Source organism: Solanum tuberosum, unplaced genomic scaffold (genome assembly GCF_000226075.1).
Source record: "Solanum tuberosum cultivar DM 1-3 516 R44 unplaced genomic scaffold, SolTub_3.0 scf00166, whole genome shotgun sequence".
NCBI classification, from domain to species: domain Eukaryota; kingdom Viridiplantae; phylum Streptophyta; class Magnoliopsida; order Solanales; family Solanaceae; genus Solanum; species Solanum tuberosum.
In genome coordinates, this window is record NW_006239094.1 from 784,914 (window position 1) to 857,002 (window position 72,089).

General features: G+C 36.0%; 1 protein-coding gene and 1 long non-coding RNA gene across 5 annotated transcripts; one reads left to right on the plus strand and one right to left on the minus strand.

Moving 5' to 3' along the window:
* Positions 1-13,090: 13,090 nt before the first annotated feature.
* Positions 13,091-43,809, minus strand: LOC102583224 (cleavage stimulation factor subunit 50). 4 transcript variants are annotated; one of them, XR_367777.2, is made up of 15 exons: positions 43,366-43,809; positions 28,594-28,677; positions 28,355-28,476; positions 27,422-27,494; positions 27,240-27,323; positions 27,080-27,166; positions 26,574-26,644; positions 26,435-26,486; positions 26,274-26,331; positions 17,854-17,954; positions 17,634-17,788; positions 14,764-14,872; positions 13,919-13,975; positions 13,631-13,850; positions 13,091-13,522 (listed from the first exon to the last, which is right to left on the minus strand). XR_367777.2 is itself a non-coding variant. In XM_015311631.1 (15 exons), the coding sequence occupies exons 2-15, from the start codon at positions 43,477-43,479 to the stop codon at positions 13,704-13,706; spliced, it is 1,314 nt and encodes a 437-aa protein (XP_015167117.1). In that variant the 5' UTR covers positions 43,480-43,495; positions 43,634-43,809; the 3' UTR covers positions 13,091-13,703. The 4 variants fall into 4 exon arrangements, 3 of the variants coding, with proteins under 3 accessions (XP_015167117.1, XP_015167118.1, XP_015167119.1); XM_015311631.1 differs by having other exon boundaries at positions 13,091-13,850; positions 43,366-43,495; positions 43,634-43,809; XM_015311632.1 differs by lacking the exon at positions 43,366-43,809 and having other exon boundaries at positions 13,091-13,850; positions 28,355-28,466; positions 28,594-28,680.
* LOC107061798 (uncharacterized) lies at positions 17,949-25,895 on the plus strand. The gene is made up of 2 exons (XR_001474242.1): positions 17,949-21,045; positions 22,721-25,895. It is a non-coding gene; the product is annotated as an uncharacterized lncRNA (long non-coding RNA).
* Positions 43,810-72,089: the final 28,280 nt, after the last annotated feature.

A 72,089-nucleotide genomic window follows, 5' to 3' on the forward strand; every position in this document is an offset into this window, starting at 1 on the left:
AACGTGGTACCCGATCCAATGTTTATGCCAAAATGTGGCAATCGATCCCGTAATTATGCCGGAATGTGGCAACCGATCCAAGTTAGTGTGTCAGAATGCAACACCCGATCCATTCAACAAGGCACAATCACAATCACAAAGTACATTTTCCTAATCATACAATCAGGTCATGATTCATGGCATTCATCATTCATATATCCTCATTTACAATTAATGTGATCAATAACGAAACATTCGCATACATACATTTATCATAATGAAGCAAAAACAAACATACATCACACAATCATAGAATCACAACCATCACCTAGAAGTATACCTTGACACATATCACTATTCATATAAATTGACCATACTGAACCTTGGTTTATCATCTAAGGCTCATCCTATGATTTAATCATCTTTTGTTAGGTGCACAACGGTCAATGCATGAATCCTACCATTGATTACCATTACACTACACAGTGGGCATAGATTTATAACTACTCAATTAATAAAACCTAGCCTGCCTGGGTGCCAAGCAGCTGCATGGTGCTTTGTCTTCGATTCTTATTTCCGGACTTTGTGACGATTATCTTGACCAGAAATCTGCAATCATCGATCTCCTCGCGCTAGAAATCTCCTTCTCTTCCTTCCCAAGCTTAGAGCAGCTTTTTGAGGGTTTCTAAGGTGATTTACGTCTAAATTAGGTATTTTAGGAAGAAGGAGGAAATAGGATTTTGTGTTATTTACATTCTATCTCGCCTATCCCGCTTTGGCGCCGACTTACCCCATCGTGGCGCCACCGCCCTAGTGGCATTTGGCCTACCCTGACGGGATAGTGGCCCAAAAATTTCCCAAATTTGTGCTTTTCCTAAATAATGATGGTTCAAGTCATTACACATTCACATACATGCATACATTACAGTGAAGAAATTACCAACATATATTGCACAAACATGAAATCAAACCATGACCTACCTCAAAATCAAGCTTGAATCCTCTTAAAACAAATGATCCTTCCCCTTACGGATTCTACAAACAATTAATATAGCGCAAGAATCAATAAATTAAGGTCTAATTATCCGGATTATATCAAACCCAATAACCCAAGACCAAACCCATGATCCTAAGGTGAAGCTAAGGCTTTGTAGAAGGTCATGATGATGAGACCAATCTCTACATTGTCCCTAAGAAAGTTATGATGGACATCGATGTGCTTTATTATTTTAAGCACAACTGGATTCTTGTCCATGTTAATTGAGTTGATGTTATCACATGGATAAGTATGCAACCTACAATTATGCCCAAATCTTGAAGTTGTTACTTCATTCAGCGAAGTTAAGTATAACACGAGGCAAGAACAATGTATTCTTCTTCAACCGTAGGCAAGGTGATTGAGATATGTTTCCTAGTTGCTCATGATACTAAGTATTGTCGTAAGAAGCTAGCCATTTTAGAAGTGTTTTTTCTATCTACCAAGTAGACTATGTAGTCTGCATCTGCAAATCCAACCAGATCAAATGAATCATTTGTAGGATACTAGAGAACCATGTTCAGTGTTCCTTGGAGATATTGCAAAATCTTTTTTAGATATTTCAAATGAGATTTCTTTGGACATTATTGGAAGCATGCACATAGTCCAACACTAAATACAATGTTAGGTTTGCTAGCCATTGGGTACAATGGAGATCCGATCATTCCTCTACACTTTGTGTCATGTACCGGGGAGCCAAGTTCATTTTTATAAAGCTTCATTGTTGTTGCAATCGAAGTGTCATTCCTCTTTTCTTCATTCGTGTGGAACTTCTTCAGTAACTTCTTAATGTAGTTCTACTCATGAATTGAAGTGTCAGATGATGATTGTTTGATTTGAAGCCCCAAGAAGAAGTTGTGCTCTCCCATCATGCTTATTTAAAATTCGTTGCTTCTCAGTTGTGCAAAGTCAGTCCCAAGTTTTGCATATGTTCCTCCAAAGATAATGTCATCTACATATAACTGAACTATAAGCATATTGGAGCCCTGATTTCGAAGAAACAATGTATTGTCAATCTTGTCTCTTGAATAGCCGTGTTCGAGCAATAAGCTTTATAGGTGATCGTACCATGCTTTTGGGATTGTTTTAATTGATACAAGGCTTGTCCTATTTGTACAGGTAGTCAGGATGGTCAGAACTTTCAAATCCGGTGGTTCTTTGACAAATTAAAGAAACTTTAACCAACTAAAAAGGAACTAGGTGCTTGTTGAATCTTTAGAGACAAAAAAATGCAATACAATAATATAGCGATTTCTCACCAAACTTTCCTAACTTCAAAGAGTAACTTTAGATTACAACTCTTTAATCAAAGGGAGTAACTCTAGTACATCACCTCAATAGCTCACTCTAACTGTTCAAACTATAATTTTATACTATGCTCTCTAAGAAGCAAAACTCATTTCTTCTTACAAAACCTCACATACTCTCTTTCACTCTCTTTCACTATAATTGTACAATTATTTCTAAACAATAATTCTAAGATGAACCAATCAAAACTAAGCCTTCAAAAATAAAAACCTAACTCTAGTTCTTCTTTCTTCTAATGTATGTTCTTTAGCACCACACTGCTCTCCCTACAAAATTCTCTCGATTTATGAATTGGAAAAGCTATTTTTATTTTTGTCAACGATCCGTATAAAAGGGTGGATTAAACCCTAACTGAATCCTACACGGAACGTAATTCTTTTCCTGAATTTTTTTTTCCTTTCCTTATATGGAGTCCTCTTCACTATTTTGCCTTAAGTAGGAGTGTTTTTCTTTGATGCGTTATTTCTTAAAAGTTTGTAGAGGATTTCTCCCAAAAGGGAGATGGTGTGCTTCGTTATCAAGGTCGTTTGTGTGTTCCCAATGTAAATGATTTGAGATAATATATCTTATCAGAAACCCATAGTTCTCGATATTCCATTCACCCGGGAGTTACCAAGATGTACCGTGGCTTGCGGGAGGTCTATTGGTGGAAGGGGATGAAAAAGCATATTACAGAATGTGTGGCTAAGTGTCCTAATTGTCAACAAGTGAAAGTTGAGCATCAGAAGTTGGGAGGTTTGTCTCAAGATATCAGCATTCCTACATGGAAGTGGAAAGACGTGAATATGGACTTCGTTGTTTGTTCACCTCGCACCCCGCAACAACATGACTTGATATGGGTTATAGTAGATCGTATGACAAAATTGGCTCATTTTATTCCAGCCAAAGTTTCATATTCGGCGGAGGACTATGTTAAGTTGTACTCTAGGGAAATGGCTAGGTTGGATGAAGTACCCTTGTCTATTATCTCCGATCGTGGTATCCAATTTACTTCTCAATTTTGGAAATCCTTCCAAAAGGGTACTCGTGTTAAGCTTAGTACGGCCTTTCATACACAAATCGATGGGAAAGCGGAGTGTACTATCCAAACTTTGGAATATATGATGAGAGCGTGTGCAATTGACTTCAAGGGTAATTGGGATGATCACTCGCCTTTGATTGAATTTGCGTATAATAATAGCTATCACTCAAGTATTGGTATGGCTCCATTTGAGGCGCTCTACGGTAAGAGATGTACATCCTATATAGGTTGGTCTGAAGTGGGTGAAGTTGCGTTGATAAGTCTCGAGTTGGTACATAAGGCTATGGAGAAAGTTTGGCTTATTAGAGAAAGGTTTAAAACGACTCAAAGTCGACAAAAGTCTTATGCTGATGTTAGAAAAAGAGATCTTCAGCTCAATGTGAATGATTGGGCTACTTGAAAATTTCACCCATGAAGGATGTAATGAGATTTGGAAAGAAAGGGAAGCTTAGTCCCCGTTATGTGGGCCCGTATCGGATTTTGAGGCGTGTTGGTAAGGTTTATTATGAACTTGAATTGCATGATGACTTGGCATCGATGCATCCGGTTTTCCATGTCTCTTTGTTGAAGAAATGTGTTGGTGATCTGACATCTATAGTTCCATTAGAGAGTCTTGGCATAAAGGATAGCCTTTCTTATGAAGAAGTTACGGTTGAGATCTTGGACCGGTAAGTTCGAAAGTTGAAAAATAAAGAAATTTCTTCGGTGAAGGTTCTTTGGATGAATCAGTTAGTTGAGGGTGCTACTTGGGAGGCTGAGGCCGATATGATATTTCGTTATCATCATCTCTTTCCCTCTATCCCTACTCTAGCTTGAGGTATTTAGTTTCTTATGGTTCACTCTTTTGGTGTCATATGTCTTAGATATTCCCATGATTCCTCATTTATGCATGTTCATGAAAAACTTGATTTTTGAGAAAAATGAGTTAGTTTGATTGATTTCTTCATGCTTATGTGCATTTGAGTATGAGTTACATATAGACCTTATGAAACGATGTTTTAAACATGCTTTAGCTTGGAGTTGAAGTTTCCTCATCGGATATGTGCATTTATATAATTGCATTCATGTTGAGCTGCTAGGTCTAGTTCCTACCCTTCTTATGATGTTTTGAATCTCATTCGAGGATGAATGTTCCCGGGGGAGCTTTTGTACCACCTCAAATTAGAGAAAGGCTAGAAAAGGGGTCAAACGGGCATGTCGAAAACCCAAAAGTGGACCATGGAACCCTCCATGGAGCCTTAGATGGGCCGTGTAGGGGACCACATTCCATTGGCGCTCGTGGTATGTTCCAGAACCTTCCCTAGGCAAGTGTCCCTTCCACGGACGCCTAGACGACTCGTGGTGAGGTTGACGGACCTTCCAAGGGTTCGTCAAGTGACCTACTCAAAATGGGTTTCTCCCATAGTCACTGGTCAAGGACCACGAACGCCTAAATGGACCTTCAAGCCCTACACAGAACATGAAGTCATCCGTGAAGGTTGTTTATCAGACTTAGAGTTTATGGTCAACTTCAAATGATCATATATTTTAGCACAAAATGAATTCTATGACCCATGACCTTTCAAATTAAAGATCTTTGAGTCCTCTTTCCAACGCCACCGAGATTGCCAAATTCCAAGCTTGAAGTAAAAAGTTATGCCCAAAATAGTGAAGCTCTGTCGGGCAAAGTTTCTTAACGACCTGCTAGACGGGTCGTGGTGGTCTAAGACGACCCGTGAAGGCTTCCTTGAAGTCACTTTGTCAGCTTTTAAGTCAGGGTCTTTTCCCAATTGTTTTAACTCAATACTATGTTGTTTTACCTTCTACCCAAAGCCCTATAAAATGATTTTTACCCCCAAAATCACCCAATTCAATTCATCCTCTCAAATTCCCAAAAGAAGATCAAGTCCTCTCAAATAATTCTCTCTCTAAGGAAGAAGAAAAAGTCAAGTTAGGGTTTCAAGATCAAGTCTCCAAATTCACCAATTGCTTAAGGGCTTTGAACTCCAAGGTATGATAGTGTTCACCTATGGAGCTCTTTCCTCCATAGGGTTCCTAAATTCTCCAATTACAAGTTAGAAATCTCCAATTGAAGTTATGGTTTTCTTCTATATCATGGGTTCCTTTCAATGTTGATCAATTGATTGTTTTATGAACTATTATGCATGAATTGTGATAATTCCATGTTTTTAAGATGAATCCCCATGACCTCATGCATAACTCATGTTTTCTAAGCTATGATGATATAATGTGGGTTTTGAACTATGAAAGATGAATTTATGAAGATATGCATGTTTTATGAAAGTAATGCTTATGACTCAAGAAAGCTTATAGATGAAGGTATATATATGTTTAATGAAGCTTGGCCACATGACATAAATAACATCTATATTTTCCCTCAATGCTTTTCGAGATATTTTTATAAATTAGGTCTTGATCAATATGGTATCTGGACATGCCATTAATGATTATATATCACGCATTCAAAACTATTTCCATTAGTAGTAGGGCATTTATAGCATGAAGTGAATGAGTATGGGCCTTAAAGCTATTATGACCAAAAAGATCATGGATGGTGAAAGGTTTTCTCACGCATGGTCTAGGGAGATATCCTATGATAAGACAAGTGGTGAATACCCATGTCTCTTAATGATAAGACAAGTTAAGATTAATAACTATTCCGTGGGATTTATGATTAGCACCGAGAGGATATTGAGATAGAAGCTTTCCCATAGCTAGAGGTCGGGTTTCTAACAGCAATCTCCTTATCCTATACCGATGTTCCCCCATAGAATGTTGTCTTAAGATAGACGATGATTGTCTCAGATAGACATTAGCTAGTAGATCCATGTAATCTATAAGTTCATGATTCTACCTTGGCAAGTAGGACATTCTCCTTTCAGTGTGAGATGAGTACACCAGATTCCATGTTATAGCTCACATGGTCTCTATGTCGGTTGAGTCTACTTTCCACAATAATGATGAACTAAGGTTACTTCAAGAAGTATCTCACCAGTGTTCAAAGATGAGTTTTACTTGCATTGACCATGATTACGATTATGTTTTCTAACCTCTTATTTTATGATTTTAGTTGGTCTTTTCATCACATGAAAGGTCCTTTTAGCATGATTTTATAACTCTATGCATTGCTATCATACTTGGTACATTTTTGTACTAACGCATACTCTTGCCTACATTGTTTCCCAAATGTAAGGTCCGACATTCCAGTTTCCCATCTCTGTTGCTAAGGATCACATAGTAAATATTGAAGATTGGTGATTCCTCATGTTCCGAGGACCGATCATTTATTTCTTATTGTCTTTACTTTTCAGTATTGTTTGTGATGTACGGGTTATGTCCTGATCACTCTTGATGTTATAGATGGCTTTTGAGACTATGTAAACTTCCGCTTTGTTTTGACAAAACTCTTTATGATATGAATTATTTTTTAAAATCTTTTATTTTCTATTTTCTTGTTTATGCATGCTAAGTGGCTTGTGTAGGGCCTCTCGGGGTCCTATACTCCATGTTACATCTAGGGTATATTTTGGGCCGTGACAATGATTCTATAGTAGCTAAGAGAGCTTATAGAAACTCCTTTTATTTCCATTTCTCATAGAATAACTCATGTTGATTTTGTAGAGCTTGATATATTAGATTTTGATGTTATTCTTAGGATGGATTGGCTTTATGCATGTTATGTTTCCATAGACCGTAGGACACGATTGGTCACATTCAAGGTTCCAACAAACCTATCATGTTATGGGAATGGGGAAATTCTATGCCTAAGGGTCAGTCTGTTTCTTGTCTAAAGGCTAGGAAAATGATTTCTAAGGGTTACATCTATCATCTACTTTTGGGTTGGGGATACTGATTCCAAAACCACTACTCTTGAGTCAGTTCCAATTGTAAGTGAGTTTCCGAAAGTGTTTCCCGATGATCTTCCTGGTATTTCTCCCGAAAGGGAAAAAGACTTCGATATTGACCGCCTTCCAGATACGCAGCCTATCTTTATTCCTCTTTGTCATATGGCCCCGATAGAACTTAAGGAGCTAAAGGATCAATTGAGGTATTTGTTGGAAAAGGGTTTTATTAGACTGAGTATCTCACCATGGGGTGCTCCGGTGTTGTTTGTTCAAAAAAAGGATGGTTCACTCCAAATGTGCATTGACTATCGACAATTGAATAAGGTTACCATTAAGAATATGTATCCTATCCCAAAGATAGATGATTTGTTTGATCAACTCCAAGGAGCGAGTTACTTCTCTAATATTGACCTCCGGTCAGGTTATCACCAATTAAGGATGAAGGAAAGTGACATTACGTAGATGGTTTTTCAAACTCGGTATGGTCATTATGAGTTTTTGGTGATGTCTTTTGGTTTTACTAATGCCCTGATAGTGTTTATGGATTTGATGAATAGTGTTTTTAAGAAATTTTTTGATATGTTTATTATTGATATTTTGAGATACTCATGAAGTGAGGATGAACATGTTGAGCATTTGAGGATTGTGTTGCAAATTCTCAAGGATCGTTAGTTGTATGCTAAATTTAGCAAGTGTGAGTTTTGGTTGAGGTCCGTTGCTTTCCTTGTATTGTCTCCGGTAAAGGTATTTAAGTCGATCCTAAGAAAACCAAGGCAGTTAAGAATTGGACTAGACATTTGTCCGCTTTGGATATACGAAGTTTCTTGGGCTTGGACGGTTATTATAGGAGGATTCATGGAAGGATTTTCCTAAATTGCTTCGTCTTTGACAACCTTGATTCAAAAGAAGGTGAAATTCCTATAGTCAGAAGCTTGTGAGAAGAGTTTTCAAGAATTGAAAGATATACTCACGTCAACCCTATATTGTCAGTGCCGGAAGGATCGAATGATTTTGAGGTTTATTATGAAGCTTCACAAATTGTTCTTGGTTGTGTTTTGATGCAACATGGGAAAGTCATTGCTTATGCTTCAAGACAATTAACAATGCATGAGAAGAATTACCCGACTCATGATTTGAAGTTAGCAACGGTAGTGTTTTCCCTAGAGATTTGGATACATTACTTGTAAGGTGTTCATGTAGATATGTTTACCGACCACAAGAGTTTGAAATATGTTTTCACTCAAAAGGATTTGAATCTTTGTCAAAGGAAGTGATTTGAGTTATTGAAGGATTACGACATGAGTGTCCTCTATCATCCCGAAAAAGTGAATATGGTGGCCGATGCTCTTAGTCGACTATCAATGGAAAGTGTTGCTCATGTAGAGGATGATAAGAAAGAGTTAGTTTGTGATGTTCATAGATTGGCCCGATAGGGTGTTCACTTGGTTGATTTCAATGAAGGTGGTGTAGTTGTTCATAATGGTTATGAATCCTCTTTTATATTGAATATGAAGGCTAAGCAAGATCTTGATCTGGTATTGGTTGACTTAAATAAGTCAGTTTTCGAAAAATCCATTCAGGCTTTCTTCCAAGGAGGAGATGGTGTCTTTCGATATCAAGGTCGGTTATGTGTTTCGAGTGTTGATGAGTTGAGGAATCAAATTTTGACAGAGACTCACAATTCTCGGTATTCTATTCACCTAGGATCCACCAATATGTACCGTAATTTGTGGGATGTCTATTGGTGGAATGTGATGAAGAAGGATATTGCGGGATTCGTGGCTAAATGTCTGAATTGTCAACAAGTGAAAGTTAAGCATAAAAAAATGGGTGGTTTGTCTCAAAAAATCAGTATCCCTACATGGAATTGGGAAGATTTAAACATGGACTTCATTACAGGCTTACCTCACACTCGTCGATAGTTTGATTCGATTTGGGTCATTATGGATCGAATGAAGAAATTGGCTCACTTTCTTCCTATTTAAACTTCATTCTCATTAGAAGATTACGCCAAGCTTTATATTCGGGAAATGGTAAGGTTACATGGAGTGTCTTTATCAATTATCTCCGATCGTGGTACTCAACTTACATCTTAGTTTTGAAAGTCATTTCAGAAAGGTCTTGGTACTCAAGTGAAAATTAGCACGACTTTTCATCCTTAGACCGATGGACAAGCCGAGTGTACTATTCAGACTTTGGAAGATATGCTAAGAGCTTGTGTGATCGATTTCAAGGAAAGTTGGGATGATCATTTGCCTTTGATTGAGTTGTTTATAATAATAACTATCATTCTAGCATTGGGATGGCACCGTTTGAGGATCTCTACGGTACGAGGTGTAGGTATGTTATTGGTTGGTTTGACGTTGGTGAGGTTGCTTTGGTATGGCCCGAGTTAGTGTACAAGGCTATGGAAAAGCTCTGACTTATTCGTGAAAGGTTGAAAATGGCTCAAAGTCGACAAAAGTCTTATGCCGATGTTAGAAGAAGAGAGATTGAGTTTGAAGTTAATGATTGGGTCTACTTGAAAATTTCATCCATGAAAGGTGTGATGAGGTTTGAAAAGAAAGGGAAGCTTAGTCCCCATTATGTGGGTCAATATAAGATTTTAAGGTGTATTGACAAAGTTGCTTATGAACTTGAGTTGCCTAATGATTTAGCATCGGTACATCCAATATTTCATGTTTCTTTGTTGAAGAAGTGTGTTGGAGATCTAAAATCTATTGTTCCTTTGGAGGGGGAAGTTAAAGGAAATCTTTCTTATGAAAAGGTTCCGGTTGAGATTTTAGACCAGCAAGTCCAGAAGTTCATAAACAAAGAAGTTGCTTCTGTGAAAGTTCTTTGAAGGTACCAATTAGTTGAGGGTGCTATTTAGGAGGATGAAGCCGATATGATGTCTCGGTATCCTCATCTCTTTCCCTCCGCTTCTGTTCTAGCTTGAGATATTAGTTCCTCACGGTTCATTCTTTTAGATCCATGTGTTTTAGTCATTCTCATGTTTCCATATGCTTGTATGTTCATGAAGACTCAATTTTTTATGTTACGAGCTAGCTTTGAGTGATTCTCCATGTTTATGTGCATTTGATGAAATTTGCATCCATGATGGGTTGTTAGTTTCTCTCCTACTTTATTCATGCTAGCTTGCGTCCCATTCGAGGATGAATGTTCCCATGAGGGAGATATTGTAACACCTCGAAAGTTGGAAATATGAGAAAGGAAAGAAAAAGTGCAGAAATTCTCTGAAGCATTGGTCTGTGAGAGAAACCTACAACCTGTAGGAATTCCAACGAGCCGTAGGAATGGAATCACAGGAGCTAGAATGGAGTTGTGGAAAATTAAGTTTCTGAAGTGTGACATACGAGTGAACATGATGAACTATAGAAAAATGACGAGTTTAGATGGGTTCCGTAGGAAGGTTCCAGACTTAGTGAAATTTTGGACTTAAACTTGGGTTCAACGGATGGGATCTATGAACTGTAGAAAATTTAACGGACCGTAGAAAGGCTTCGTGGGAAATGATTGAATTTTTGGGTTTCTGAAGTTGGTTCCATTATTGACCAGGTTAGGCTTAGAAACTCTTATGAGTCGTAGGTCATAACCGTAGGAGCCATCTGACAGTTATTTTTAAGGGTATTTAGTCTTTTCCTATGCATCTAATACCTAGACTACGTCGTTTTACCCAATTTCTAAGTCCTATAACTATTTTTTTTTAATTCCTAAAACTGGCTCAACTCTCTCAATCTCTCAAATCCCTAAATCCCATCCAAATTCATCCCCTCCAAATCTTCTCAAGTTTCAAGGGAGAAATCTTGGGTTCAAACTTCAAGTCTCTTTTTTCCTCCATTGCTTTTAGGCTTAGAACATCAAGGTATGTAGGGCTTCATTAATGGGTTTCATTCACCCATTAAGCCCTAAGATTTTCTCTAATTCTCTAATTCAATTTCAATCAAGTTGATGAGGTTTTCATTCGATTCTTCATGAGTTCTATTTATGTTGATTCAATTGATTGAATTTGATCTTATTATGATTGTTTTAATCCAATTATATTCTTTCCTATTGAAATCACATGAATCCATGCATTGATCATGATTTTGACTATGATCCCTAAAAGACATGAAGTTACGAAGGAACTATGAATCTATGATTTGATGTTTTCATGAATCTATGCATGATTTATAAAAAAGAAATGTATTATGACTTAGGTTGCTTTAAGATGAGCATCAACGAAATTGTAAACGATTTTCTCACACATGTTTTATTCAAGATTCAATGAGCTACTCTATAATGTTTTAAGCTTGGACTATTATTTGAATTGTACTTTTCCGTGGATGATGATATGTTTATGAAATTGACTATTCTGTTGAGTTTTAACATAGCACCTAGAGAACTTTGAGGCGGAGGCTCAAATAGGGGAGTCTCTAGTAGCAACCTCTAGTTCCAAACTATGTGCCCCCGTAGGCTTGCCTTAAATGACCTAGCTAGTGGATCCACATATAGCATATGATATGATGCAGAGAACTACCTTGGCAAATAGACTCTCCCTTCTCGATGTGGGAGTTACATCGGATTTCATGTTATAGCTCGCATGGTCTATTGTCGGTTAAAGCTAATATCCCAAAAAAATGATTTATGTTTTATATCAAGATTTTAAATGAAGCTTTCCTTATGATTTTAAAATGTGTTGACCATGTTCGTGATTTATGATGTTTCTTTAAATGTTTTACTATGCTTAGCTTGGTCATGTATTTCATGTTTCGATTATGTCTTCTTATTATCATGTCTTACGTTTCGTGCATATCTCTCATGCTTAGTACATTCCATGTACTAATGCATACTTGTTCCTACATTGTTTCACTAATGTAGGGTCCGGCGATCTTTCTCATCCCGTTAGTGGCTAGTTGGCTTGAGCATTTGAAGTTCAAGAGTTGGTGAGTCCTCATGTTTCGGGGACCATGTTACCTTTACTTCATTGTCATTATGTTTTAGTTTTCAGACATTGTACATGGGGTACGGGTTATGTCCCAACCACTTCTTTGATGTAATAGATGGTTTGTCAAGGCTATATTAAAATTCCACTTATATGTCAAACGTTTTACTTTGATATGATTTCTCTTATTTCTATTATATTGTTTGAATGTATGTCAAGTGATTTGTGTAGGACCTCTCGGGGTCTTATATGTCATGTCACGTCTAGGGTGTACTTTGGGTCATGACATATAATTAGCTTATACTTTAACTCAAGATTTGCTCGGAAGAGAAATCTGAGGCTTAAGATACTCTAATCAACTATCGAATTCGAGAGAATCTATAGAACTTATATGTGATAAATGAACGTGGTCAATTCTCAACTATCATTATGCACTTGTTTCGTCTTGTACCTTATCTTCTATTATTGATATTAAACTTCATAGTTACCAATTGTTTTTAATTATCATTTAGTCGATAATACTGGTTCATAACCACAACCAACTCTCTTCTTTTGATCATCTGAATAATATTTAGCAAGATTTGATTGAATTATTATCTATACCAATCCCTGTGGAAACGATCTTTATACTATACTATCTTTGACTAGCGAAGAACTAAACTTATAGTGTATTTGTGCATGTCAATCAGAAAATTCAAAATAACTAGTTTTAATGGAGCTAAGCTGCTTTAAAATAATATGCCAAACTTCGCTAGAATGATTAGCAATAACTTATAAACTAATGTAAATTTACAATGATCAAGGCCATCAGGTTGGTCTTGCTTACTACCTTTAGCCTCCACAGAGCTATTTCTCACGTTGTTTTATTTAGGTGACAAATACAGAACAATATGGGAACAGGAATGTCATTGTCAAGCTATATTCTACTCCTACTTAATTTCAGTCTCAATGGAGCTCATTTTAACAAGCATCAAATATAACATAACTCGAAATGGAAGAAATATCTACTGTGAGAAGAAAATTTTCTTTTTGGTACAGTGCAGCTATCCATGGCAAAGAGATGTGGATATCCTATTAGAGGGTACAAGGTTGCTACAAAGAATCTCAAAAGGATCATCAAGCTTATGTCCACATTGTGTAATAGTTTCAATCAATTACAAAAACTTGGAAAGAAATCCTGCCGGACAGATAAAAAAACAACTGAATACATGTCCATCGAGCAATATTCAATCTTCCCTTAAAAGCAGTTTGGTTGATCAGCAAAGGTCAGCTAGGAGATTAACCATCATGCCTGACCATTGAACCAACTTGAAATCTGCCTTGTAGCTCATTGCCTCTTCTTCGTTCACCAACAAGGGAAAGAATCGAGGCAGAGAGGATGCATAAATCATTTCCATTTACTTAGCCCACTGCACAGCCAAAAAGAGGTTAAGAGTTTTGCTAGGTTGACCTTCCTCCGAATGCCTCTTTCTCTTCTCTCAAGTATACAACAAACAAGTGTGCTGAGAGTTTCTTACAGGTTACAGCAAGCTTATTAAATTACATTGGCATATCTCTGGCTTTACTAATGCTGCTGGCTCAATAGTGGCACTAAGTCCAGTGCCGAATGGATCGGTCAATCCCACAAGACACAAATGCAGCTTCTACTGGGGAATACTCAAGCCAACGGGGTGCACCAATATGGTTGGAGGGCCATCTAGCCACTATTTCTGTTGTCAGAGAATCCCATGCAACAATCTGTGACCAGCATCCTAATTAATCTCCGTAGTGTTACCTGTGTACGTATTAAAGAAAGACAAACTTACCTCATTTAGAGATTCATCAATTGATAATACAAATTCTTCTGTATCATTGAAAACAGCCTGCATTGAAAGAAATTTTCAACTGTCAATTGTCAACAAGAATGTGAGAGCATACAAGTAAAAATATCAAAGCTCATAGTAAAAAAAAAAACAAGAAAACAGAAGGAAAACACTTTGATTGGTGCATATATAAAATGCATCCTAATTACAGAAGATGAACATGAAGATGCGGAAATCCATGTGGAACACTTTCATTAGGTGTTCTCTCTGACTATCACATCTCAAAATTACCTGAACTTCAATCAAGAAATTATCATAAGTTTACAGATTCCTACATCTTAAGCTAAAACTATTTTTCCTTTCCATGTGACAGAATATTGGATTGAGATGGGTCTAAATGGGGTACCTGGATAGGAAGATTCATATAGACGACCCAACTAGCTTGGGATTGAAGCATAGCTATTATTGTTGCCATGATACTTCAAATGTATTAGCTTCTATTTTATTCATGCAATTCCATAATGATCATGATAGTTACGGAATATCTAAGAAGCTGTTACGAATCCAAGTAGAAGCTTTCACAAGAATGATAAACTGACGCCAGCAGCCTTGTCATATGATACCATGTATTGCATATTCAATAATGAAAAGCAATCGATATTTGCATAAATATGTAACTCCAGATTATTGCTTCTGTTTAAGCCTATATCGGCTTAACTACAGGGAGCAGCCAAATTAGGCTATGCTAATACATAATTAAAAAAAAAATGTTCATCAAAATTATAGATAGTAAAAACTGTGACATGAAACATGAACTCTTCAAAGCAAACTGTGTGAGCCTGACATACCTGGCAGCGCAACTGTGTATGTGTAGCTCCAAGATATTGTTTGACCAATCTTCCTGTGCCAACTTCCCAAAGCTTCACCGAAGAGTCTTTTGCTGAAGAGAGGATATACCTAGGACATATTTAGAATAAACAAGCTTCAGTAGACATTATAGCCCTATATACTATAGCATGCTGTACTACCCTGTACAAATCATTTCAAAGGTGTTTTAACCAGGAGACTTAAACAAGTAATTGGCGGATTAGTGGGATGCTCCCAATCTGCATTTGTTGAAGGGAGAAGCATTATTGATAGTATATTGTTTAGTCATGAGATTTTAAAGTGCTAGTCTAGGAAATGGATTTCTCCAAGGTGTGCTCTCAAGGTGGACCTAAGGAAAGCTTATGACACTTTGGAATGGGGCTTTATAAGGAAATTGTTAATAGACATGGGGTTTCCTGCCAAATTTATACATTGGATTATCACACATGTGTCTATAGTGTCCTATTCCTTGATGCTTAATGGAGGATTGACTCCTCCTTTTATTGCCAAAGGAGGCATTAGACAAGGGGACCCTATGTCCCCTTATCTTTTTGTCTTGGCTATGGAGTACTTGGGAAGAAAGCTGAATCAATTAGCTAGGAATGGGAACTTCAACTTTCACCCAAGGTGCAGGAAGTTGGGCAGTGTACATATTTGTTTTGCAGATGATCTATTGATGTATTGCAGGGCTGACATTATCTCTGTTAGGTTGCTAAGTGAAGCATTCACGAAGTTTCCCAAGGCATCTGGATTAGATAAAAGCTCACTATATATTGTTGGGGTTGCCAATCACACAAAAGAAGAGATTCTTGAGGAGCTACGATATCTTGAAGGTGTCCTTCCATACAGATATTAAGGAGTGCCTTTAGCATCTAAAAAGCTCAGTGTGAACCATTTCTTGCCACTTATTGAGAAAATTACTGCAAAGATCACTTGTTGGTATGCTAAACTACTATCCTATGATGGAAGAGTACAATTGATCAAGTCAGCCTTGTTTGGGGTGCAAGCTTACTGGTCCCAAATATTTTTGACTCCTAAGAAGGTGATGAAGAGTATTGAACAGAATTGTAGAACTTTCTTGTGCACTGGAAATGTGACCATATCAAAGAAAGCATTGGTTTCTTGGGAGAATATTTGCAAACCTTTTGCAGCTGGGGGCCTGAACATTATCAATTTAGTAAGTGAAATAGAGCTGCAATATTGAAACAATTATAGAATATAGCAAGAAATAAAGAATGCTTATGGATCCAGTGGGTACACAGCTATTTTATAAGAAGGAAAGTTATTGAAACAATCCAAATACCTAAGAATGCTTCTTGGGTTGTGAGGAAGATATTGGAAGCAAGGAAATGGATACTACAGGGACAAACAACACAAGGAGACTTGAGTTCAGCTTTTGATGAAACCCAATCAGGTGACAATTTCTCCATACATAAGATGTACACAAGACTGATGCCTCAATTTCCTAGAGTTGACTGGAAGGCCATAGCAATATACCCCAGAATTCATCCAAGAGTCAAGTTCTTTGTATGGCTAGCTGTTCAGAAGAGATTAGCAACTGTTGACAGGCTGATTAAGCTTGGGATTCAAGTCCCTCCTGATTGTGCTTAGTGTGGATTGACATTAGAAACATTCAGCCATCTATTCTTTGAATGCCAGGAGACAAAGGCATTGTGGAATAGATTGTGTGTATGGCTGGGTTTCTCAAGAGCTATTCAGGACTGGGAGACAGAAGTGAAATGGGTATGTATGCTGGCAAAGAAGAAGGCTGGACTAGCTGAAGTTGTAAGCAATGTTTTTGGTATGCTAGTGTATGTCATATGGAGAGAAAGGAACAAGATCAGATTTCAGAAAGGGAGCATGAACACTGATGAAGTGTTGAAGGAAATACCCGAAATAGTGATGCATATGCACATCAAGAGTCAGACCAGGGTAAAATGGATAGCACTTCAACAACTCAATGTTTATCCTTAGTTTCTGATTAGATACAGATAGCAATAGATCACTGATCTATATAGAAAGTACTGTATAGAAGGCTATGGATTAGTAGAATCTGTTTGTATAGATGAGTGAGCAGGTAGTCCAATACTGCTCTGTTTGTAAAGACACACTTTTGGTTAGGAATGAAAATATGCAGTTTACCAAAAAAAAAACATCAAGACTATCTCATTGTCAAAAAAAATAAAAAATATCAAGAATATCTCACATAAAAAGTAAAGCAAGTTCCACGTGTAAATAAGAGATAAAACCTGATGTCAAATAGACCACATAGGGTCGCAAATAACAATTTGATACAAAAGATGAATATCAATTCTTTTTGTCTAAGAGCATGAGCAGTATACCAGATAAACTTGGTAGTCAAGCAAGCCATACTTTACTGGAATTTCTTTGTGATAAAACATGAAGATAAGATTCTTTTTTGTTTTGATGACCGTAGTGTCCGGCCAGCTTTCGCGTACCTCGACTAATTCCTCGAGATACCTGTCACCTCCCACCACCAGCGTCAGGTACCAGATAACTCTATCCACCAAGTCTAGGACAGATGGGAAGAATCACCTAGTGTTTTTGTCTCGGCTGGGATTCGAACCTGAGACCTCATCGCTCTCATCCACTTCATTGACCACTAGGCAACACCTTTGGGTGTGACGAGAAGATTCTCATTGGTAGCTCTTTTCACAAGTTCCCCACCCTCCACAACGTAAAAAGAAACAAAAAAACCTATTCATACCTAGGCAGTGGTTCAAGTGGAATAAACCTCTTGTTCTTTTTTCTTTCTTTGTCTTCTTTTCTCTAATTGAAGAAAAAGCTCCTGGTCCTAACTTGTAAGCTGTATCCATTAGGGATCTCTTACCTTTGATCCTTTGTGAAATTTGCACTTGTAGCCTCTGCCGCTCCATGTGCACCATCTATAGATCGCACACAGCTAGCTGTTACCCCATCCCATAACCGAATTGCACCATCTTTGGATGCAGTTACATACATTCCACCGGTAGATGAATACCTAACCTGTAAGGAAATATAATGGTGAGTAAAGAATCCTCTGACCAATGCATACTAGATACCCAATTTACCTGATTAATAGCACCATTGACACCCATATCTTGGAAATTTGGTGGCAGGTAGCATTTGAAAGTGTTAATGTCATATAGGTGGGGAATTGAATGATCAGTTCCTGTAACAACTAACATTATCATGAGACAATTTAGCCAATCGGCATAATGCAAATCGTGTTCAATACTGCTGCTGCTTCATCTGAATGAGTTAGCAGTAAATGATATGGAAACATAGGACAATAGACAATCATATGATACATAATCGAATAATTGGTTCTCTAACCAATTTTAACTGGTTAGATTCCAAGTCTTAAGAAGAAAGCTTACCGTCCACTATGGTGGGAATTTTTATTAACAGTTTTTGTACTTGAAGTAATTTCACTAATGTGAATAATTCCTAATGCTCTCTCTCTCTCTCTTCTAACGCTCAATGTCATTGAACGGTCTTCTTCCCCTCCCCACCTCCCTTGGACCTAACTCCGGTTGGTGACCACCAGGAGGCTGCACCAGGTAAGTCATCTTCTCTTCTCTCTCTTCTTCTCAGACCGCTTCTCTCTCCTCTCCACCCCTTCTTCTCTCCTTTGCAGAAACCCTAGCTGCTAATCTAGGGTCTGCAACAGTCTTCTTCCCTCTAGACTCTAGTTTATCTCTTTTTCTTCTTTTCTTTTTTCTCTTCACCGAGAACCATAAACCACCAGCCCGCTGCTGTGGGTTTAGGATCAGCCACAGTCATCGCCCCACCTTCTCTGTCCTCTAGTTCTTTTCCTTTTTAGTTGCTTCTTTCCTCTTCTTTTTCTTTTTCTTTTTCTTCTTTCTTTGGGTCTGGTAGTACAGGTGCACACTGAGCAGCGAACAGTAATCTCCAGTTGCAGGGGCAGCAGCAGTATGTGTCGGAGCGTGAGCGTCGGCAAATCATTTCAGTCTAGACCAGCAGCAGAGCGTAGATATCTCCGGCCTACACCCACGTTCTATCCGCCAGGAGTTGGTACCTCTGGTTGCACTTTTCAACCCTTATCTTCCGCCCTTGTAGAGATATATATTGCAGTAGCATAGTGTAGTGTTGTGCGTATATTCCATTGTCTTAAGACACTTCTCTTTTTGTAGATTAGTGGTAGTGTTAGTATCTTGCAACATAGGAACTCTGACGGGGAAGTGTATAGAGTTAGTGAAGATTCTCAAGAAGAGGAAGATCAGTATAACTTGTGCTCCGGAGACCAGATGGGTGGGTTCTAAGGCTAGGGATGTTATTGGGTATAGGTTATGATATGCGGGTGGAAGTTGCCTCTGTGGTGGACAAGATATGGGAGGCTAGGCTGACAAGGTTCAGACATGTCAAGAGGAGATGTACAAATGCCCAGTGAGGAGGTGTGGGAGGTTGACACTGGAAGGCAGGAGGGAAGGTAAGGACTAAGGGTAACCGAAGAAGTATGGGGGAGAAGTGATGACATGGCAAGACTTTAGCTTACCAAAGACATAACCCTTGATGGGAGGGTATGGAGGTCGAGGATTCGGGTAGAAGACTAAAAATAAATAGTTTTGCATATGGTCTTTCTGGCTAGTAGTATTAGTATTATTTTCGATATTTTTATTATTTTACTTTTTCTGTATTGTTATTATTTTTCTACTACTTGTCTTGTATGCCTCTATTTTCTTACTATACTGCTATTGTTTATGCATTCATAAATGTTGTGTTTATGCTTTCTCTGAGCCTAAGGTCTTTCGAAAGCTCAGGTAGAGATAAGGTCTGCGTACACTCTACTCTCCCCTGACCCCAGTCGTAGAACCATACTGGTATGTTGTTGTTGTAGTAGTTTTTGTACTTCATATTAGGTAGTTACAACTTACAACACCTTTGGATCTATATTTCCTCTTGGTTGGAATTGAGATCAATCATCGACGAGCTGCCCTCCGGAGCTTCATTTCTCTTTTAAGATTTATAAGCCAACATCACATGTTGATTCAGTCAACCAGGTATCATATCATAGATAGAAGGCTTTTTTTTCTCAACTGCCTTAACATTTAGTTTAATTTTCATTTTTTTTTTTAAATGGTAATTGTTGCTATTTCTATAGCCTATGTACTGAAACCCGTATTTACACAAGGAACTCTAATAATACCGACTTATCCCTATAATGAATCTAAGACGTCAATGATAGAGACGGTATCATTAGAGTAAATTTGATTACACCAAAAACACAGAGTCAAAATGCAATTCAGTTTAACTTGTTGCATACTATTCTCCCTATTCTCAAAAACTGTAAGGTTCTTCTCTTTCCATATTGTCCACCAAAAATAGTGGCAGGGACAATTCTCTAGTTACTTCTGTTTTTTGCTTGTGTCCCTGCTTCTTCCCAGCTATGTAGAGCCTCTGAAATTCTCCTAGGCATGGACCAGGAGATGTTTTTAAGTCTCAGGAACAAATTCCACAGCTGGCCAGTGACTTCACATTGGATGAACAAATGATGGACTGTTTCTGCAGTTTTCCCACAGAAAAAAACATCTAGAGCAAAGTGTAATTCTCCTCTTCATTAAATTCTCCTGTGTCAATACTGCTTCTTTAGCCAATAACCACACAAAGCAAGACACCTTGTAGGGGATCTTGGCTTTCCATATATGTCTCCAGAGCCACTTGAGTAACTGCAGATTTTGATGGTTCAACTTCTTGTATGCTGCACCTACTTTAAAATCCCTTTACTGTTTCCCAACCACTGCAATCTGTCCCACCCTATTTCCAGACCACTAAATTGATCAATGCATCTAAAAAATTATGTTACTCTTGCAATTTCCTAGTCATTGAGGTGTCTTCTAAATACAAAATTCCACTCTTGAGGAGTCCATAAGTCAGCTATAGTACTTTGTTGCTGAAGAACTAAATTGTGGATGTCAGGGAAGAGAGTCTCCATATTTCCTTTTGCATGTCAATCATCCTTCCAGAATCTAGTTTTTATGCCATCTACCATTTTGATCTTGGTGTTAGGTCTGAATTCATTCCAAAGTTCTCTAATGGATTTCCATAAGCTAACACCATAAGGGGTGGTAACCTCCTTTGTCATCCAACTATCACTCACTTCATATTTTGCCTTTATGACTGAGCCTTATAAATTCTGATTATCATTTGAGTACTTCCAAAGCCACTTCATCCTCAAAGCTTTGCTCTGGTTCTTCATGTTCTTGATCCCCAGACCCCCAACTCTCTTTTCAGTGATCACAGTTTTCCATTTGACTAAGTGATACCCTCTCCTTTCCTTGTTCCCTTGCCATAAAAATTTTCTCCTGATGCTATCCAACCTATTGATGATTCCCGGTGGGACAGGAAACAATGACATCATATATGTTGGAAGTGCATCAAGCAAAGAATTAATCAAAGTTAGTATTCCCCATAATGAAAGGTACTGAGACTTCCACCTTGCTAGCCTCTTCTCACACTTCTTAATCACCCCATCCCAGATCTCCATAGACTTGGATTTTTCCCCAAAGGCATACCCAAATATGTGGTTGGGAGGACAGATACTTCACCTCCCAATATTGACTTCAAAATTTCCATGCTTGGTACTTCATTTATTGGATACAAGAAGCTTTTCCTCCGGTTGACATGTAGCCCAGACATAGCTTCAAAAATAACTAGAATGAGTCTTAATATCATTGTATAGAAAATGCTGAACAATTAGTAGATCTTTTAGGATTACTGTAATTAGTCTCTTTTTTAGCTTGTTACTACCTTTTTGGAGGTCTCCAGCATACCTTAATGCTGAGGAATACAACATTACCAGTTTCAAAAAAAAAAAAACATTTAAGGTGGTCTTCCTCGGCATCACAAAAGATCAGGGTGTCATCTGCATATTGTAAATGAGTGATCTCTAGACATTCCCTTCCAGCTCTAGCAACTTCAAAACCTCTCAGCCACCCTTCATTGCATGCATTCTTGATCATATTGTTGAGTCCCTCCATGACTAGTATGAAAAGGAAGGGTGATAGGGGATCACCCTGCCTAAGACCTCTCTGTGACCTAAAATATCCTGTTGGAGAGCCATGTTGGAGAGCCATTTACCAATACTGAGAAGTTCACTGAAGATATGCAAAATTTAACTCACTGTCTCCATTTGTGACCAAAACCCATCTTCTCTAGCATACCCATAAGAAAGTCCCAATTGACATGGTCATATGCCTTCTCAATGTCTAATTTGCATAGAATTCCTGGTTTTTTTAGACTAACCTGGAATCTACAGCTTCATTTAGCTATGAGGACTGCATCCATTATCTGTCTCCCTTTAATAAAAGCTAATTGTTATGAATCGACAAGCTTGGACATCACTTTTTTCAGCCTTTCGGTAAGCACTTTTGAAAAGATCTTATACATACTACCTAAAAAAGCTAATAGGTCTAAACCTCCCTTGTTCATGGAAGATTTGAAAATTCTCCATTACGTCACCTTTCACCACCTCCCAGCATTTGATTTAAAACCCCATAGTAAAGCCATCTGGTCCTGGTGCTTTATCAATTGCACACTGCTGTAAACACCTTAGAACTTCTTCCTGGTCAAAGCTTCTTTCAAGATCCTTCTTTTCCTCCCCTGTCAACCTTGGGCAATTCAAAAATTTGTTGGCAGGTCTCCACTGCAACTCCTATGTATAAAGCTTCTGATAGAACTCCACTATTTCCCCTTGGATTCTTTTTGGTTCTTGGATAATGTTCCCCTAGACTAGAAGTTGCTATACATTATGGTACCTCTTGTGTGCATTAGCTATCTTATGGAAGAACTTGGTGTTCTTATCCCCTTCGTTTAACCAAATTGATCTTGATCTTTGCCTCCAGTAGATCTCCTCATTTTTTATCAAATCCTCCAAGTTCAGAAGTAAACTTGCCTTTTTTGTTGCCTCATCCTCAGTTAGACCTCTATCAGTAGCAATGTTTTCCATAGCAGCCAGCTTTTCAAGTAAAACTCTCCTCTGTCGGACAAGATTCCCTTGCTCACTTCTGCTCCACTCCTTCAATTTGTGTTTCAAGGCTTTTAATTTGGATGCAAGGATGTAATCAGGCCTCCCAATATAATCAATAGAGTTCCACCATATCCTTACGCTGTCAATGAAACCTTCAGTCCCTAACCACCAGTTCTCAAACTTAAAATAGCTCTTGCTCTTCTTCCGGGAACCACCTTGGAGTGTGATTGGAGAGTGGTCTGACACTATTCGATGTATAGTGTACTGTTTCAAGTTGCTAAAAGCATCATCCCATTCTTGAGATACCAAGACCCTGTCAATTCTTGAAGCTATCAGGTGGTTATCCCCTTTGAACCAGGTGAACTTTGCATTTTCCAGTTGAAGATCAACTAGGTTTAGATCCTTGATCAAATCAGAGAACTCCCGCATCCCTATTGTTCTCCTTATACAGTTCCTCTTTTCTAAGACATATCTAGCCTCATTAAAATCACCACAAACTGCCCATGGACCTTCTATTAAACCTCTGATAGAGCCAATTTCTTCCCATACTGATCTTCGTTCCACATAGCAATTTGGAGCATATACTCCTGTTATATGGCATGAGGGTATATGTCCCGATCTCTAAAACTTCCCCTTTCCATATTCTACTATCCCAAAGCATCATTATCCTCCTCTTGTCCCACTAGCTTCCAAACATGCCATTCTGATCCATCTACCACCCCAAATTTGCATTACTAGCCCAGTAAGATCCCCCTCTAGTTTGGTTTCTTGAAGACAAATAATGTCAGCTCTCCGTTTGTCCCTACTGTTCAAACCCCTTAGATTCCATGAGACAAGTTTAAATTGCATCAAGAAATAGTTAGGAAGTTTCTCCCCTTATCTCTACCCCACTTTTGAACTTCACATCAAAAGCTACAAAAAATTTCAATTCATTAGAGCCCTTGAACCTTGTCTTCTTGTCTGGCTTGTCTGGCACTGTCCACCTGTAGTAACAGTTCCATAGCTTCCTCTTCATGACCTTGGAAGTCAGCCCCAAACAATTTTCCCAGTTTGATCAAATTCTGTTTCACCCAAGCAGAAACTTCTCTCTTTTTCTGTGATTAACAGTTGTTATTGAGTGTATAGTGGCTCTGCTTCTTCGACTTCCCATTCTTCAACAGAGGTCAAAGTTCTTTGGTCTTCAATATTGCATACCTCTTTTTCCTCCCTCCCAATCATCACCTCCCCAATTGGAACTTGTGCCTCTGATTCTCCCATATTTAGCACAGCCACATCACCCAAAATACCACTCGAATCTGTTGTTGTTATCTCCTTCTCAGTATTCTGTTGTGCTCCTTGCAATGTCTTTGGGCAGAACTATGTTTCTTTATCTTGAAGAATCCAATCTTCTACTGGATTGGGCTGGGTGGAACTGGATATGCTATTAAAAATAAATAGGCTTGTTGGATCTGGTCCATTATACTCTTCATTTAATTGTTCTGGCCTATACCTAAGGCCCATAATAGATTCCTTCATTAAAGAGGTCACATGGTTCTCATATGACTCAGTGGGTACCACCACAGCTGTCAACTTTCCATTCCCCACATGGGTATTTGTACTAGGATCCCTAGTAAAAGGGGATTTTTGTACTGTAGTAGTTACTCCTTATTATCACCTGGTCCATAACATACCCTGCTTTCAAATTGTTATCTTCTTCTCCGGCGAGATTCAAAACTTTTTCTAGCAAGATTTCATATCTTGCTTTGCCTTCAACCCATACCAGAAAATGGTATCTGATTCCGCCACGCGAAATCGAAACCTCTTTCGGTATATTTCTACCACTGTTTGCAACCAAAATTCTTGCCCACTTCATATGGTTCTTCAACTCTGTCTCCTCTTCCATTGCCACCCAACCATGAACCACCACAGAGTTGCCCTATTTCTTCAAATACTTGTTGTGACCACAGATGTAGGGGGATCCCTATAATTTTTATTCCAAGTTTTTTTAACTTCCACAGAGTTCGGCATGCAGCCTACAACTGGGCTCCACCATTCTAGGTTGAAACTTAGGTTTCTCCATTTCCACTAACCTTGAAGAGTTTGTTCCGCCATGAATTTATTGGGAAATTCTGATTTCAGACAAAGAAGGTTTCTCTTTGCTGGCCTTCTCCAGATACCCTACAAGACACCTACCCAAAAGCCCATCCTCTTGCTTTTCTGCTGAGCTTGTCTCCTTGTGGGTTTTTTATAGCCATTTGCTGTCCCTTACAGCCTTTGAGTAGGGGTATCCGGAGTTTACAAGTCTTGGTAAACTCGTTGGTATCGACCTTTTGGTGCATTTAATGAAGTTTTCTATCTTAAATGCTAAATCGTACCATCCAGCATTCAAGACTGGTTCTGGAATAATGTTAACAGATCTACCCCCCACATTAATGGCTACAATGCTCATATATCTCTCATATTCATTATGTTTCCTAGTGCAGAAGTATTCCTTTTTTCTTTCAGTATATCTCCATCTCCTTGTGACTTTCTTATGATCAGTGGAAGCTTCTCTTAGCAGGAAACAGATCCATTCCATCACCTTACTGCTCACGGTAGTTCTTCACATCATTCTTCGACTTCTTTCCACCCACTCATACCAAACAGAGCCTTCATCATTCCATTTGGTAATATCAAAAGACTTGAAACTAGCATTAAAATAAATCCTATTTTCCCCCATGGCCTGACTAAGCAAGAGAGTAGAAAGAAAAGAAGAATAATCACATGAGGTAATTACCAGAGGCAATAGGTGTGCGGAAGGAATTCTGGCGGAAGGGTGCTGGAGGAGAGAGGGCTCTCCCACCTAGGAGGAGGAGAGAGAACTGCCTCGAGAACTGTGCCAGAGAGCATTTCTAATTTAACTTTGTTAACTGTAGTTTAATTTTCATTTTGTGGATGATGTAAATGATATTTTGGATTTCATAGGTTCTGTAGATTTGTTATTGGGATGGCTTTACTCCTTCTGTTATTCACAGCATTTCCTTAGTGCTGAGTTTGGTGAATAATATAAAGTTACGTTTCTTTGTTCAGCAGTGAATAATGCAAAAAAGAATTACTTAACAAGAAATCAAAGTTACCTGTTTCAAAAAAAAAAAAAATACTTAACAAAAAAGACACCTAAAAATCTAGTTAGAAGTAACTGCACAGAATGGATTAGCACATACACAAAGAATATATTGCATTACGAGATTTGATCACCAATACCGAAAAGATGGACAAACAGATTTTTACACTTCATAGCATAGGCAAAGATTGCTTGTTTTGTTCTGGTAGAAACCTGTAAAAGTATGACTTCCCTATTTCTCTAGTATTTGGGAAAAAGATCATAGATAACTTCAGGGATAAAAAGTTGTCCGACATAGCATCATTAAATCAGGTTTAAATTCACCTCTGAAATAGCATCATCAAATAAGTTTTAAGTTCACCTAACTAGTAAATAGTAGCCCACAGTACAGTATCTAACTTGAAAAGAAATTTACTTGCCTGCCAGAAGATAGTCCCCGGAAGGATGAAATGACACCGACCTTACATTATGTGTATCCTGTTGAAACATTTAATCCAAATCAAGTAGAACAGTTAGTATATTTTCTAAGCTAAATTCAAGCTTAATGTTTGGTTTCAAAATTTAATAACATTTGAGTGACCTGAATCACTCTAAATGCTCTCTTTGCTACTGTTTTGGAAAAATCAAAGAACCTGAAAGAAGCCAAAAGGAAAAAGTAGTTAGGTAATATTCCAATGACAAACATATTAGGCAACTTCACAGTTAATAATAAATCCTACTTGATGGTGCGATCTTTTGATCCAGATATGAGTACTGTATTTTGTGGATGAAAATCCAAGTCATTTATAGGCTGCAGTTATGTACAAGTTTTGGGTAAGAAACAGGGAAAATCCTGACATAGTCACACATCAGAAACTGAGATTCATAGGAATAGAGAGAGAGGTGGTGCTATCAGTAATTAAAGGGAAGCACACCATCACATCGCCAGAGATAATATGACGTTCAACTTACTCAGCTATATACTCCCTTTAGAAAAAATGATAAAAGAGATATGCTCCACTTTTTATATTTTTTTACCATTTTATGAGAGGAGCATCCACAGGCAAAAAATCATACAAACAAGTTCAGTGAACTTTAATTTGGTAGAGTAATCCAGTAAACGTCTTACTTATATAGTGGATAATGAGAGATCTTTTGAACCAATGTTCAAATTAACTGACCTAAAAAGTTTTATACCGGGACACCTGAATCAAGAAATGTAAGTATCACACAATCAAGATCTTACTTGTTGATGATCATAAAAAGTCCGTATAACAGGCCTCACTGGGCCATCCCTTGCTTCTGGCTGCATCATTTGCTTAACTTTTGCAATCTGCACAAGTTAACGCTTTTGCATTAGAAGTAGAAGAATGAAAGTTAAGAGTTCTAAAGAAATGATACAATACCTCAAACAATTTAATTGATGTGTCTGCACTTCCAGTAGCAAGAAATCTTCCATCAGGGCTAAATCTGGCACACCTTGCAACATTCTAAAAGAAAATTCTTGTGTTAAAACTTAATGCTGGAAATTGGCAATTGAAACAAAGACGAGAGCTCATACAACCTACAGTTTTGTTTAAGATACAACCTTGTGCTCAGAAATATGTCGTGACTCATGCTTTGGGATATTTTTTGACGGCCCTTTTGTATCGTTCATGCTACTGTTGCAAAGCAAATTGATTATCAGAACTCCAACAAATGACAAGCTTAACATCATTCATAAATTTGTTACAAGAAAGAAGAAACATTTATCACACAGATGCAGATCAAGCCAGCAAATGGTCTTTACATGGTCCAGACAGATAAGTTAATTTATGGTGAATCCTGAAATCTGAAAGTGAGCCCACTCTGGAAATCTTGAGACATTCTTCTTAGGTCAAATGACTATGAGATACATTTTGATGGCCCGCTATAGTGTATAAGCCACTGCTAGATCTCGTGATGCACGGATCAAAAGGATCTAATGAAGGATCACACTTACAGTGTCTACAAAGAAGAGTTCTATGATTGACATGACCTAGCTCAATATGAAAGCTGTTACACAATAAAGGTTCACCCTCATGCATAAATTCAGTACAGAACTTAGCTTATATACAGAATAAAAATTATGATTGGTTCAAAAGGTGCAGCAGCTAATCAGTTATTGAAAGATGTAAATAATGAAAAAAGGAAAAAAGATGATCAATCGGATACTCTAGTTTTGGAAAAAGATAGTCAATTGGACACTCTAGTTTTTCCATACATAAAAACAGGCGAATCATTCCCTAATTAGTTATTACTCTTGATTACAGAAGATTAGAACTCAAGTATCCAAAACATTTCCCACAATCACCAGATAACTTCCTCCTTTTCACTCATAGTAGAACTTGTCAACTGCATACATCAGCATGGGAAGGGCAAGGATTTTAAACTCTTGGTCAACCGATAACGCATTAATTGCACTTCAACACTCTAACTTATAAAAGAGAACTGTTAAACCCTTTAGGTTATTAAGAAAATAGTGTGATGGGAGATAAATTGCCTGAAATCAACAGATGCAGCCCGAGGGGCTGGGATTGAGCCATATCCAGCAGTTACGATTGGATCAAAAGGTACAGCTGTAGAAACTCCTCTCAGTGTTTCATCTTTGTCAACTGCAAGACCCTGTTAACGGCTTAGAGTGATAAAGAAGTTTTTATACATCTATTCTCTTACCCCATGTTGAGCAGCTGAAAATCAGTGAAAGCATAACAAAGTCAAACGCTACCAACTGATAAAAACCTTTGCAACCAATTCCAGTAGCTTGTTGGGAGGAGCTTCAACACTCATTGGTGTCATTGTAGCTGAAGCTACAGCACTTGCAGCCTGTCATACATGCATAGCAGAATTCATCAAAACCTCTAAATAACTTAGCTTAGCTACATAACATTTCTATTCATAACATTTCTATTCATAAAGACAAACAAATTTAAATGGAGGGAGTACTTTAAAAAGGAAAAATATGCTCCCAGGCACAGCTCCCAAGGGGAACCTGTCCTAGGTTCTCTCTCTTACTTTGTTTGATCCTTTTCCGGCAACTCCTACCGGAATTAGCCTTTCTTTACCATGGGGGACAAAATTATTTACTTTGCGGTGGAATTTTAATCATACGATCTCTTAGTATGGGTGACAGGGTGTGCTTTTTCATTTCCAGTGATAAGTCTTTTGAAATAAATGATATCAGTGTAGGTTCTTTTAGGTGGTTCTTGTTCAAGGAGTTCAGTAGTCGGTTTGTCAGTAAGATTAAGATCGACGAAGTCATTTTAAGATGGGTATGCAGTGTTATGAGATTAGCTTCCAAAGGTGTTGGGGACCTTTATAGAAGATGGGGCAGGCTTAAGGAGGGGGATCTGTTCAGAGTATATCAGAACTTCAACTCTTATGGGAGATTTCTTCGAGTAGAAACATTGAGGGGCCAAAGAAAATCAGCTATTATCATCCCGGAGATGGATTACAATGTAGGGTGGAGTGATTTAGCTGACAAAATTATCAGATCTTTGGGTGAGCCAGTTAACCCAGCTCTCCGGAAGTTTGTTACCCCAGGGAAATCTTTCATGGATGCTGCAAATATCCAGAAATGGCCAGTTATGAGCTCTCAGTCTCATTCTGAATTGGAGAATCTACAGGAATACTTGCAGTGTTGCTTAGTTGGAACCTTCAATGACCCTTTCAGCTCGAGTCCAAATCCAACAGTCATCCATCAGTGGTTCCTGAAAAGGTGGAAGATGACGGCAGGGTTGCGCGTCCTACAGCTCACACATAACCAGATGATGTTCGAGTTTCCATCTAGGCAAGAAGCGGAGAGAATAATAATGGGGGAATGGTTTTGGAATGGGAGAAGATTATCACTTGAGTGGTGGTCTCCAGAATCAGGGACAGATAACTCTAAAGAAGAATTAGTAGCAAATCAGAGGTGGATTAGGGCTTTTGGCATCCCGCTTCACGCATGGTCGGAAAAGTCTCTGAAATTTATCGGGGACTGTTGTGGTGGTTATATCGGTGCAGATGAGGACACAAAGAAGAGAAATCATATTCTCTGGGCTCGGATTTGTATTCCAGCAGTAGCACGAGAACCTCCACACAAAATTGATTTGAGAGTAGGCGGTAAAATTTATGAAATATCCATTATTGCCGATGCCTTCTCGAAAATCTCAGTTGCCGGTGATTCTGATGAACAGGGTTTTAACCAGCGGTCCAAACAAGTTTGTGTCTCGAAAACTGAGCAGTCTATCAATTCAAATTTGAAATCTGCTGATGCCCCTAGGGTTGGGCCCAAAAAATCTAAGACAACCTTGGGCCAACTTAAAGCAAAGGCCCAATTGCAGCAGAAGACTCCAGACCAAGTTTATGTTTTGCAGAATGAGCAGCCTATTGATTCAAATCTCAAATCAGCTGAGGACCCTAGGGAATTCTAAGACAACTTTGGGCCAACTTAAGGCAAAGGCCCAGTTGCAGCAAAAGACTTCAGACCATCTTTATTATTCAAGGAGGAAAAAGGGGAACTTGCATCTCAATAAAAAGAAGGAGATATTAAAGGAGTGGAAGGCTATTAGGCCAGCCCAAGCCCAATCTATAGTGGCAGAGACACAAAAGCTTTCGGAACGACAGTCGAATGCTAAGTTGTCTCAAAAGCCATTGTTGGCTTCCCTAACGCAAACTGATTCTCTTGATGAGTGGGAGGGAGACGCAGACGACGAAGCTGAATGCATGCGACCTCTATCTCTTCTCTCTCTTCCTCCTATCCACTCTGACTTCTCTATTGGGTGTTCTCAAGATTCAGGTTTCTCTTCCCCAATTAGTAGCGACACTTTGTCACTACCCTGGTCCGGTGACAGCTTGGAGGAACAGGTTATTTCACACCCGACAGTTATTGAAACCTCTCATTGGACCAAGATAGTGATGACTAAAGCTTGTAAAGCCTTTGGGGTCAATTCAGTGGGGTTTGAGCACGAAATCTTCGATATGATACTGCGAATGGAACAAAAGAGGAAGTTACAGTTGCAGAAATCAAAGGGGAAAGAGCAACAGAAGAAAAGATCAAAGGAAAAAGGTGAGATTGTGGCCAAGAAGTTGCAGTGCACTATTAATTATGAGAATGGAGAAGGGTCAAGTAGGGGCAGGTTCCACAAGGCTTTCTCAGAATGAAAGCAAAAATTATCAGTTGGAATATAAGGGGGCTTAATGATATAAGCAAAAGAAGCACCATCAAGCTACTTATTCAAAAATGGAAGCCTGACATCTTGTGTTTACAGGAAACAAAAACAGAGTGTTGTTCTGTGGCAATAGCAAGACATATTTGGGGATCAAGATGGGTCGAATGGGTTGAACTGAAAGCAAGTGGTACCAGGGGTGGCATTATTATTTTGTGGGACAAAAGACAATGGAAATGCTTAGACTCTTACCAAGGGCAGCATACTCTTTCTGCCATGTGGGAGGGTTTGCAGGTGGACTTCAGATTCTGTTTCTCTGGGGTGTATGGACCTCACTCAACTCCAGAAAGGCTTGACCTATGGGATGAGTTGGCTGCTGTCAGAGGCATTTGGGATGGATGTTGGGTCATAGGTGGTGACTTTAATGTATGTAGATATGAACATGAGAGGCACAATTGTATAAGGAGATCCCAGGACATGAAGGACTTCTCTGAATTTATTCAAGACATGGGTCTTATTGATCTCCCCTTGCATGGTGCAACTTATACATGGACAAGGGGAGAGGACTTTCTGCAGGCTTCCAGAATTGATAGGTTCTTAATTTCCGCTGAATGGAATGAATTCTTTGGAGTTGTGAAGCAGGTGGCCCTACCAAGGGTTCTCTCCGACCACAGTCCCTTAGCCCTAGAGAGTGGCGATTGGACTTCTGATCCTTCCTACTTCAAATTCGAGAACATGTGGCTGCAGCATGAAGGTTTTCATGATATGGTCAAAAAATGGTGGCAAGGTTATATAGTAAATGGCTCTCCAGACTTTATACTCTCCCAAAAATTAAAATTTTTGAAGAAAGACCTTGTTACCTGGAACAAGGAGGTCTTTGGTAAGCTAAATTCCAGAATCAGTAAAGCCATGGATGATCTTCTGCTGACAGAACAAGCAACTGAAGGAAGGGTCCGGTCTCAAGTTGAAAAGAACAAAATATTGCAATTGCAACTAGAGATTCAACAATTAGCAAAGGCAGAGGAAACCTCTTGGAGACAAAAATCGCGGTGTCTATGGTTAAAAGAGGGGGATAGGAATACAAAATACTTTCAAAGAATAGCCAACTCCCACAGGAGATACAACCACATTGACAGATTGCAGGTAGGAGATGACCTCATTGAAGGAAAAGAGCAGGTGAAAGAGGTAATTCTTGACTTCTACCAAGAGTTATACTCTGAAAACGAAGAATCCTTCAGTTATGAACTGAGAGAAGTGGTCTCTTTCGCGCTCCTACAAAAAAAGATGCTAAACATATAAATAAAGATATAGCAAAATAAGTTATTAGGTGGTGCAAGAAATACATATAAATGATAAAGACTGATGAACCAACTTATACGTGATAAACTCTAGTTGAGTGATCAGACACATAATGATAGTCATAATATTCTTGTATTTTCTCCAGTAAGTTGTCAGCATCAAGGGGGCATGAGGATACGAAATTATGCATCAAGCACGTCACATTTAAACAAAATTTTCGACACTGACCTGTTAAATGAAAGAAGCTGACATGATGAAATGGAAACCAAACAATAACAATATGCACATGTACCACCCACCCTCTACATCTTCCATCACCCCTGCTCCCAACAAGAAGAGGCATAGGGTGTGTTCAGGAGAAGGACAATGCTTGTCATGGAAAATGCTTACCAAGAAATAAGTGGGTTTTTTACTTATTTTCTTGTGTTCAGTACAGAAGCAAAAAAAAAATTATCCTAGAAGCACTATTTTGTATACAATCTAGAAAAATACTATGGGGGTGAGGGTGGGGGCAGTGGAGATGAGGCTACATGGAGGAGTGAAGATAAGATAGGGAGGACACGCAATGGTGCACACAGGATTTTTTGTAAGCAGTGTTGATATTTTTAAGTAAATAAATAAATGAATGATATAACAACATTATATTGACAAAAACTATTTAAAGCATACTAATATAACTTGAATCAAGTAAACTACTACAACTTATTAATTCTGTTTTGGACAAGTAATTGAAGTTCTATAATAGGATACAAATTGTATTTTAGTTCAACTGGTTTATATTTTCTTAATTTGACTAGGAATCGGAGGTTGGAGGGTCAAATCCCCACAACATTTACTTTTATCTGAAAAAGCCCCCAAAAAATAAAACCTAATTTTGGGCTTGGTGAGGATTGAACTCGGCCACACTTGAGAGAATGACTGTTCCATCCGCACAGTAAACCAATGAGCCTAGGAAACTCACTTGTTCAAGTTGTGTCATTAATATTATTTCTACTTATATTCTGAATTTTTCAGATTCTTATATATATATATATATTACTAAAAAGTTTTAACGAAGCAGTGTCGATCGACACCCCTTGACATATGTTGGGTCCGCCCCTGAGGACACATATCAATGTGAAATGACACTTGAGGGACTTGTTTTCCATACTTCCACTAGGAAAGTCATTTTCCTCATTTGTAAGGAACTTGTTTTCCTAGGGAAAATGTTCTCCAAGAACATGGAAAGTTGGACCTCCATACCAAACACACCAATATAACCTTAAGCCTCTTTGTTTTTCTTAGCACTACAACTATAATATAATTTTTAAATTTAACCCCCATTTGGCTTTGATACCTAAAATAACTGCAGAAAGGGACCCTCAACTTCTAAGGTACATGGACTGTGGACTTCCTTCCACCAGAGTCTAGACCATTAAAATAGCGGAAATGGTTAGAATCCTCTTAACCATTATTTACACATCCCTATTACCACAAAGTAACCCCAAAAAGAAAAACCTAAAGCTCATCCTTGACCCTTGCTTCAGGAAGAATCGTACCCAGACCACTCAAAGGATAGGTATAAGGGGGTTATTTTAATGATAAAAGAAAGCTAATTGATCCAGGTAGAAGATAAAAAGAAGTTGGGGAACAAGTCATGAGAATTATCATTGAGAACAAGCCCATCAAAGAATTCTAGTGGTGAATAAGCTAGCAACAACCAGTAAAATGAAGACCGTAATTGATCAATGGCCATGGAAATTAATCTGGAGAACTAAGTTGCCACCTAAAGTTATTTGTTTCAGTTGGATTACTCTAAAAGACTCTTGCTTGACTCAGAATAATCTCATGAGGAGGAAATTCCAAATAGTCAACAGATGCTACATGTGCTTGTGCAACTCAGAAACTATTAATCACTTGTTCCTTCATTGCACAGTTGCAACAGGCCTATGGAACATGTTCTTCTCACTTTTTGGACTCACTTGGGTCATGCCAAGATCATTGAGAGAGGCTTTTGTGTGTTGGAGTTCTTGGAAAGTTGGGAAGTCCGTCAAGCAGATCTGGTCTTTGGTTCCAGCCTGTATTTTGTGGTGCTTATGGACGGAGAGGAACAAAAGATGTTTTGATGGCACCCCAACTCCCATCTCTACCTTTAAAGCAAGATGTTTGAATACTCTTTTTGGTTGGGTTAATCTCTCTCCTGTACTTAGTGTTGATTCTTTCCTAGAATTTATCAGCTCCATAGATCTCTGCTGTTAGCTGTTTAGATAGTTTTTTTTGCCTTTTTGGGAGCTGATATTTCTTTCTTTTGTAATCTGTGCATCTGCTTGATGCTTTGTTAATGACATCCTTCTTACTTCATCAAAAAAAAAATAACATTTCTATTCATAACATGTATAAGACACACAAACTGATGTGCTCAACTTTGTTTTTTTGAATCCAATCATAGTGCTAGATCAAGCAGTTAAACCCAGGAAAAGATGACTGTGTTAGGAGACCTCACTTGCAGCCCATATGTTATTACAGATATGTTATGGAAGGTATCCGCATCATGTATCAGAGACAGCAAGAAACATGCAGCACAATGACCAAGCAAAACCAAGAATACATATGTTGGGCTCCGCAAAGAAAAGTTTAAAGTCAAATTTTGTGGAGTTCTTGTAGACATTTCCTTGTTCTAGGGGATAATTGCAGTGTGAACTCTAGAATTTTGTGAAATTCTGTAACAAGGAAGCTAAGATAGTCATGGGAGATTCATTAGCTGAAACCGCAAAAAAAAACATCAAGTGAGGTTTGAATATCAAAAACCTTAGATATGCGAAGTAGCGATAAATTCCAAATGCCATGATAGCAGTGTTTTGGACGGCGAAAGGCGATAAAAGGCGACAAGGGTCTGCCTCGCCACAAGGCGAGGCACTCGCCTTTTTGAAATGCGATTCCAATTAATACCAAAAAGTTAAAATATTTAATTACATATGTAAATAATCAGATTCTCAATAGCAATAACATATTAGCAAATATTTCAATTCAAAAACTGAAAATAGATGGTACATACTAAAAGTCTAGAACTTGAATGAGAAAAAAACAGAACAAAAGTCAAAACAGAGGTAGAAGTGACTCTAAAGTATGAAGAAGAAGAAGAAGGAAAAAGAAACCGAGGAAGATTAAATCTGAAGAAGAAATATGTATTGGTTGGACTTTGGAGTAGCCGGAGGAGTCTAGTCGAAAACCCTAAAAGTACCTTATAACTTTTAAAACCCTAAATTGGTTGCATTTTTTTTAAGATAATACAAAAGGCAACACCTTTCCCGCCTTTCTTGCCTCTCGCCTTGTCTCCATGGCATCGCCTTTTGGAGATTGCCTCGCCACAAAGCTAAAAGGCGATGAAGGGTCGCCTTGCCTCGCCTCACGCCATTGGCGATGAGGTGATCGCCTTTCACAACACTGCATGATAGCAACCATGATCATTTGTTCAATCCCCAACAAATTCTCTATAGATAGAAGCCACCTGGGATGCTTGCTGCCCAAGGGCTATTTTGGTCATTTCGGGTAAAATAGTTACTTACTCTGTTTAATTTGTCTGATTTTTCTTTTTAATTTGTTAAATATTTGAAAGTTAGATAAAAATTACAATAATGAGCAACTTAAATAATTTAAAAGACATAAAAAATTCGATTGACTCTTGAAATTCTAAATTGGGACAGAGGAAGTAACATGTTTTATTTGAAATGCCAGAAAAAAATATTATAAATCACAATAATAAATAACTTAATAAAAGACATAAAAAATTTAAATGATTCTCTAATTTCAATCAGTGCCACATAAATTGAGAAATGAGATAGAGAGAGTAACATATATTATTTGAAAATTATGAAAAATGTACTATAATTCACAATGATTGACAACTTAAAATATTCAAAAGACAAAATTTGATTGACCTTTGAAATTCTATCAGTGCCACATAAATTGGGACAAAAGAAGTAACATATAAAAATGACATAAAAAGTACTATAAATCACGGTAATTTACAACTTGAAAATTTAGAAGACATACAAAGAATTTGTTGACTCTTAAATTCTATCAGTGCCACATAAATTGGGACAGAGGAAGTAACATATATTATTTGAAAATTACGTAAAAGTACAGATCGTAAAAATTAACAAATTAAAATATTTAAAAATTTGAATGTGACATAAATTGAAACCAAAAATAATATTTTGGGCCTGTGCTAGCACAGGCTCCTGAATCTAGTATTACAAGACATGGCAAGTCTGTTTAGAATAATTTCTCTTATGGTCTAAGAGGTATGATAAACACGTCACGGTGAGCAATTGAGCATCACGGAGGTATGAAAACAGACCATGAATAAAGGACAAATAAGAGAAGCATTTTCCAAAGCTATGCAACCTTCATAGGTTATATGTAAAAGCTCTTTACTCTAGTAAGTCTAGAACTAATTACAATTGCAATGAGGCAACGAGAATTGTAGTATTTGAGGTACGGTTTAAAGACACTTTCTTCTGAAAGACAGTAAGTTGCAATTGAAGTTCCCATTTTCTACAAGCATCCAATTTTGGTCATCGCCAATGTCTGAATTGAACTGAGTCACTCAATCACCTAAGACTTTAAAATCTCTCACCTAACACTCCAAAACCTCTTATGACATAGGAGTACCCTTGACAACTTATTGAATGAATATATAGATCTCAAGTACAAATCTCCAATTACCCCACCCCCACCCCAGCACTAAAGAAGAAATATGTTCTTAATGGCACTCAAATGTGTGGCCTAGTGGTCAATGGTATAGGTAGAGATTCATGAGGTCTCAATTTCAAATCTCATCAGAGGTAACACAATTAGTGACTACTTCTCATCTGTCAAAGCCTTGGTGGATAGAGTTACACGGTACTTGTGTTGGTGAGAGGTAGCAGATACCCCGTGGAATTAGTCAAGGTGTGTGAAAGTTGGCCCAGTCACCGAGGTTAACATAAAAAAGATATGATACTATCCATTCAATGTTTGAACACTCTAAATTCTTATCTCTTCCAAATAATTGTTATAGTAATAAATCTCAAATAAAGCAGATTTATGCGTACACAAGTACAAATCAATGCATACATCACCTTAAGAAGAAGAATCCTACCGTTTCTTCTACTTTTCCCTTTCCATTTTCTCCTTTCTTCCAAGGATGACATACTCAATTGTCTTTCCTGGCTATTAATCAAATAACTTTCTTAACCTGAGCAACTATAAACAAGAAACAACTCATTCTAGGATATGATTTGATGCCACGACCTTGTCTACACTATAATTTGATTTAGCTCAAAGGCTAACTGGAACTTCCTTGCATTTAACATTCCCTAACTTGCAGGGCATCAAGTTAAGGAATTGTCACTAAAAAGTATTTTCTAACTTGATGCTCTATCAAATAAAGCCTAATCTCTCACACATTCTGAGAAGTTGTTCATCCATCAAGCACCTAAGGGTGTGTAGCCTAGTGGTCAATGAAGTGGGTTAAGAACCATGAAGCCTCAGGTTCAAATCCCAGCCGACACAAAAACAGTAGGTGATTTCTTTCCATTTGTTCTAGTCTTGGTAGACAGAGTTACCCGATACCTATAGTTGGTGAGAAGTGACAGGTTTCGTGGAATTAGTCGAGGGGTGCACAATCTGGCCTAGACACAACGATTATTTAAAAAAAGTTGCCTATCCATTGGTCTAACAATAGCTCGAACAGTGTTGTTGAGAATATAATTAAGCAAATAAAAGTTTGCTCTCTAACAGTTTAATCCTTTAGATGAGATGGTCACATACTTCAACATGGTATCGTAGCAGACAAAGGTCTTGGTACTGAATCTCACCACCACTCATTATCAAAAACAATTTCCACGTGTTTGGCCATGAAAAATGAATTAACACGTGAGGGGATGTATTGAGAATATAAATAAATAAAAACATGCTCTCTCTAACAACTTAAACTTTTAGATGAGATTCACACTGAACAAGTGCAACATAATAAGACTCCCAGAAATCTACCGTGATAAAAAACATTCATATATTAACAAATTAACTAGCATGATGTAATTTTATGTATCATCTACAATTCAATTCCAAACTAGTTGGGATGCCTACATGAATCGTGGTATTCATCATAGTTTGACTATCTTCTACTCCTACCTTCCTCATTTACCTAGGTATAGTTGTTGGGGAAACTACTACATTGAAACTTAATAGATATAAGATAGTAACGAGTAATCAAAACAAATGTGGTGTCGTGGCAAGCTATTGCCTTGAAAGTGATTTTAGTCCGACTAGGATGCACATTGTTCTAATCGGTCGCTCCTCAAGTTTCCACAACACTGATGGCTAGAAGCTTGTAGAAAATGAATTGCCTAGAAAAAAAGAAAGAGAAGAACAAGTGTGGAGAAGAGAGAATATTTTTGAGGTAGAGGAAAAGGCTTGCAAATGGTCTGCTTGTATAGACAAATTTCTGGAGTTGTTACAAAGGGGACTAAATGAGTTGAAACATAATTAAAATGGATGTTATGAGAGTGATAAATGTTGTTACGGAATTTATTCTAGTAATGTATCTGGATATATTCTTGTAAGCATGTATTTGGACACTTTCTGGTAGGCTTAAAAAGTTAAAATTACTTTTTCCCAAAACCAAATTTAGATTAGGTCTTCACATATATTGTGCTCGCAGGCGGGCCCAATCAACCAATTTTGCCTACAAGTCTTTTCTCCTGTGCACAAGGCCACTCCCACTAACTCTTTACAAGCCCAATAAAGAATAATTTAATATATAAAGAGAAGAAACAAATTATTCTTAATCAATGAGGTACTTTTGTCTTTTACATAAGACAAGTAGTTGGGGAAAATGGACCCACAAAAATTCTTTATTCTTTGTATTATTAAAATGAAAAAAAGGAACAATTCCAGCAATCCTCCAGACCTCCACTAATGCAAGGGTAAAGAAAAATAAACACTAGTTTAGGACAAAGGAAGGATATATATTTATGTGTCGATGTCTTTTGATTTGAATTGATACATAGTGACATGGGGCAACAACCAATATGCACAAACTGAAGTACTCTTGAACTGAATGGACTTTAGTTGAGACCCCCACAATACATGTTATCCTAAATTTTAAGCAAACTCCACAATACTTACAAAGTGCGTTTATGGTCACGCTCATACCTTGGGTCTCTTGAGTGCTTTAGAAAGACAACCCAAATCTTACATAGAAGGCATCCATACTTTCACTCTCTTAGATGATTCCATCAAGTCTATCTCAATATAGACCACCATAAGGCTATGGAATCATTAAGAGCAAAATAAGCTCAACCTAACAAAGCACTACCACACGCCATAGGAATAGGAAATGTAGTGCATATTGAGGGCTTATATGGCTTCGTTTGACCACAAATGTGTATCCACCATACTACCTCAATCAATGGACTTTAGCCCCATCCCCTATATGTTTCAAGGATCATTTTCCTTGCCTAACCTTTGGTTAAAGGATCCGCTAAATTTCTTTTAAACCTTACATATTCCAGGTAAACAACACCATATTTCAACAATTGTTTAACTGCACCATGTCTAACATGAATGAATCTCATTTTTCTAGTCACCTATTTCTCGGTAATTCCAATTGTTACTGTGAGTCGCAATGTAGACACAGTGAAGCTTGTTTCCCCACAATGGCACATCTACCAAAAAGTTTCTCAACCATTTGGTCTCTTGCTCTGCCAACTGAAAAGCAATGAATTTTGATTCCGTAGTAGACTATATGATTAGAAATTATAGTCTATATTCACTTTTTATAGCCTCTTTCCAAAATATAGAATCTATTCACCTTTTTGATTCATCATAAATCTAGTAGACACTAATTCATCATTTAAAACACCAATGTAAAAATTCTAAGTCAAAAAGTCAATGATAAAGTCAGGACCAAAGCTAGTCTCAACTTTATGCGTTTTACTCCTTCTAAGTTCATTTTCATGTTCATTAGCAATAACATCAAAAAAGGCACAACATGAGAATTAACATGCATAGACGTAGAAACGTTATTTTGCACATCACTAGGCATATCAATTTTCAAAGGAAAAACATATTCAAAAAATTTCCCATCACTAGATTCCTAAATAGAATTCAAAGATACGATGTAACACTAATTTGAGCCTAAGGAATACAAAAAGTACCAAAAGTTTTAGGTCCCACCTTTAACGTTTTTAACAAAACGGGTAGACCAACCTTAGTCAAACACTCCCATACTTTTAAAAATTTCAAGTTAGGGACAAGCTCTTTCCATGAGATATAGAGTCTTGCCCAACTTCTTTTGAGGAGCTCTATGAAGAACATGGAATGCAAACAAAACAACTTCTCTCCACATGTTGCCAGATCGGGCTTCTAGAGTGTCAGTACTACTTGAACCCTATCAAATCTAAGTGTCTCAATTTTTTCTGTCCAATTGGCTCTCCACTTCTATTTTGAATTTCAAGAACATACTCTCCATCTATTCACCTTTTTGATTCATCATAAATCTAGTAGACACTAATTCATCATTTAAAACACCAATGTAAAAATTCTAAGTCAAAAAGTCAATGATAAAGTCAGGACCAAAGCTAGTCTCAACTTTATGCGTTTTACTCCTTCTAAGTTCATTTTCATGTTCATTAGCAATAACATCAAAAAAGGCACAACATGAGAATTAACATGCATAGACGTAGAAACGTTATTTTGCACATCACTAGGCATATCAATTTTCAAAGGAAAAACATATTCAAAAAATTTCCCATCACTAGATTCCTAAATAGAATTCAAAGATACGATGTAACACTAATTTGAGCCTAAGGAATACAAAAAGTACCAAAAGTTTTAGGTCCCACCTTTAACGTTTTTAACAAAACGGGTAGACCAACCTTAGTCAAACACTCCCATACTTTTAAAAATTTCAAGTTAGGGACAAGCTCTTTCCATGAGATATAGAGTCTTGCCCAACTTCTTTTGAGGAGCTCTATGAAGAACATGGAATGCAAACAAAACAACTTCTCTCCACATGTTGCCAGATCGGGCTTCTAGAGTGTCAGTACTACTTGAACCCTATCAAATCTAAGTGTCTCAATTTTTTCTGTCCAATTGGCTCTCCACTTCTATTTTGAATTTCAAGAACATACTCTCAACCACATTCTTAGAATTAAGAAGATATAACATATTGTATCTAGAGAAATCATCAGCAAAAGTGATGTAATACTTCATTTTACCTTTGCTAACAGTGTTCTTCAAAACAGTTAAGCCTGAATGTATTAGTTCAAGCAATTCATTCTTTCAACTAGTAATAGTTTTAAATGGTTTCTTGATATTTTTTGTATCTATACATGCGATGCACTGAAAAAAATCATCCGAATTTATCCCAGGGATTAATTTCATTTTTCTAAGTTTTTTAATAAAAGCAATATTAACAACCTAGTCTACCATGACAAAAGTTAACAAACTCAACAATATAAGCAGATCTAGAATTACTTGCATTATTGACAACTTCTTGAACCATATTCCGCACAAATAAACCTTTATTGAGGTACCCCTTCCCAACAAATCCTTTGTGAGAAATTAATTATTTTATCAGCTTCAAAAACAAGTTTAAGACATGCTTTGTAGAGAAGTGCTAGTGAAACTAAGTTTTTACAAAGGGAAGGGAATACAGAACATTGTTCAAGGCCAATGTTTTTCCAGAAGTTAACTTAAGCAAAATTTTCATGTACCCATAACTCTAGAAATGATGGAGTTACCCATGTAGACACACTCATCATCGGTAGACTCCTCAAAATCATGAAACAACTCCTAGTTGATGCAAACATGTCTTAAGGCCCCTATGTCCAATTCCCAATCAATCTTGTTAGCAACTGAGTTTGCCTCGACAACAACGGTAACAATCTCTTCATCACCCTCAACAAGGTGAGCTTGGATAGAAGCTTGTCCTCCCTCTTCAAGGTTTGCCCTTATCTTTGATAGCACTAGGCAGCCTTTGCCCAAAATTTGATCTTATTTTTTACCTTTTGCATTAGTGGGGGTTGATGAAATAATTCCTTTCATTACCCTCAGCAAGATGAGCTTGGATAGAAGCTTTCCCTCCTTGCTTCGAGTTTTACCTTTGTCTTTAATAGCATTAGATAACCTTTTCCCAAAATTTGTTCTCATTCTTTACCTTAGCATTAGTGAGGGATTGTTGGAATTATTTCTTTATTATTTCTTTTCTTTGGCATTATTTCTTTTTAAATAATGCAAAGAATAAAGAATTCTTGTAGGTCCGGTTTGCCCGAACTACTTTCTTGTCTTATGTGAGACAAAAGTCTCTCATTAATTAGAAAAAGCTCTTTTTTCTCCTTAATATAAATTGCCCTTTATTGGGCTTGTAACGAGCTAGTAAAAAGGAGTGGTCTTGCGCACATGAGAAGTGGCTTGAAGACAAAACTGATCAATGTTCCCCTGCTTGCTGTATATATGTGAGACCTATCCCAAATTTGATTTTAAGAAAATATTTTTAGTTTTTTTTTAATTTACATATAAAGTATCCAAATACATGTATACAAGAATATATCCCGATATATTACTAAATAAATTTTGTAACACAAGTCAATCACTATTGTAATAGCAATTTTTAATTAGTAACAACCAAGTTAATTGTGACAATCAACTTAATTTTGTTACAACTCACTAAGCCTCCTTTATAACACCTCCAGAATTAACCTATATAAAGCAGACCATTTTTGACCTTTTTCCTACCCTAAAAAAATTCTCTCTTCTTCTCCTAATGTGTTCTCCTCTTTATGTTATTTCTGAGCTGTGGAACCTCAGAGAGCAACAGTTAACAACTATGTATATCCTAGTAGGACTGAAATCGCTCTCGAACACCACAACATAAGATTTGTTTCAATAAGTTGTAATTTTTCCAACAACTATAATGTTACATATTTACGGTCACCAAAGATTTCTCTTTTCCCAACGTTCTCAAGGAACCCAAGAAGGTAAGCAGTTTCAAAAGGTTAAATGTGTATATAAAACCAAAGAATTGAAGAAACAGTACCTGATTGAGATTATTATCGCGAAGATGAGCGACTATGAGAGAATTAACATGACGGAACAATTTCCCGGCTTGCAATTTGTGCTCCAAGTTATCATTGTTATGGTTGCTCCCCATTTAACTTATTGCTGCCCTAATTTATTCAATGAAACAAACAGAAACAATACCCTCAGAATCTTTGTTGATTCACAAATTTGGCTTTGCAGTGTTCGGGATTGAAAGAGAGAAAGCAATAATGGCAAACTGATAACCCTTGTCTTAAAGCTCGTACAGAATTTTGGAAGAGGATGAAACTGAAGTACTATGAGCTTCAGAACTCTACCGCCGCCATTTGAGTACACTACAATGCTTCTTGGCAGTCCAATTTGGATTTGCTTTTGCAATTGATTTAGGAAAAAGTTAATTTAGGTTTTCTTCTTTAAAAAATTGGAGTGATTTGGTCAAGTATTCAATAAGCAAGTTGCTATTAGTCATGGTATTAGTATAGTATCCGCGCGATGCGCCTATATTACAACTCCGAAATTGTTTAGGTAGTATTTAGTACTAATGAATTGCTTTGTCTTTATGAGTGAACTATAACTAAAAGAAAATGGGTGAGAAAACTTTTGGTTTGAAGAGTTGGAAATTTTCTTGGACAAAATCTTAGTAAGGTAAGGTCTATGACAATCCGAGAAAAGGATTGAGAGAAATGTCTAGGTAAAGTCTAATTCCCTTGTTGCTAAGACATTAAGAAGACAATATGACTTTTCGAAAGTGAATTCGGGTTAATAGAACTCCAATCTCAATGATGAACTTATCGTGAAGGGGTTGGTTTGGAATGTCAAGGTTTGAAGGTGCGTTGCGAAATAGGCTAATTTTGGAGGATTTCCGAGTTTCTGTCTCGTGCAAGCCGGTATAGTGGGTGATACGCTTCTATAGCGATGGATTTAATTCCCGTTACAATGGCGCTACCATAGCGAAATTACGCCGCTATAGTGGGTGATACACTGCTTTAGTGGTGGATCTAATTCCCTCTACAGCATTGCTGCTATAGCGGAATTGGATCGCTATAGCGGGGTTAGTCACAGTTAATGTAGAAAATCTCCCAAACCCGCTCATTAATTGGCAATTACGTTTTGGGGAAGAGCATAGGAAACCTAAGGTGAATTTCATTTGTTTACCATCGTAATCATTTGTAAAGGTAAGTAAACTACTCCCCTAGCTTGGTAATTCAATTCTAGAGCCTTAGAATCTGTGGTGATGATCATAGGGGAGGGTTTCTTTAATTTAATGGTGGGAAAACACTGGTTTAGGTGGGATAATTATGAGAATGGTTTGGGGTTTGGGATCAGGATATAATTCGAGTGTATTTAAACCATTTAGGTCTAATTATGTGTTATATTGATTGTTTGTAGACCAAGAACATGTTACATATCACAACAAGGTGAAAATTCATGCTTGATTTGAGGTAAGTGATGGTTGTTTGATTCTCGTGCTTGCTAACTGATTCATTAATATTATTTATATAAGGTATGGTTAAGAAAATCGAAGGAGTATAAACCAAAATGATTAACTTGTGGTCAATCACATTCAATGAATGTGTTTACTTGAGTGTACAAGTGTGATTTTTATTCATTAAGATTGTGATTGTAATGTGTGATTGTTGGTTGGCTTGGGTACCACGTCTAGTACATACTAACGATTGGGCACCATGCCTAGTACATGATATCTCTTGGTTGGCTCGGGTATCACACTTAATACATATTCGGTTGACTCGGGTACCATACCTAATATGGATTATCTATATGGTTGGCTCGAGTATCACGCCGGTACAAATTACTATTGATTGACTCGGATACCATGTCTGGTACATGTGATTGTTTGTGTGTGGATTCCATGAGTGAATCAAGTTGGCTTGTTGTAATGTTAGTGATCACGTTTATTGCGTATATTATTTATTTAACTAAGTTGTGGTTACCTGTTTATATCTCATATATCTAGAGTTGGCCAATGATCCTACTAGTACACTATGGATTTTATGTACTGATATTGTACTTTCTCTTTTTTGTTGAGCACAAGGCATATTTCGACGTCTTTGCGATTTGAGTTGCTTCGTCCAAGCCGATATGGATTCCTCTTTTCCATGCAGTCCATTTTTTAGACTTAGACTCTTATTGTTTTGGGGTTGCAACCCCACATTTTAGGCTATGTAGATATTTTGATACACGATTTTCAGGTTCTAGGGGGTTATTCCGTAATGTTTTGTTGATTATGTCTTGAAATGTGACTCTGTGGTTTAATTTATAAAGACTATTTCCTTTTAGTTGTTTGGTGTATTGCATGTTAGTAGAATAGTTGGTTCTCCCACCAGGGATTTAGTGTGGGTTCTTCTCGCGACGGGTTGAGTCGTGATAAAGTTGATATCAAAGTCCTAAGTTCGTTGATCTCATAGTACCAAAATAGATCTAGTAAATTCTTATGGAACGATATTGAGAAATACTTTTCTTCGAGAGGCCATAGGACTTCAAGATATTTTCTTTTCGTGCCGTAACTTGCTTACGATTGGTATCTGGCAATCCAAATTGCACTAGACGAAACAGGGTGAGAGTACTAGCTCAAGCTATAGAACTGGTAATGTGAGGGCGAGGAAAGGGTAGAGACAGAGGAAAGGGCAAAGGCAGAGGGAGAGAAACACCTTCCAGGGGTGGAGCTTAGGCATTGGCTGGGCCAAGGCCAACAACCCCTCCCCCACCTAAGATTCATGCTAAGGAGAATGTGGAGGTAGATTTCGAGGAGGGTGTTGAACCTGAGATGGCAAACATAGGTTGAGGGTGCAGGTCTTCCCTCTATGACTTATGAGGTCGTTCATCAAGTGTTGGCCTCCATGAGTGGGAGAGCTAGTACTGAGCCACTCCTACTGAGTCGACTACTCAGGCTTTAGGTTTTCATCCCATTGCTACCACTGCTATCAAGATGGATGAAGTTTTGGGTCTAATGTGTTATTTTGTCCTATACTAGGCCTTGTCATGACCAAGACTAAGCATTAGTTGTTGACTAAGAGGGTGTTTGGATTGGCAATTTTTGATTTTTGAAAGTGTTTGGCAATTATAAAAATAACTTAAATAAATCAAAAATGACTTAAAATAAGTTAGAAGTAAAAAGTAGGGGCCCCCTACTTTTATTTTTTAACTTTAAAGTCATATTAGTTTGACCAAGGATATTACTTTTTATACCCTTAATTCTTTTAAATTATTCCAAATTTGCCCTTATGAAATAGAACACTAACATCTCTTTTCCTCAACTTTCTTTGCTGATGCGGTGCTCCAATGCGTTAAAGCTCCAAAGCTCCCCCTACTTAGTTTTCTTGTTCTTCTTTAACATTTTAGTTTTCATTTCTTTTTCACGAGACAAAAGTATCGACATTGAAGTAATTATTCTTCATTCTTTCTCGATTTTTGTATTTTCTTTTCGGATTATGTATTTTTTATTTTTCTGTTTTCTTTTGTTGTTGCATCTAGTAATTTATAAGTTGTCAACAACCCCTTGACACCCCCAAAAAGATATTGTCTAATTTGTTGCACTTTTGGATTTGTTTAGTTTAAGTTTTTTTGGTTGTAATGGTATCCACTCAGCAACTAGATGTAGGAAAATAATGAACAATTTTAAGTTTTTCTTCATTCTCTCTCGATTTCTGTATTTTCTTCTTGGATTATGTACTTTTTATTATTATTTTTTGTTTTCTTTTGTTGTTGCAATGTTGTTTTTTGTATTTTAACTATGTATCAAATAATCTCTTTATTTAGTTAGTTGTAGTATATAATTTGATTGTGTGTAGTATATATTTGTCATCTATTATAAGATTATAGAAGTAGTTATTCTCAATTTTCTTCTCAATTTTCATTTTCAGATCATTTACACCATGTCGTAAATTAATTTGAGATACACTAATGCTAAGTGGGATGATGATGTCTATCTCAAATTTATAGAGTTATGTGAATTGGAGATTAGGAAAGGAACTAGACTAAATACTCATTTATCTAAAGATGGATGAAAAAATATGATCGATGAGTTCAATAAAAAGATGAAAACACGCTATAAAAAAATAAATGAAAATCATTGGAATAGCTTGAAAGTCGAGTGGACTCTTTTAAAGCAATTGATGAGAGGGGATACATGTATAGGATGGAATGCCACCAAAAATACAATTATGGTAGATGATGATTGGTGGAAGCGAAAAATTAAGGTACATTTCTCACATTGTTCTATATGTCTTTGTTATTTCTTTCATTGTTGAATTTTAATTTACCTAAATTTATTTTTTATCTTTTGTTACGGGAGGATGTTCGATATAGAAAATTTAGGAATAAAGATCTTTTGCTCATATGATTTCTCTATGATGCATTATTTTCTGATATTGTTGCTACGGGAGAAAGAACACGTGTCGCAAATCAAGAATAATTTTTTAAAAATAGGATAAATTAAAAAAAAGAAAAGAATAAATGATATTGATGATGATGGTAGGGAACACTTTATTAATCCTAATGATGAAGGGGTGATTAAAGTGATGATCCACAAGATATGAATTCTACAATGTTTCCTAAGCCATCACTAAAAACACAAATTTCAATTGATGATATTGGAACTAGTAATCAACTAAAAAAAGTAAGACAAAATAAATTGTTGCATCAATGAAAGAGGATATGCACTTTTTAGTAGAGTTAATATCTAACAAAAGTACTGCTACATCTCATGCAGTAGATGATCCCAACATTGATAAGTGTATGAATATTTTGGGAAGCATACCGAATATTTTTTGAAAAGGGTGAAATGTATAACTATTTTGTGAACATGTTTCTTAAAAAAGACATTCAACAAGTGTTTCTTAAGATGCCTACTGAAGAAGCTCCAAAGTCTTGGATTGAGTATTAACTATCAATTATACCTTAAGAAAGTGTGAAGAATGTATTGTTATGGAAAAAAATAATTTTATTATTTTATGTATGACATTATGCTTGTACGCATAAACTTTATTTATTGTCTTTAATTTGGTTTAGACATTATGGTTGTATGGTTAAACTTTTTAAAATTAGTTATGTAAATGTATTCATTATGTTTAATTTATGTAAATGTATTTGTTGTGTTGAATTTATATATAGGTGTTTGTTGTGTTGCATTCAGATAAGTGTATTTGTTGTGTTGAATTTATATATAGATGTTTGTTGTGTTGCATTTATATAAATATTTTTGTTGTCTTGAATTTATATATACGTGTTTATTGTGTAGAATTTATATAAAAATGTATGTTGTGATTGAATTTATATAAATGTGTTAATAATATGGAAAGTATATAAAATAGTAAAATTCTTGTTTGAATTTATATAAATATTTTTATTGTTATGAATTTGTGTGTGTGTGAGCGCGCACGTGCGTGTGTGTGTGGAATTTATACAAAGATGTATGTTGTGACTGAATTTATATAAATGTGTTACTAATGTAAAAAGTAGTAAAATTGAAATAATAATTGTTGATTCAAAATTGTTATAAGTAAGTAAAATATATGTGTCATTACATGTAAATTAATGAAATTATTATACTCTTGATTTTTATTAATTGAAAATATTCTTATTTCCAGTTAAATGAAAGATTTAGACTTTACCAAATCACCTCATTTAAGTGATTTGTTAGATGAAGAAGATAAAAAACTCGAACAAAGTAGAAGAGAGCAAAATGAGAAAGAGTGGATGGCTCTATGCCGGATAGCAGGTAAATACATTTTAATGTATTACGAAAAATACTTATGCAAAGAACCTTGCCGTACATCAAGGCGCTCCAGATGTATATTTATTCAAGAGATATTACAAGGAAATGAAACTCATTGTTAAGAAACTTTTCGATTAAAAAAGGTGGTGTTTGTTGATCTATCCAAAAATTTAAATGAAAATATGGGCTCAAACCCAGGCGTGGATTGTCTATACATGAAATGTTATGCATGCTCTTAATGACATGTGCACATGGAGCGGGAAACCAAAGGATACAAGATATCTTTCAACATTCAAGGGGGACGGTTCATAGACACTTTCATAGTGTTTTAAAAGTCGTTTCAAAGCTTGCAAGAGACGTTATTAAACCACATTTAAATTATAATGATGGTGTTGGAACTCACAAGCCATGTATGAATAATATTTGTCTTTCTTTAAGTTAAGTAACAAGTTTTACTTAGCTATATTTTTTTAGCATTACTTGCTATATTTCTTTAGTTCATGTCATTTTAATTTTTTTAATATTACTTGCAAGAGATATTATTATTTATTAGAATTTTTTTTTTAGTATTAGTTACATGCCTATATTCTCAGAATTGTATTGGAGCCCTTGATGGTACACATGTTAAAACTAGATTGCCACAAGGTTAACAAAGTACCTTATATTGGACGTAAAGGTTATCCGACTTAAAATATTCTTGCCATTGTGGATTTTAACATGTGTTTTATATTTGTATGGGCTGGGTGAGAAGGAGTAGCTCATGATAGTCGTATATTTGGTGAGACTCTTCGTAGAGGTGAACTCAACTTTCCACATCCTTTAGGAAACAAATATTATTTAGTGGATGACGGATATGCACACATGAAGGGATATATGGCTCCATACAAAGGAGATTATCATGACCCAAAAACACAAGTCATGATGACATTTATGTTCCCAACCGATAGGTAAGCCAACCCAGTAATTTAATCAATTTAACTTAAAACGTAAAAAGGTAAGTAACGAACAATATCTCAAATACTAAGTCTAAAAATAATAAAATACAGAAAAAATAACATACTACCCCAAGATTTAGTGTCATAAGTACATGAGCTTCTACAATATGATACAAGTCCAAAATAAATTACAAGCCTAAACATAAGAAAAACTTTGTCTAAATACTAAGACAACAAAATAAATTCAGAGATAAATGAAGGTGTGGGCCGCTGAATAGCCAAGTAGCTCACCACAACTTTAAGGTGATCCAACTTTGACCCAAAAAGCTCCATGAGGTGTGCTTGTACTCAAAATCTAATCTGCACCACAAAAGAGTGCAACAAGTGTAGTATGAATAAGAAACTACATGTACACAATATGTATCATAGACCAATAACAAAGAAGTAGTAACAAGAGTATATAAAAAACATCATTATATTTTACAAGTTTACGTTACACTTATTAGCCAAGTTCCATCAAATAGGAATAATCAAATGTCACGAATTATCCAAACTGTAGTGAAAGACATAATCAAACAAGAATGAAGGATGTAATGAGATGCAATGCAATGCAACAAAATGAAATGATATGCCTCACATTCCAAGTACTCTCTCTCAACTGTATATACGCGATACTTCTCAGAAATACATCAAGTGTTCGTGACCCATACCGACACAGACAATCTCCATGTGTCTATGCGAACGATCTCAATGCACTATCATAAAATTAAATAATCTCCAGCACGAACAATATCCATATGCCCAACTTATAATCATAAATCAATCACAACACGGACAATCTCCACGTGTCAAACCTTTACTCATACTCAATCGCAAGTCAATGCATGTGCACAATATAATATTAATAAAAGGAGATGATCAAGAATCTCAATAAATCAAATGTTGCTATGACATATAGTCACCTCAATTATCACATATATACGGGTTCAATAAAGAAACACAACCACACAAAAGAAACCAAGTCACTAATACATCAACTAATGCCCATATGCTTTGGCATTCTCAGATTACAATCTATCATACTATAATAGTAAGCTTTCTCTTTAATAACACCGGTACTCATACCAATGCCTGTCACCCCATTGGTATGAGACCCCCATATTTCTCCCTTACCCATTGCCTATTTCATTTCAATTTTTAATTAGAAAACGTCCCTCAAGAAAGTATAGGAAGTCTTAACATACCTTGAATGCTGAACATGTATCATGATCCTCATGATTTTACCTTTTCCTTTCGTAATGCTTCAGAACATTTCCAATCTATCAGATATGCATTATTCATAAGTAAACAAGTCCATAGACACCCATATTGCTATATTTAGTTCCGGCTCGAAAATCAAGTAAAAAAGTCATCACGAGCCAACAAATTCGAATCTAAAATTTTCTTTCAGATTATGTTCATCCATGATAAAATAAACTTGCATGCCAAATTTCAACTAAAATAAGATCGTTATTCTCCCTTCAAATCAAGATTTTGTTCTAAGAACTCTAGGGCTACAATTTCTTAATTTAGTATAAATTCTACACGTTTCTACCCTAAAAATCTGTTCATAATCACATAAAAATTCCATAGAAAAGATATAATAATTACCTTGATGTTTTGGGATGAAATTCCTATTTTTCTCTTCTTTTTTTTCCTTTTCTTTTTTCCCTTTTTTTTTCTCCAAACGTGAACTCGAAACGGAAAAAAATTATGCAGTGGAGAAAAAGAAAAGAAAGCGAGAAAAGAAAAAGAAAAAGAGAAGAGAAAAATAGGAATTTCATCCCAAAACATCAAGGTGATTATTCTCATCTTTTATATGAAATTTTTATGTGATTATGAACAATTTTTTAGTGTAGAAACATGTAGAATTTATACTGAATTAATAAAATATAGCCCTAGGATTCTTAGAACAAAATCTTGATTTGGAGGTTAAATAACGATTTGTTTTAGCTGAAATTTGGCATGTAAGTTTATTTTATCATGGGTGAATATAATCTAAAAGAAAATTTCAAATTCAAATTTGGTGGCTCAGAATGACTTTTTCTCCCGATTTTCGAGCTAGAACTAAATATAGCAATATGGGTGTTTACAGACTTGTTTACTTACGAATAATGTATATTTGATAGATTAGAATTTTGAGGCTTTACGAAAGGAAAAGACAAATCTTGAGGATCATGATACGTGTTCGGCATTCAAGGTATGTTAAGACTTCCTAGACTTCATTGAAGGACATTTTCTAATTAAAGATTAAAATGGAACGGACAATGGGTAAGGGCGAAAGATGAGGTCTCATACCGATGGTGTGACGGGCATTGATATGAGTACTAGTGTTATTAAAGGGAAAGCTTATTACTATAGTATGATAGATTGTAATTTGAGAATGCCAAAGTATATGGGCATTAGTTGATGTATTGGTGACATGGTTTCTTTTGTGTGGTTGTGTTTCTTTATTGAAACAATATATTCTTTTATAATTGAGGTGATTATATATCATAGCGACATTTGATTTATTGAGATGCTTCATCATCCCCTTTATTAATATTATATTGTGCATATGAATTGACATGAGATTAAGTATGAGTAAAGGTCTAACACATGGAGATCATCTGTATTCAGATTGATTTATGATTATAATTTGGGCATATGGAGATTGTCTGTGCTGGAGATTGTTTTATTTTATGACAGTGTGTTGAGATCATCCGTATCATCTGTGTTGGTATATGGACATCGCGAGTCCCCCATGGATCACGAACTTTCGATGTATTTCTGAGAAGTATCATGTATATACAGTTGAGAGAAAGAGTACTTGACATATGAGACATATCATTTCATGGTGTTTCATTGTATTACATCTCATTACATGCTTTATTCTTATTTAATTATGTGCTTCATTATTGTTTGGATATTTCTTGTTTGATTATTTCTATTTGATGGAACTTGGCTGATAAGTGTAACATGAACTTGTAAAATAAAAAAATAATTTTTATATACTCATGTCACTACTTTTTCGTTGTCGGTCTATGATACATATTAGGTACACGTGGTTTCGTACTTATACTACACTTTTTGCACTCTTTTGTGGTGTAGATTACATTTTGAGTATGTGTGCACCTCAAGGAGCTTTTTGGGTCTGAGTTGGATCACCTTAAAGTTGTAGTGAGTTGCTTGTCTATTCTGCGGCCCACACCTTCATTTAACTCTGAATTTATTATGTTGTCTTAGTATTCAGACGAAGTCTTTCTTACGTTTAGGCTTTTCATTTTTTTTTGGACTTGTATCATATTGTAGAAGCTCATGTACTTATGACATTGAATCTCGGAGTAGTATGTCAATTTTTTTGAATTTTATTTTTTTAGGCTTAGTATTTGAGATATTGTTCGCTACTTACCTTTTCACGTTTTAAGTTAAATTGGTTAAATTATTGGGTTGGATTGTCTATCGATTGGGAACATAGGTGCCATCACAACTTGTGTTTTTGAGTCATGATAATTTGGTATCAGAGCCCTAGGTTCATCGGTCTCACAAGTACAAGAGCTGAGTCTAGTAGAGTCTTGCAGATCAATGCGGAGACATACTTATCTTCGAGAGGCTATGGGACTTTAGGAAACTTCTATTCTTTCATTTTTTATCATGTGTATGTGGTTCGATTTAAGATATAAACTCCATTATTTCATTCTCTCGCCAATAGTGATGAGACATTCTCGAATTCATATGTTAGTGATATTAATGATGTTATGTGGTATAGTGTGAGATGTAGTGATATGACTAGTATGATGACTAAGTAATAAGCATTGCGACTTTGAATATATCAATTGAGAAGGGTAGAAATAGTAAAAATGACTTGCTCGAGGTGTAATTTTGATAAAAATGTTTCAACTTTGTTGGTATTTATTACGACAATCTCATGGTATAGATATATCACTAATAGATCAATAATTTAATATTAAAAGGGTATAATAGGATGCTATGATATCAAATGTAATTTTACGAGGATCAATCGATTAGGTAAGAGCATAGTAATCATGATCATGCTACAATGAGAAGTTGAGAAATAGCAAAAATTTAAGAGGTCGTCATTTATGATGAAGTATAGATGGTAGAACTTGCTATAAGATTTGTATGAAACTATGTGGGAACATTCATAGAGACGTGTGTCTAGTGGGAAAGGATCGCCATACAATTCATGGACTAATATTTTGGTGGTTGGAAATATTATATCAACAAATAACTAACTTTATTGGAGTAACCAAGATTGTCCCAAGTATTGTTCAGTATGCTCTCAATTTTTATAATTTTATTTCGACTATCGATCTACTTTCCTTTAGGTACCTTGTTTCAGATATGGATATGTTTTGTGACTTTCCTTCTATGTTTGTACGTATTCAAACACCCTTAAATGATTCTTAGTGGTGGATCGATTACATCGATCTTAAATTGTTGATTTGGTAGCATACAATATATGGATAGACTTAATTATTTCAAACATGCTAAATGTTGATATCCCATTGAGTATACATATTGACTATTTCCATATTATGCAATTCTAGAATGTTACGCATAGAAAATGACCTTAGATATGTTTGATATTCTTAAACTAAAATGGTAGGTCACCCTTAGTATCTATCCGAGGAAGGTAATATCATTATCAAAGACCCAATGTATGATTGAGAAAGAATATCTCACCTATTTGACTTATATTCATGATATGACTATCGATACTTCTCCTTTAGAATCAGTATCAGTGACGAAAGAGTTTTTGGAGGTGTTTCATTTGATCGATTTTAATTTTAGTATTGACTCAGAGCTGGGAATTTAGCTCATTTCTATTACTTTTAATTGGAACTCTCTAACAGAATTAAAAGAATAGTAATAAGACTTTTTGAGTAAGTGGTTTTATTCGACCAAGTATTTCTACTTGAATTTTTCTAGTCTTAATTGTGAAAAAGAAGGGTGTGCATTGACTATAATTTTTTTAACAAAGTGATTATTAAGGAAAAATATAATATTTCATTTATTGAGTACTTGTCTAAGAGTTTTGATAACCTCAAAAATTGAATTGAGAGTTGAATACTATCGATTCAAGATTAGGACGAGGGATATCTTTAAGATAGCCTTCAAGACCTCTTATGACATTATGTGCTCTTAATTATGAGTTTTGTGATGACTAACACCCCAACGACATCTATGGAGTTGATTAATGGAGTGTCCATTCCCTATTTGAATTTCTTTGTATAATCTTCATTGGCGATATTTTGATCTACTATCGTAATAGAGAAGCATGAATAGACTTTGAGAATCATGCTCTATAATTTTTGAAGAAAGCGTGACTTTATGTAAAGTTTTCTAAGTGTGAGTTCTAGCTCAGTTTCATGACATCTTTGAGCTTATTGTGACTAAGAATGATATTATGGTAGATGAGAAGAGTATTGAGATAGGTCTACTTCACCTTTTGAGATAAGAGTTTTGTGGGTTTGACCTGCTACTACAAATGAAATTTGGATGACTTCTCTTTTATTGTGTCTCTATTGAAAAAACTAACCTAGAAGAATTTGACTCTCCAATGATCTGAGGAGTGTGAGGTGAGCTTTCAAAAACTTAAGACATTGTTGACTTCATACTTGATTTTGACCTTATCAATGAAAGATAAAGAGTTCATGAAGTATTATAATATTTCACGGGTTAATCGTTAGAATGTTTTGATGTAAAAAAGTAAGATAATAACGTATATTTTGAGATGGTTGAAGGTGTAGGAGAATAACTGTCCTACTCATTATTTAGAATTGATCATGATAAAAAAAAATTTGAAAACTTGAAGGCATTATTTACTTAGACACCAATGTGAGGTGTTTACAAATTATCACAGTATTTAATATATTTATAGTAAGAGAGATCTAAATTTGAGGCAGAGGAGATGGTTATGACTGCTTAAGGATTATGGCATTACTATCTTGTATTACCTGAACAAGACAAATATAGTAGCAAATGCATTGAGTCAGAAGTTAGTTAGTATGAACAACTTGATTTTATTGCAAGTGGAATAGATGTTCAATACTTGGCTAATAGATTTATGAGACTTGATATTTCAGATCCTGATATGATTGTTTCGTATATTGAGGTACAGTCCTTTCTAGTGGATTAGATCAAGGCTAGACAGTTCGAAGTTTAGAAATTGAATATAATTCAAAACAAGGTGTTAAAGGGTGATTATAAAGTTGAAATGTTAGATTCGAAATGTGTTTTAAGAATGAAGAATCATATTTGTCTTTTAAGAATTGCTATTTTGACCAAGTTACTTATGAAAGAGATTTATAATTATAGATATACTATTCATTGAGGAGTAGTGAAAATGTATTATGATTCGAAGAATTATCGGTGATATTGAATGGAGAGAGACATTATAGAGTATACCTCTCAATGTTTGAACTGCCAGCATGTAAAGTATAAGCACCAGAGATTAGGTGGTGAGACTCATAAGATGTATATACATGAGTGAATGTTGGAGTGAATTTTCATGAATTTTGTGATAGGGTTGACAAAGATTTTGAGAAAGATTAGTGATATTTGACTTATCATGGATAGAATGATCGAATAAGCTTACTTTTGGTTGGTTTAGACTTCATACATACAAAGATTTTGGTTAGAATTTACATTCAAAAGATAATTTATTTTCATGGTGTGTCTATTTTCATCATTTCAGACAGATTTAATTAGTTCATATTTAATTTTTGATAGTCTATGCATAATGTGTTGGGTATTCGGGTAGAGCTTAGCATAATTTTCATACATAGATAGATGGTTAGTCTAAATGGTTTATTCAAGTGTTAGAGGATATGTTACATATGTGTGTGATTGATTGGGAATTCATTAGGCCAAATTATTGTCAGTGAAGAATTTTCTTGTAATAATAATTACCATTTCATCATCCAGATGGTCCTATTTGAGACATTGTATGATAGAAGATGTTATTCTTCGATTTGTTGATTTGAAGCATTCATGGTTAGACCTTAGGACATTGATCTTTGAGAAATTTGTTAGATAAGTTCAAGCTGATTCAAAATAGATTTCTCATATCCCAAGAGAAAAAGAGTTATGCGGATTGAAAGATTTGTGATCCGAAGTTCATGATTGGAGAGAAACTTTTATTGAAAGTATCGCCTGTGAAGGGTGTTATGATGTTTGGAAAAAAGGACAAACTCAACCTTGGATTCATTGATCCGTTTGAGGTACTTCTACATTTTGGAGAAATGAATTATGAGTTGGATATGCCACAAGACTTATCAGTTGTTCATTTGATTTTCCATGTTTTTATGTTGAAGAAGTATTGTGTTAATAGTTGTCATTTGATTCAATGTGACTCAATAGAGTTCGACCAAGAATTTAACATTTGAGGAAGGTCCTATAGTTATTATGTATAGGCAGGTTAGAAATCCACTTGAAAGGTTGAAGTCCAACACAATGGCGGATCCAAGATTTTCACGAAGTGGGTTCAAGATATAAAAAATAAATAAGCAAAAAAGAAAACAAAACATTTTGATTAATTAAAATATATCATTACAATTCTATGCTACGAGTTTTCATTTCTTGAAACCTATTCATAATACTCTCATAAAAAATAGTATTAAATATCCTTTTCTCTACATAAAGCAGCACCATACGATTACTCATGAAATCATCATCCATTTGATTTTGCAATTCACTCTTGATCAACTTCATTTCCAAGAAAGCTCTTTAAACTGTAGCAGTAGCAATGAACAACACAAATTTTATAAGGCGAAACACAAGAGAATAATTTAAATGTTTCTTTACCTTAACTAGTTTTTCAGAAATATCACCAAGCCTTTTTAGATTGAAGAACCTTTTATCAACATCACGGACATCAACTATATAAGTCTCTATCTGATTCCTAAGAGTAACCATTACATTTTCACCAAAATCATCGGGATATAATTCAGCCATTCTCAATATGTTCTTGATGTCAAAACTAGAAAATGAGTCAATTGGATTCAGACAAGCAACTTCAATAAGCAAATCTGTTCTAACCTCATTAAAACGATCATTGAGTTCTTGAAGCTGCCAATCAATAATCTTAAAAAATACTTTCACATGATAGTGATGTAAGATAGTATACTCAATAACTTTACGTCGAGATCTTTCAAAATTAACATAGAACTCATCAAAATTAGGTATCAAAATATCATACTTGCCACAAAATGTAGACACATTCTCGACAAGTGGATTCCATCCTTCATTCCTTAAATCTTGCAATCGTTTCTTCACCACTTTAAAAGTAGAATGACATTTGCAATATCTTGTTCTTTCTTTTGTAAAGATTCATTAAGCTCATTTGTGATCGCTAAAATATCTCTCACTAAATGCAATATGAAAGGAATCTCAAATGTTCGACAAAATTTAAAATATCATGTTGCTTTAGCTTTTTCTTCAAAAGATCTAATATCAACAACAATAGTATCAAGAACATCAGTAATAGAGCCAACACATACTAATAAAGTTCCTGAAAGATTTATAATGTGAACCCCACCGATTATAATTGGCAGCTCTAGCAAATCAAGTTCTTGATTCAATCCCTTATCACTTTCAATCTTGATTTTTTTTTGCTTGAGATTCTCTAAATTCATCCATACGTTTAAAAGAACCTCCCAATACATTTAAGACATTAGAAACCAACAATACAAGTTCTCCGACTTGAAGACATTTTTTGGTACCCCAATAAGAGTTAACTGAAGTTGGTGAGCAAAACAATGAATTGCATGAGCTGATCTACTTTCTTGTTGAATAAAAAACTTAAGGCCACTTAGACGCCCTTGCATATTGCTAGCTCCATCATAGCATTGTCCCCGTATAAAAGATAAACTCAAAGAATGTTGAGCAATATAGTTAACAATTGCTTCTTTCAAACATAAAACACTAGTGTCATGAACATTAATAATTCATATAAACCATTCCACCAGAGACCCTCTCTATCAACATAACGCAAAACAATTATTAGTTTCTCCCTACGTGATATATCACAAGATTCATCAACTAACAATAAAAAAATTTCACCATTTAGATCCTCTATAATAGCTTTAATTGTTTCAAGCTTACATGTAGTGACAATATATTTTTTGAATTTTATGAGAAGTCAACTGGTTATTTCTTGGAGCCTTTTTCAATACAAGTTCACAAATTTTATTACACCGCTTCGCATACTATGAAATAATTTCAAGAAAGTTACCTTTTATTAGTGATGATTCGTCTTCATGATGTCCATGAAATGCCAATCCTTGATTCAAGAGAAGTCTCACCTCTTCAACTGAAACCTTTAAACAAATTTTGTGCTCAAGCTTGGTTTGGTAGGATAGCTTAACAAATGCGGCTTGAATTGATTGTTCTTGTCACATTAAATCTTCACACTTCTTCTTTGCCTGATTATGAGCATTGTTTGACTTACCAATATGCATATATAATCTTTTCTTTTTGTGCCAACTATTGAACCCTATACTTGAAAATGTTCCGCCTCCACCTTGATGAATGCTTTCATCTTGAAATAAATAACAATACAAACAATAAGATGAATCTTCGGTCACACTATACTCCAACCAATCATGATATTTTCAAACCATATGCTATTAAAATGACATTTAAATTCATAAATATCACTTTGAGGAAATTTGCAAATTCGAGGTTGATGAGGACCTCTTTGGATATATGCTTGCCTAATCTCATCACGTTCATCCGGATGATAGCCTCGAATGGATATCCTTTTCTTTGTATCCGTCGGTAAAGAATCCAAATCTACGCCTTGATTTTAGCAGAATGATGAGTTTCTTCTAATTGGTTTTTGTTTTCTTCCACTCGAGGAGCATTTTGAGCGGATGAACTTGATTGTGGAAACTTGGAGGATATAGGAGAGAAAAATCTCTTCATTTGATTTTGAACCTGTATTACCAAATTAAAATTCTAATTAAAAAATAATTAAAAAACATTGTTAAATAAATGGAATTTCAATTTATCAATATAAACTAAGAAGATAAAAAAAATACTATGAATGATTTCTCCTCACTCAATATTTCACAAATCAAAACAAAATATTAAACAAAATAATTATAACCTTAATTTCAAAAATGAATACATAGAAATAATACCCAATATATATATATATACTAGTAAAATTACCCGCGCCTTGAAAGGGAATTTAATATCACAAAATTTATAAAATAATACTTAAAACCTATATGTCATTAAAATTTAAAAGCTATATTATCTTACAGAAAAGATTACATAGTAACAAGCATTAATAATGTAAATGAAAATGAAAATTGTAACATTTTATCATTTATCGTTATAACATAAGTATATATTAATGACTGTAAAAATACATACCAGTATCTGTACCATAAGCAATGATGTCAGTGAACCGCTCAATAGGATCAAAGTCCACAAATATTTAATTGAGAAGAAGAAGAAGAGAAGAAATTCCTCTAATTATAGACTACAAAGGGTAGTGTGATTTATTGTGCCTTATCAGAAATGTCACAACTATTTGGAAAAGTTGTAACCCTTCGAAAAGGTCACAACCTTTCATAAAAGTCGCAATTTTTCATAAAAGTTGCAACTCTTCATAAAGTTGCAACTTTCATAAAAGTCACAACTTTTCATAAAAGTCGTTAACTCGTCATTAAAGTCGCAACTTTTAATAAAAGTCACAACTTTTCATGAAAGGAAAAGGCTAGTTTTGAAAAGAAATAAATTAAATGGGAATCCTGGTTTGTGGTGGCGTCACGTAGGCGGGCCTAGGGTTCACTTGTTTATATATATATATAGCTATTGATGCGAGATTTGAGAGACGGAGAGAGTCTTCTTACTTCAACAAAAATAATCGCTCAAATTTTTGGGGATAGAAAGCGAGAGAGGTCCAAGCGTTCAACAAAGAAAAAGACAAAGGTTTTGAGAATTGAGGAATAATAGGGATTTGTACCTTTTTGGTTGAGTTCTAATTTTTACTATTAAGGTATATAATAATAACGTAACAATAAGCATTTTAAAAGAAACTAACAACAAAAAGCATAAAAGTTGTTGACTATTGGACTTTTAAATGTTAAAGTAAAAGACTTCTGTACCTTTTATAGTTTCAAAGAAACTAAAAGGACAAAAGTTAAACCTAGTTAAAAGGATAAAAGTGTCTAGACGTTTTATATATTAAAAACATGAATTAATGCTGAAATGTGGCAAGCGAGATTCAGACTTGGGTTGGCTGGAAAAATATTGTACCCTCTTCACCGCTAGGCTAGGCGTCGCACTTGTGCTACTGGAGTAAAAATTTAATATATACCTACAAAAGTTTAAATACTGATTAAATAAACATACATACAATATTATTTTTCAATGAAGTGGGTTCATATGAACCCACTTTACCTACTGTAGGTCCATCGCTGGTTCAACATACATATAATATATTCTCAACTATTTGATACTCCAGGTACTATCTTTCTCTTTACATTCGAGGATGAATATGTGTTTTAGTGGTGGATGATGTAACGACCCTCTTAATAATTTTATGAATTTTACATGTATTTCTAATTTTGACCCTTCTCATAGCTTTTATATGTGATTTATGACTTGCGGGAATGAGTGATGCAATATTTAAATAAATTAAGAGTTATTTAAGTTTTATTAAATAATAAGAGGAAAATAAAAGGGCAAGCCCAAAAGAGAAAAAAATAATTAAAAAAGGGGCTACGGCCAATTGGAAAAAAAGAAGAAGGGATAATGTTGTTGCTTTTGTTCGTAGCAACAGTTAGCGCAATAGAAGAAAAGAAAATAAAGGGAGAAAAAGAAGGGAAAGGAAAGAAAAAATTGAGATTTTCACCCCAAATCATTTAGGTGATGATTCTCTTCCTTTTCATTAAACTTTTATGTGATTATGAATAGATTTTTATTGTAGAAACTTGTAGAATTTGGGCTGAATTATGAAAACATAGCCCTAGGATCTTAGAACAAAATCTTTATTTGGGGGTCGAATAGCAATCCGTTTTAGCTAAAACTTTGCATGCAAATTTATTTTATCATGGGTGAACATATTCTGAAAGAAAATTTTTGATTCGAATTTGGTGGCTCGAAATGACGTTTTGACCCATTTTTTGAGCCGGAACTAGTATAGAAATGTGGGTGTCAACGGACTTATATTTGATATATTGGGAATGTTCAAAAGCTTTACAAAAGGGAAAAATGAGATCTTAAGGATTGGTGGGACATGTTCAACTTTTGTGGTATGTTAAGACTTTCTAGACTTCGTTGAGGAACATTTTCTAATTAAAGATTAAAAATGGAATAGAGAATGGGTAGGAGCGAAAGATGGGGTTCTTGTACCAATGGTGTGACGAGCAATGATACGAGTAGCAGTGTTATTAAAGGGAAAGTTTATTACTATAGTATGATAGATTGTAATATGAGAATGTCAAAGCATATGGGCATTAATTGATGTATTAGTGACTTGGTTTCTTTGTGTGGTTGTGTTTCTTTATTGTACCCGTATATTTGTGATAATTGAGGTGATTATATGTTATTGTGACATTTGAATTTACTGAGATGCTTCATCATCCCCTTTTATTGATATTATATTGTGCACATGCATTGATATGAGATTGAGTATAAGTAAAGGTTTGACATGTGGAGATCACCCATATTTAGATTGATTTATGATTATATGTTAGGATAGTAGAGGTCATCTGTGTTGGGATTTTTTGATTTTATGATAGTGCATTGGGATCATCCGCACAGACACTCGGTCTGTATCAATATATAAACCTCGGAGTCCCCCATGGGTCACAAACTCTCGATGTATTTTTGAGAAGTATCATATATACATGGTTAAGAAAGAATACTTGGAATATGAGACATATCATTTCATGGTGTTTCATTGCATTTCATTTCATTACATCCTTCATTCTTGTTTAATTATGTGCTTCATTGCTGTTTGGACATTTCGTGACATTTGATTATTCCTATTTGATGAAACTTGGCTGATAAGTGTAACGTAAACTTCTAAAATAAAAAGATGATTTTTTATATACTCCTATCACTACTTTTTGTTTTCGTTCTATGATACATACTGGGTACACATGGTTTGTACTCATATTCAGGGGCAGATCTATTAAGGCCCGTGGGGGTGCCACGCCACCCACAAACGTCGACGGAAACTCTATACATATAGGTAGACATATATACTACATACATATATATTGTAAACTTGACACCCAATGAACCAAATCACTTCGTGGTGTTAGTGGCGGAGGGCCATCATTCCTATAAGGAGGTTACGGGATCAAATCCCGCTGATTGACTTTTTTTTAAAAAAAATTTGCATGAGAGTCGAGACAATAGACAGTTAGACACCGTCATCACTAACAAAGAAACCCTTTTTTGTTTTTTCTAATTGTTATTGATTTATTATTAAGTTTTAATAAACAATTATTTTTGACTAATTTAATTTACTAATCATTGACTTTTCTTTTATTTTTTATTAGTTACTTAATATTTTTTTAAAGATATAAAAGTTAAAAAATAATAATTTGTTCTTTCTCTTTAAATTGAAAATTATGTCCGTCTTCTTCTCCAAGTATCAACCTCCCTTGCCCAATCTCTCCGATTCATCTATTTTCTTTGTCTATATTTGAGTTATCAACTCAATACTTTCATAATTCACTAAATTTTTTAACTTTGTTCACTTCATGCTCTCAATCGAATGTGGGCTGCGAATTTGTAGTATATATGTATAAATACATAAATGTCATCTTATTACTGTTCATATTTTGTTGTTTGGTTTGTCATATAGACCGACAAGACAAATAATTTGACTCAACACCTAAATTAATTTGCTCAAGAATTTACTTGGCACCCAGAGACTCTAAATCCCGGATCCGCCTCTGCTCATACTACACTTGTTGCAATCTTTTATAGTGCAAATTAGATTCTGAGTATGAGCACACTTCATGGAGCTATTTGGGTCTGAGTTGGATCACCTTGAAGTTGTGGTGAGATGCTTGGCTATTTGTGGCCCAAAGCTTTATTTTTCTCTGAATTTATTTTGTTGTCTTAGTATTCAGACAAAGTCTTTCTTGCGTGTAGGCTTGTCATTTATTTTGGACTTGTCTCATACTGTAGAAGCTCATGTACTCATGATACTAAATCTTGGGTGGTATGCCAGTTTTTTGCACTTTATTTTTTTGACTTAGTATTTGAGATATTTGTTCGCTACTTACCTCTTCACGTTTTAAGTTGAATTGGCTTACCTATCGGTTTGGAACATAGGTGCCATCACGACTTGTATTTTTGGATCGTTATAGAGATAATGTGAGATATCATCTTCCTGACTTTCATCGTGGTGCAACAAGACAATTGCAAGAGCCAAGTGGACACATTGAAATATAGTAGAGCGTACATTTGGTGTTTGGAAAGTAAGGTGGTATATTTTGTGAGATATGCCTTACTATAACATTGACACTCAAAGGGACATCATACTTTCTACTATGGCCATTCACAATTATATTTAAAAAATTGAATATGGATGATGCATTTCAAACATCTGAGAATGAGAGATATGTTTTATCGGTTGACTCCGAATATGGCACAAACTCAAGCATTAACAATATAGAAAGAAATATAGAAGAACAAAGTGATACTTATTGGATATGGCCATTTTTGATATAACAAAGTGAACCAAACCATCTATTTTTTTAAATATGAATATGTGTGTGCATATATATATCTTCTATATATTACCTTAAAAACATGAACTCCTAGTTTTAATCTTAAATTACTATAATATCCCTAACTTAGGTTGTGACTTATTCGCTGAGTTGTGACTTTTTCGATGAGTTGTGACTTTTTCGATAAGTTGTGACTTTTTTCGATAAGTTGTGATTTTTCGATGAGTTGTGACTTTTTCAATAAGTTGTGACTTTTCCAAAGAGTTGTGACTTTTTCAAAAAATTGTGAATTTTTTAAAGTGTTGTGACTTCTCGGAAAGGTCATGATTTTTCAAATAAGACACAAAAAATATTTGTTCATACTACCCTTTGTTACTATAAATAGAGGGACTTCCTCTCATTTTCCAACCACACTTTTTTCTAATCTTCTACTCTTCTTCTTCTTGCATTTTAATTTTTTTCTCTACTTCTTGCATTTTAAATTTTTTTTCTGTGATTTATCGTCGTTGAGTTAGTTCGAAGTTTAGCGGAATATGAGGTACCACTATTTTGGTGAAGTAAGTCGTTCTATCCTAAGAGGGTATATTCCATAAACTCGAGTACTTGAGGAAAATAATTTTGATGATATAATAATTATTTTTTTGCTTAATATATACATTAGTATGTAATGTTCAAATATGAAATTAACATGATGTAGTCTAGATTTATTTATTTTTGTCAACAATTTCTCTTGAGATGTAGAGAATATGCTTCTGAATATCTTTTCCAAAATATAAAGAATTGTCACGATTTATTTTTGATGCTCAAGACAAAAAAATGACTTTATTTATCAATGCTACTTATGTGATTTATACTCTCATGAAGTTTGCTTTAAAATAGTTATTACAATATAAACATCGCCCTTTTGTTTTACTTATTTACTATTCCTTAATATTTCAGTATTTTAGATGAAGAAAAGTTTATATGACTTGTAATAACGCTACTTGAAGTTTGTATTAGTTTAACTTTTATTATTTATTTAATAGTTAATTTTATGAGATAAATATTTTCATTAATGCAAATATATATTTATATTTGGATAGGTATTTGTATTTAAATTAAAGTATTATACACGTTACAAATGTATTATCAAGTTAACAAGATTTTCTAACTTCAAAATATATTATTTTAATATGTTTACATTATTGTATTTAACTAATAAAATTTCTCATTGACTATCTTCGTAGGTTTGCGTGAATAAGAGATATATATGACGATCCACGCTGAACATTCACAAAAGAATCTGCAATATTATTTTTTGCTAAGCTTATTATTTAAATCTTCTCTTAAATAAGAGATACTATTTACCATAACATATATTTTTGGAATTGGTAATCACGTGCAATGCACGTGTCAAAAAACTAGTATATATATATATATATGTACATATATATATTCCTCTTATAAATAATTTGTAATGATAAAGAAATTTGTGAATGATAGACTAATATTATTACTTATGAATGTAATTAAAAGGAAATCTTAAATCTTTAATGTGATCTATTCAAATTATATATTTTCAAAATTTTAAAAAAATCGTGCATATAAAATTAACTTAAATAATAAATTTATATTCCTCTTATAAATGATTTGTTAATATAAAAAAATATGTGAATGATAGGTAAATATTATTACTTATGTATGTAATTAAAAATAAATCTTAATTCTTTCATGTGATCTATTCAAATTATATATTTTTAAAATTTAAAATAAGTTGTGCATAAAAAATTAACTTAAATAGTAAGTTATTGGAATTGAATTGAAATATAAATTAATTTTGATTTTTTTTTTTTAGAAATAAAAATCTTAAATTAATTAACTTTTTATAATGTTAACAACTTTAAGGGTATTTCAAATATTTTGATAAAAAAAGGTTGTTTAACAACACTTATTTGCCAAACACATCAACAACTTTTTTTTAACTGCAACACTTTTATCCAAACGTATAATTACTTATTTTTGAAATAACTTGCAGTACTTTAAAAAGTTGTTTTTAAAGCTAATCCAAATGGCTTCTAAGTTTCTGAAGCTGAAGCCTCTGTTGTTTCATGATACTGAGAATAAGGATTCTTTTGAGTTTATCTTAGATCGTTACGAGGGGTTGCATAAGCTAGGTATTATACATCATCATGGAGTGAAGTTTGTTACTTTTCATATGTAAGGGATGTTAAGCAATGGTGGAGGGCTCATGTGGAGTGTTGTTCACTTGTTTGGCCTCTGCTGACTTGGGCCCAGTTTCATGCCCTATTTTCTAGAGAAGTATGTGCTTCGTACACTCAGGGATCACAAAAAGGATGAGTTTCTGGCACTTGAGTAGGGTAGCATGCTTGTTGCAGCCTACGAGGCTAAGTTTTTTGCTTTGTCTTGTTATGATACCCAACTTTTGGGCATTGAGGAGGAGAGAATTTGTCTGTATGTGAAAGGTTTGAACATTGAGTTACAAGTTTTATCGGTGCATATGACTTCTGGAGGGAAGAGCTTTAATATGATAACTAATTATGTGAAGAAGTTGGAGGGGTTAGACAGGTTTGTAAGGTTAACGTGCTGACCAAACAATACAAGAGTATACATAATTTTAGTGGATCTTATTCTAGAGGTCCCATTTAGCGGAGCTATTCAATCCATTATATTCATTCACCCCTGCTGGCTTTTACATGTGGCCATTCTGGGGCCACTTAACAAACTTAGGCTCCTAGTGGACAAGGAGCTTCTTCTTCTTTTGTCAGTAGACCATCTTTTGATCGAGGTTTCTTGAAATGTGGTAATTATGGTCACTTTAAGAGATAATGCCCTTTTAAACATATAGGTAACCTGATGCAGTAGTAGACTAATGTAGTTCTAGAAGGTGGGGGTGGCAATGGAAAGGGACATCAGGGCGGGTGAGGTAATAACCAAGGAGGCCGTGAGGGTAGAGGAAATTATACGGTAAGGGGTGCGACGAAACCAATTGAAGGTGTCGCTCAGACTGAGGATATAGCTCAATTTTATGTCTTCCTAGGCGAGTTCGAGGCTGAGGCATCCGATGTAATGATCACATGTACTATTCTTGTCTATGAACATATGGCTTTTGTTTTATTTAATCTGGGACCCAATTATTCTTGGGTATCTGTTAAATTTACTTGTGTCTGAATCTAATTTATGATATTCTTGATAAACCCCATTCATGTTTCCACCCCGTTTGGGAAGTCTATAGTTGTAATCCATGTGTATCATTCTTGCTTTGTGATGGTTTTTGATCTAATCTTGGGTATGATTTGGTGGTATCATTATCATGTTATATTAAATTGTAATTCTAAGACAATATCTCTAGAGATTCCGTCTAGCGATAGACTCAACTGGTAGCTCAGAGCAGAGACAAAATGAGTACCTCAAAGCAGACAAAAGGAGTATGCAGATCACAAGGTCAGGGCCATGGACCTTACCTTGCAGTCTACATACTTTTTCTGTCGACTCTGGGCTGCTAGAAGCTTAGCTTGGATACTTCTCACCTTATCCTGAGCCTCTTTCACCAAATCAACCCCTAAAGGTTTCACATTTCCAGCCTCAAACCACTCTATGGGTGATCTACATTTCCTCCCATAAAGTGCCTCGAACGGTGCCATGTCAATGCTGGAGTGGTAACTGTTATTATAGGAGAACTCACAAAATGGTAGGAACTTATCCTAATGCCCTCCAAAGTCAATCACACATGCCCTCAACATGTCCTCTAACACTTGAATAGTTCTCTTTGACTGTCCGTCCGTCTGTGGATGGAAGGCTATGCTAAAAGTGAGTTGAGTGCCCAACTCCTCATGCAATTTTCCCCAAAACTTCGATGTGAACTGCGTACCACAGTCTGAGATGATTGAAAGGGGCACCCCATGCAGCCTCACTATCTCTTTCACATAAAACTTAGCCAATTGCTGAGCGTTATAGTCTACTCTGACTGGAATGAACTCTTTCACCAAATCAACCCCTAAAGGTTTCACATTTCCAGCCTCAAACCACTCTATGGGTGATCTACATTTCCTCCCATAAAGTGCCTCGAACGGTGCCATGTCAATGCTGGAGTGGTAACTGTTATTATAGGAGAACTCACAAAATGGTAGGAACTTATCCTAATGCCCTCCAAAGTCAATCACACATGCCCTCAACATGTCCTCTAACACTTGAATAGTTCTCTTTGACTGTCCGTCCGTCTGTGGATGGAAGGCTATGCTAAAAGTGAGTTGAGTGCCCAACTCCTCATGCAATTTTCCCCAAAACTTCGATGTGAACTGCGTACCACAGTCTGAGATGATTGAAAGGGGCACCCCATGCAGCCTCACTATCTCTTTCACATAAAACTTAGCCAATTGCTGAGCGTTATAGTCTACTCTGACTGGAATGAAGTGGGCTGACTTAGTCAGTCTATCAACCACCACCCAAATGGAATCAAACTTTCCCAAAGTCTTTAGGAGACAAACCACGAAATCGATATCCTTTCCCACTTCCATTCCGAAATTGGCATTCGCTGAAGCAAACCTGCAGGCCTTTGGTGCTCATACTTTACTTGCTAACAGTTTTGGCACTTAGCCATAAACTCAACTATGTGTTTCTTCATGCCAGGCCACCAATAAAGCCGTTTCAAATCTCGGTACATCTTGGTCACACCCAGATGAATGAAATACCGCGAACCATAGAATTCTGACAACATCTTCTGAATCAAGTCATCCAGTCGAGGAACCCAAATTCTTCCCTTAAAACTGAGCACACCTCCCCCATGAAGAACCATATCTTGTGCCTTACTAGTCTTCTTTCTGAGCTCATTCAAACTCTCATCCTCAAACTGCTTGACCTTGATCTCCTCAATGAATGTGGGCCTAATCTCAATGCTAGCTAACACCCCACCTTTATCTGAGATGCCCAACTATATGAACTTAGACTCCAAAGTTTGAATCTCCTTGGCCAAGGGTCGCTTGGACACACCCAAGCAAGCTAGACTACCCATACTTACCGTCTTCCGGCTTAGTGCGTCCGCCACCACATTAGCCTTACCCGGATGATACTGGATGGTAACATCATAATCCTTGAGTAACTCCATCCATCTTCTCTGCCTCAAATTCAGGTTATTCCGAGTGAACATATGTTGTAGACTACGGTGCTCAGTAAAAACCTCACATTTGACTCCATAAAGGTAATGCCGCCAGATCTTGATAGCAAACACTACCGCTGCCAACTCCAAATCATGTGTTGGGTAATTTCTCTCATGCACCTTCAGCTACGCGATGCATAAGCTATGACATTTCTTTCCTGCATTAACACAACACCCAAATCTGATGTGAAACATCACAATAACAATGAAATCTTTACCTTCCACCTAAAGTGTCAAAATAGGTACTGTGGTCAGAAGAGTCTTGAGTTTCTGGAAGCTCTCTTCACACTTGTCTGTCCACTCGAAAGGCACCTCCTTTTTAGTCAGCCTTGTCAAATGCGTGGCGATAGAAGCAAAATTTTTCTCAAATCGTCGATAGTAGCTGGCGAACCCCACGAAACTCCTAACTTCAGTCACAGAGCTAGGCTGGACCCTGTTCTTGACTGCTTCGATCTTTTGGGGATCTACCATTACCCCTTCATTTGAAACCACATGCCCTAAAAAGGCAACAAAAGTCAACCAGAACTCACACTTGGAAAATTTGGCATACAACTTCTGTTTTCCAAGAACACCAAAAACAATACGAAGATGGTCGGCATGCTCTTCCTTACTCTTTGAATAAACCAAAATGTCATCAATAAAGACAATAATAAAAGAATCCAGGAATGGTTTGAACACACCATTCATCAAACTCATGAAGGCTGTAGGGGCGTTGGTCAGCCCAAACGACATAATTAAAAACTCATAGTGCCCATATCGGGTTCTGAATGCTGTTTTGGGTACATCTGAGGCCTAATCTTTAACTGATGGTAACCAGACCTTAGATTAATCTTAGAGAAAACTGACGCACCCTGCAACTGGTCAAAAAGATCATCTATCGGAGGCAACAAATACATATTTCAAATGGTGACCCTATTCAACTGCCAGTAGTCTATGCACATCCTCATACTACCATCCTTCTTCTTAACAAACAAGACAGGAGCACCCCATGGGGAAACACTAGGACAGGTGAAACCTTTATCAAGAAGCTCCTAGATTTGAGCTTTAAGCTCTCTTAATTCTACCGGTGCCATGCGATAAGGAGGAATGGAGATGGGGCGAGTGTCCGGTTTCAAGTCAATGCAGAAATCTATATCCCTATCCGGAGGCATACCAGGAAAATCGGTAGGAAACACTTCCTTGAATTCAGACACTACAACAATAGACTCAATAGAAGGAGACTCAGCCTCAACATCCCGAATATGAGCCAAAATGTGCCAAACACCCCCGCCCCACTAGTTTCCTAGCCCGAACGAAGGATATGACCTTAGCTGGCTTAGGCTTGTACACCCCTTCCTACTCTAATCTTTCCCTACCCCGGGATCTCTAGAGTCACATACTTAGCATTACAATTAAGCACAACATAATAGAGGGACAACCAAGTCATGCCTAAGATTATATCAAAGTCAGTCATATCCAGAATAACCAAATCAGCACAAGTCTGAAAACCCATAAACAAGACAGAACAAACACTATAGACATGGGTGACTATAACAGACTCTCCAACTGGGGTGGAAACATAGATGGGGGCATCAAGTACATCACAAACCACATCAAATCCCCAGGCAAATTGAACTGACACATATGAATAAGTAGAACCTGGATCTTACAAGATAGCATGTGATCACTGCATCAGACATTTCAGCCTTGGTGCTGCTCAGAAAGTCATAACACTGAGCCCTGTCATCTTGACGGGGGACCTCCTTACCTGGCTGCACTGCTCCTCTACCTGCATTACGATTTCCCCGGCCTCCACGACCTCACTTATTTCCTCCTCGCCCACCTTGTGGATGCCCTCTACCATTATTACCACTACCCTTTGGTACCACTACTTTGGTCTGCTACTGCACACGGGGTCAGACATGCGCCAATGGGGACAATCTCTCCTCATATGTCCAGGTTCTCCACAATTGTAGCAACTGCGGTCAAAATATGGTTTGCTGCCTGACGCAGGTGCGGATCCCTGACTATCCTGAATAAGATTTTGCTGTGGAGTTCTCGAGTAACCAATTGTAGAAGCGGGCATGGCTGACTGAGTTGGTCGGGCTGCGAGGGTCGACCTACCTGAACCTATGGAGTAGGAACCATGAAAATTACCTGTGCTCTTGGGCT

What these genes read in the sequence shown, in the direction of transcription:
- LOC102583224 (XM_015311631.1), bottom strand. Translation starts at nt 43,479, where the DNA reads ATGGGGAGCAACCATAACAATGATAACTTGGAGCACAAATTGCAAGCC. An exon ending in CGGGGACTATCTTCTGGCAG is followed by an intron (nt 17,955 to 26,273) that starts GCAAGTAAATTT and finishes TAGTTGTTACAG; the next exon opens with GAACTGATCATTCAATTCCC. An exon ending in TTGATGAATCTCTAAATGAG is followed by an intron (nt 13,851 to 13,918) that starts GTAAGTTTGTCT and finishes TGCTGGTCACAG; the next exon opens with ATTGTTGCATGGGATTCTCT.